This window comes from Wolffia australiana, chromosome 13, assembly GCF_029677425.1.
Source record: "Wolffia australiana isolate 7733 chromosome 13, ASM2967742v1".
In the NCBI taxonomy this organism is placed as follows: domain Eukaryota; kingdom Viridiplantae; phylum Streptophyta; class Magnoliopsida; order Alismatales; family Araceae; genus Wolffia; species Wolffia australiana.
In genome coordinates this window covers 4,354,573-4,426,661 of record NC_135847.1, presented here as the reverse complement: position 1 = coordinate 4,426,661, position 72,089 = coordinate 4,354,573, and the positions used below count along the sequence as shown (strand labels likewise).

General features: G+C 38.0%; 4 protein-coding genes across 4 annotated transcripts in view; 2 read left to right on the top strand and 2 right to left on the bottom strand.

The window, feature by feature from the left end:
• The window catches only part of LOC144711225 (sucrose synthase 1-like), a 9,967-nt gene extending 564 nt beyond the window's left edge, over positions 1-9,403 (bottom strand). The window contains exons 1-14 of the mRNA XM_078585156.1: positions 8,926-9,403; positions 8,319-8,443; positions 8,092-8,221; positions 6,907-7,058; positions 6,623-6,815; positions 5,531-5,649; positions 5,191-5,407; positions 4,372-4,467; positions 3,846-4,019; positions 3,361-3,477; positions 3,107-3,273; positions 2,399-2,623; positions 1,949-2,267; positions 1,052-1,296 (exon numbers count right to left, since the gene is read on the bottom strand). Coding sequence (XP_078441282.1) covers positions 1,052-1,296; positions 1,949-2,267; positions 2,399-2,623; positions 3,107-3,273; positions 3,361-3,477; positions 3,846-4,019; positions 4,372-4,467; positions 5,191-5,407; positions 5,531-5,649; positions 6,623-6,815; positions 6,907-7,058; positions 8,092-8,221; positions 8,319-8,425 — 2,261 coding nt within the window. The 5' untranslated portion in view covers positions 8,426-8,443; positions 8,926-9,403. The remainder of the gene's footprint in view (positions 1-1,051; positions 1,297-1,948; positions 2,268-2,398; positions 2,624-3,106; positions 3,274-3,360; positions 3,478-3,845; positions 4,020-4,371; positions 4,468-5,190; positions 5,408-5,530; positions 5,650-6,622; positions 6,816-6,906; positions 7,059-8,091; positions 8,222-8,318; positions 8,444-8,925) is intronic.
• Positions 9,404-16,754: 7,351 nt separating this feature from the next.
• EIF3K (eukaryotic translation initiation factor 3K) lies at positions 16,755-19,410 on the top strand. The gene is made up of 8 exons (XM_078585225.1): positions 16,755-16,992; positions 17,787-17,843; positions 17,942-17,992; positions 18,061-18,123; positions 18,536-18,586; positions 18,676-18,742; positions 18,890-18,972; positions 19,064-19,410. Exons 1-8 carry the CDS (start codon positions 16,876-16,878, stop codon positions 19,262-19,264), a joined length of 690 nt encoding a protein of 229 aa, XP_078441351.1. The 5' UTR covers positions 16,755-16,875; the 3' UTR covers positions 19,265-19,410.
• Positions 19,411-38,080: 18,670 nt separating this feature from the next.
• LOC144711016 (small ribosomal subunit protein uS2-like) lies at positions 38,081-41,262 on the top strand. The gene is made up of 5 exons (XM_078584910.1): positions 38,081-38,314; positions 39,254-39,516; positions 40,062-40,259; positions 40,345-40,567; positions 41,033-41,262. The coding sequence occupies exons 1-5, from the start codon at positions 38,182-38,184 to the stop codon at positions 41,131-41,133; spliced, it is 918 nt and encodes a 305-aa protein (XP_078441036.1). The 5' UTR covers positions 38,081-38,181; the 3' UTR covers positions 41,134-41,262.
• A 6,210-nt stretch (positions 41,263-47,472) lies between these two features.
• On the bottom strand, positions 47,473-50,685 carry LOC144711036 (small ribosomal subunit protein uS2-like). The gene is made up of 5 exons (XM_078584948.1): positions 50,451-50,685; positions 49,249-49,511; positions 48,509-48,706; positions 48,201-48,423; positions 47,473-47,709 (listed from the first exon to the last, which is right to left on the bottom strand). Exons 1-5 carry the CDS (start codon positions 50,581-50,583, stop codon positions 47,612-47,614), a joined length of 915 nt encoding a protein of 304 aa, XP_078441074.1. The 5' UTR covers positions 50,584-50,685; the 3' UTR covers positions 47,473-47,611.
• Between the last annotated feature and the right edge of the window lie 21,404 nt (positions 50,686-72,089).

The following is a 72,089-nucleotide window of genomic DNA, read 5'->3' as shown; positions in this document are numbered from 1 at the left end:
GAAGAAGATGATGATGATGATGATGATGATGATGACGATAATGATGATGAAAGGAAGAATTACAAAAAAAATAAGAGAGAGACAGAGAGGGAGAGGGAGAGTGAGAGTGATAGGGAGAGAGAAAGACAGGAAGAGAGAGAGAGAGAGAGAGAGAGAGAGAGGGAGAAAGAGTGAAAGAGAGAGAGGGGGGAAGAGAGAGGGAGGGAGAGGGAGAGGGAGAGAGAGAAAAACAAAAGTAGGGAGACACAGAGAGAAACAACAGGAGAGAGAAAGAGAGAAATAAAAATAGAGAGTGAGAGAAAGAAAGAAAGAAAAAAAATAGATAGAGAGAGAAAGAAAGAAAGAAAAAAAATAGATAGAGAGAGAAAGAAAGAAAGAAAAATAGAGAGAGAGAGAGAAAGAAGGGGCGAGAGTGAAGGAGACAGAAAAAAAGAAAGAGGAGGGAGAGAAAAAAAGAAAGAGAGAGAGAAAGAGAGGGGGACAGAGAGAAAAAAGAAAGGAGAGAGAGAAAAAGAGAAAGGGGGACAGAGAAAAAAGAAAGGCGAGAGAGAGAAAAAGAGAAAGGGGAGAGAGAGAGAGAGAGAAAAGAGAAAGGGAGAGAGAAAGAGAGAGAAAAGAAAGAGGGAGAGAAATATAAAGGAAGAGATAGAGAGAGAGAAAGAGAAAGGAAGAGACAGAAAAAGAGAGAAAAGAAAGAGGGAGAGAAATAGAAAGGAAGAGATAGAGAGAAAGAGAAAGGAAGAGACACAAAAAGAGAGAAAAGAAAGGAGAGAAATATAAAGGAAGAGATAGAGAGAGAGAAAGAGAACGGGAGAGACACAAAAAAGAGAGAAAAGAAAGAGGGAGAGAAATATACAGGAAGAGATAGAGAGAGAGAGAGAGAAAAGAAAGAGGGAGAGAAATATAGAGGGAGAGAGAGAGAGAGAGATTGAGGGGGAGAGAGAGAAAGAAAGAAACTGAGAGATAGAGCGAGAGAGAGACAGAAAGAGAGAGTGGGAGAGGAAGACGATGGGAATAGGCAAAAGGAATCGGTAGATATGAAGTGGTTTACTTGTCGTAGATGCGTTGGAGACCGGCGAGGGAAATATTCTCCCAGTGGTGCGGATCGCTTTTGCACTTATCGAAGAAATGGACGAGGATATCGGCCACTTTATCGCCGTTGTATGGATCGATATGGAAGCCAGAGACCCCGTCGACGATGATCTCGGCGGGGCCTCCGTGCATAGTGGCAAATGTGGGCAGGCCGCATGTCATCGCTTCAACTACGGTCAGTCCGAAAGCTTCGTAGTAGGCCGGCTGCGCCAATACATTAAAAAGAAAACTCACAAGGACATGAAGAACATAACGTGAACGATGATGACGAATTGACGACGATAATTGGTGGAAAAAAAGCAGAATATGATGATGATAGTGATGATGAAGATGATGGTCATGATGATAATGATGACTGCGGGAAAAAGAAGATGATGATGATGATGGTCATGATCTTGAGGATGATTACGGTGAAAATTAAATGAGAAGATGATGATACTGATGATGATGATGAGATGGCGGGAGGAGAAGAATAAAATGATGATGATGATTACGATGATCATGATCATGATGATGAAGAAAATTGGAAGAGGAGAAAAAGAAGATGATGAACACGATGATTATGATCATAATAGTGATGGTCATTATCATGATCGTGAATAAGAAGATGATGATAATGATGATGAAAGTCTGGAGGAAAATAATATAATGCTGATGATAATGATCATGAGCATGATCATTATCTCGTCGAAGACGATACTTGGAGGAGGAGAATAAGAATGATAATAATAATAATAATAATATTAAGAAGAAGAAGAAGAAGAAGAAGAAGAAGAAGAAAAGGATAATGATGCCGATTATAATTATAACTACGATGATTACGATCATAAAGTAGAAGTAAAGATAGAAGAAGAACCTGCACGAACGCGCCCTTAGTGTCGGCAATGTAGCGATAGAGCTCGCCATTGCGGACGCGGTTCATTTGGGCAGAGATCCATCGGATCTGGCCATTGAGCTTGTAGTCTTTGATGAGAGCGTGCATCTTCTTAAACTCTGCCTGCTCCTCGAGATCCTTTGATACTTTCCCATGATCTCCACAGACGATAACGAGGTTAACGAGCTCCCTCAGCCGGGGAGACTTAGCATACAGCTCGACCAGCCCAGTCATGTTCTTCACTCGGTCCAGCCTCGCCATGGAGAAGATGATGGGTTTGTTTCTTTGCTTGAGCACACATCTGGGCAGCACTCAGAATAAGTCAAACATCTTAAAGCAGATACAAAATTCCATTTTTTTTGGAAAAACAAAAAGAACAGGTAAGAAGAAATCTTAAAGCAGACACCATTGATTGAAGAACTTATCACTCACATGTGTTCTTCGTTCTCGATGGGGCTGAAGAGTAGCTCCTCAATCTCGGAATGTAGAGAAGTAAGCCTCCTGCTTCTGTCAGAGTAAGGGAAGTAGATGGACATGTCGGCGCCGGGAGAGACGATGTTGAACTTGGTGTCAAAGACGTCAATCCCATGGACAACTCTGAAGAGCCCCGGCATTGTAAAGGCTGTGTGGCTCTCGTACTGGCCGACTGTGTCCTTGCTTCAATAAGAAACATTAACAACGACATTAAGAAACGAGAAACTTAGAAAGAGAGATAAATGTTGATTTTGAATTTCCTGATAGATAATACTTTATGTTAGTGTAGATTTAAGCTATCGTATAATCTCACTGAAATGATTCAATTTGATCATAATGGGATCTAGATATTGTATGTGCGGAGGCTAAGTATATACTTAATATAGTGATGGGATAATTTATGATGGACTAAAGAGGATAAGGTTTCTCCTCTTTCCCATGAATAGGAGCCAGTCCTTTGAACCATTTGTAAGTTTTCTTTGAGGGTTCCCATAACTCTCAAGACTGAAATTACAACGGATTACTCAAAAGACTGCCCCTCAAGAGCAATCTACTTCGATGGGCTCAGGTATGTTATCTACCTTCTCTCAATCCATTGAATCGCCCTTAAGAATTCAACGCAAGATTATCCCACACGTATTATCCAAGAGAGAGAGAAAGAAAGACCTTCCAGCGATCTCCTGGTAGGTGCTGGTGATGATGAAATCGGCATGGTTCATGGCGATCAGGTCAGCAGTGAACTGGCAGGAGAAGTGGTACTGATCTTCAAACTTCTTCCAGTAGATGTCCGAGCTGGGGTACTTGGTCTTCTCCAGAGCGTGGGCTATGGTGCACTGAGAGGCCACGGAGAAAGATATAGAAAATTCTTCAAACGCAAAAGAGAATATTAACGATTTTCCTCGTAAAAAAATCCCACTTACCTGTGTCACACCCAGTTTGTGCGCCAGCAGGGAAGCGACGAGGTTTCCATCACTGTAATTGCCGATGATCAGATCAGGTTTTGCGCGTAACTCCCCGGCGATCTCGTTCGCCACATCCTGCAAAGCAGTGAAGTTTGCATTGAGTTTCAGAACGTCAATCCCATCTTTGTACCGTCCATCGCCAACCATCAAGACAACATCAACCATCATCATCCAAATTCATTTACCGTCGGTTCATCATGATGGTCAATGAGAGTCGATGCCGCAGAATTTAATGTCCGCCATTAGCACAGACGAGAACGACAGAAAGATGATGGGTTGTCATCATCCTCGACATTTTGCTTCTTCCAGATGAAAATGACGAGTTAGTCGTCGTCGTCATCCTTCAACCAATCATCTTTCATCATCCCAAGTAAATGGGTGTTGAAGTTGATGTGTGTTGAATAATCTAGGGAGAAATTAAGATTAGAATATGGTCGAATTACCTCGGTGAAGGTCTCGAGATAGGGCCATACTTCGAAGCGTGATATCCATTTCCGGAGGACACCCTTCTCGGTGCGGAAGGGGACGCGCAGTATGTGCGTGTGTTCAGTCTCCAAAACCTTCTCCAGTCTCTGACCGCAAGTCGTCCCTGTCGCATCTGGAAGAAGCCGGGTGACCTGGTCCAGCCACGGTCAATTATTAGGGTTTCAGGCATTAGGGTTTCAAGGAAAACGAAGGGCCTTGTCAGAAATCAAGATATGTTGTACAGTGATAGTTTGTTTACACTGCGGTTAAAGAGTTTCTTGATAGGCTTTATACTGTTAGTGGATTGCTTTGCTATTTAGAAAACTAGGTTATATTTATGGGACGTACTAGATCCAGGGCAGCATCACTTGCTATTAAACTGATAGTTTATTTATAGTGTGTAATAAAAAAATTTCTTAATTGGGTTTTCTTTTATCAGATGGTTACTTCATTCTAACTAGAACTTCCGTTATTTAGTAGTCAAATTATACTTATGGGTCTTACTATGAGAATCCGTGGAGTGATGCTGAGGCCTTGCTGCTTGATCCTGAACAGCATTTCCTTCTCCAGAGCGCGAACCTGGTCGAGGATGTACACAATCTGCCGAGAAATGGTGGAGAGTCTCAGATCAAAATTAGGACAGAAGAAGAAAATTAAGGTCTATAGAGAAATCAGGGCAGATGAGAAACTTTAGAGAATATGAGAAAAATTAGGGTAGATGGAGAAAAGAAAGGCCTATGGAAAAATCAGGGCAGATGTGTAAAAGTAGGGCAGATGGAGAAACTTAAGGCCTATAGATAAATGAGGGCAGATGAGAAACATTAGGGTAGAGGGGGAAAATTAAGGCCTATAGGAAAATCAGGGAGATGAGAAAGATTAGTGTAGATGGGGAAATTTTATGGCCTATGGAGAAATCAGGGCATATGAGAAAAAGTATGCTGGATGATGAAAATTAAGGCCAATGGAGAAATCAGGGTTTGAGAAAAATTATGGTAGATGGGGAAAATTAAGGCCTATGGAGAAATCAGGGCAGCCGACAAAAATTAGGGTAGATGAGGGGAAAATTAAGGCCTATAGAGAAATCAGGGCAGACGACAAAAATTAGGGTAGATGAGGGGAAAATTAAGGCCTATGGAGAAATCATGGCAGATGAGAAAATTAGGACTGATGACAAAAATTGGGGTAGATGGGGAAAATTAAGGCTTATGGAGAAATCAGGGCAGATGAGAAAATTAGGCTGATGACAAAATTAGGGTAGATGGGGAAACTAGGACAGACGGGGAAAAGATTGGGAGATGTGGAAAATTAGGGCAGATGATGGACCTGGCCGCCGGTGTCTGGGTAGCCAAGGACATTAGACTGGGCGAAGTAGCCATGGGGGGATAGAATCACGACGTTGAACACCATTGGAATCGTCCCCAGGAAGCTCTCTAGAGTGCATGGATCTGGCGCCTCAAGCAAGTCCAGTAGCATGAGGATCGTCTCCAGAGCGCGCCCTGCACAGTCTCCCCATCCCTTCTCTAACCCTAAATCCTGGAATCTGCCCACCAATCATGACAAGATTGATCGATAGACATACTTGGTTTTATATATTTTTTTAGATAGATATAGTGAGTATTCTCTACGGCTTGTTCGAGTTTTGTTTTCATGCCGAGAGAGCTACCTGTGGTCGAACTCGGCGTAGGGAGTAGCGGTGGGGAGGCTGAGTATGTGCTCCTCCGCTTTCCTCAGAGCTGCTCGCAGAGCGCTTATGCTTCGGATTCTGTCGTTCAGCATCATACTCTGCATGAAACAGGAAAAATAGATGAGATAATAATGATGATGATGGTGAAAAAGACGAACAGATGAAAGATGGGGATAACGATGAAGAAGATGAACATGACGATGATGATAAACATTACTATAGATCTCCGCATTTCGGGAAAACAAGATCGAGAAGATTAAGATTTTAATGTTACAGATGATAATGATTGAGATAATGATAGTTAATGATGTGTGTTATCATTAGGAAAAAGATTATGATCGTGAATATAATTAAGCCTGGGATTGAAATCATGATGCTGATGATAACTCGAAGAAATATGGTATAGGAAAAATGTAGTATGACTCTTATGTTGATTATGATTAAAACTACGATTGAAATCATGATGCTGATAATGACTAGGGAAAAGGTGGTATAGATTTATGGGAGAGAGTAGTCAGAGTCGAGTCATGCCCTTGTAGTGGAACCGGCGAAGAACGATAACGCGATGATGATGATGATAAATATGAATATGAAGATGGCAATGATGATTAAGATTATGAAATATCTCCAAGTCTCAAGAAACCCATATGAAGAAGATGAAGATAATGATGGTGATGAAGAAGAAGAAAAAGACCAGCCAGATGGTGATGATGATGAAAGAAAATGAAGATGGCGATGATGGAAGATTCGGATTCCTGGTATGACGATGAGCATGATTATGATTATGATTCTAAATATGAATATGAAGATGGCAATGATGATTAAGATTATGAAATATCTCCAAGTCTCAAGAAACCCATATGAAGAAGATGAAGATAATGATGGTGATGAACAAGAAGTAGACCAGCCAGATGGTGATGATGATGAAAGAAAGTGAAGACGGCGATGATGATTAAGATGATGAAAGGTTCGGATCCTGGTATGAGTATGACGATGAGCATGATTATTATTATAATTGGGATTAAAAATTATGAGCACGATGACGATGATGATGATAATTATGATTCGAACCATGCCGTTGTAGTGGTGCTGACGGAGGAAATTGAGCAGCGGCTCCATGCTTTCCTTTTCCTGGAAGAGTTTGGAGGAGAGATGACGGTTGAGGAACTGCACGCCATTGCCGATGGACTTGGAAAGCGAAGGTCTGGGAAAGGAGGCGTTGAAAGGCTCGAGATCCAGCTCTAGCGGGAAGTTTCCATGGCAGCTGCATTTCAGCAGAGTCAGAGAATCGCTCAAAGAAGGGAAGAAAAACCCATCAGAGGGAAGACGGAGAAGACGATGAAAGCAGTGTTTACCCCCCATCGATGAGTTCTTCCTTAAACTGTAGGTATTCCGGCACGCTCATCTCCTCCACGGCGAGTTCGTTCAGGTTGACGCGGATGTATTCCCACACGCCGGGACGAGGGCGAATTGCGAGGGCGACCCACGGAGGGGAAACTATGGCTTCCTGAGAAGAGTTTTTGGAGATTGAGCATTAATGATTTGTTTAGTTCTCGATGTTGGAAAGATGAAAAGAAAGAAGATTGAAGAGAACAAGTTGTTGATGATGGTGATGATGATGAAAATGAAAAGAAAAAGACAACAGAAAACGAAGAATATGAAGATCATGATCATTAAAGAAAGGAAGAATCGGATAATGATGATAATGATGATAATTATGACGAGGATAACGACGATGAAGGTGTTACGGTGGAGAAAAAAGAACGAGATGGTTAAGATGATGATTATAAGAAGAAAAGCTGTAAGGAGTTAAACTCGCTAAATAAAGGTATGAAAATTAAAACAAAAACTAATATAATCTCTTGATATAAAAATATTTAAAAGTACTTGACAGTGACTACAACGGCAGGATGGAAGTCGAGTTGTATTAAATAGACACGCAGCTTGAATCTAGTATCAAACAGAAAATTTAATAGGTCTCTATCTATCTATCTATCAATCTATCTATCTCTATGTATCTATCTACCTATCTCTCTCGCTCTCTTCCACTCTATCAATCACTCTCCCTCTCTCTCTCTCTATCTGTATATATCTCTTTCTATCTATCTGTCTTTGGGTCTACCTCGCTCCCTCTAGCTCTATCTCTATCTCTCTCACTGTCTGTCTGTCTCTCTCTCTCTTTCTCTCTCTCTCTCGCTCTCTCTCTGTCTTCTATCTATTTATCTATCTCTCTATCAATCTATCTATCTATCTCGCTCTTTCGGTCTATCTATCTATCTCTACCCCTATATATCTATCTCTCTGTCTGCCTGTCTCACTCTATCTATCTATCTCTCCATCCTATTAATCTGTCTCTCGCTCTCTCTCTATCTATATATCTGTCTGTCTCTCACTCTATCTATCTCTCTTTCTCTCTCTCTCTCTCTCTCTCTCTCTCTCTCTCTCTCTCTCTCTCTCTCTCTCTCTCTTCTTGATTTCTCTGTAAAAAGAAGGATACGAAGAAGAAAAAAAGAAAGAAAAAGAAGTGAAAGGAAGATCACCTGTGCAGCCTTGATGACTTCCCAAAACACGCCGTCCTTCAACCTTTCCTTGTCCTCTTCGTGGAAAACGGCATCAAACTCAGCAAGAAGCTGGTGCGGCTGCAGCATCCCCTTTCCTTGGTGGACGTACCTGCCGGCGAAGAGAAACGCAGTTATCTCAAATTACAGTGGAGAGAGAAACAGATAGGAAGAGAGAGAAAGAGAGAGAGAGAGAAGATAAGAAAGACCTCGAGAACAAGAGAAGAAGCTCATTGGGGTGAGAAGCGAGGGTGTCGCCGAGGCGATCCTTGAAGCTGTGCAGACGACTCAGCTTGCGCTGCGCCACGGCTGCCATTGTTGATGTTTTCTCTCTCTGAACGAAGACGAGAGCTGTTAACCTCAAGAGAAAAGTCTAAACGCCATGGTCAACGTAGAGAGAGAAAGTGAAATCTAGAAACTCTTCAATTAAAGAGAAAACGGGGAAGGCAGAAGACTAATCATACTTGAGAAGAGTAATAATATGAGAAAGAAAAGAAAATAGTAAAAATAAGAATAATAATAAGAACATGAGAATATAAGAAGAAGGACCAAAAAAAAGAATAACAATAATACTAAAGTAAGAAAATTAATAATAATAAGAAGAAGAAGAACAAGAACAATGAGAATAACAGAAGAAGAACGAGAATAATAAAAATCAGAAAAGAAGAGAAGAAGAATAAAATAACAAGAACAGGAAGAAGAAGAACAGCAAGAACAAGAAGAAGAACAACAACAAGAAGATAAAAAACAAGAATACGGTAAAGAAGGAAAACTGCAAAGGTTACGGAGTGCAACTGCGGTAAGGACGATGATCACCTTCCTAAGGGTGCGAGACGGATGTCGACAGACTTAGAGAGGGAAAGAAGAGGAGACCACAAAGAAAGGGAACCGATGGAGAGAAGTGTACTCTCCGCTGTCCATTTATACCCGCCGAGGCCCGGCTTTATCCCTTCATGGATGACGCATTTCCCTACAGAAGCCGCGTGCCCACATCCCCAAAAACCGCTTTCCCCATCTCACCATAGCCACCAATCTTCAGCAACCAGAAGATAGAGAATATAGTGAAGAGAGAGAGAGAGAGAGAGAGATAGATCAATAGAGAGAGAGAGAGAGATAGATAAATAGAGAGAGAGAGAGAGAGCGATCGATAGAACGGAGTCTAGCAGAACCAGTCTGGATTGCTGGGAAAGATACAATGAACCAGACATCGTATATACCGGTTCATATTTCGGTAGGTTAGGGGATCAAACCCAGGATAGAAATAAAATATTTATCGCGACCCTTTATGTAGACCTCTCTCCTCTCTCTCTCTCTCTCTCTCTCTCTCTCTCTCTCTCTCTCTCTCTCTCTCTCTCTCTCTCTCTCTCTCTCTCTCTCTCCCCCTCTCTCTCTCTATCTATCTCTCTGTCTCTCTCTCTCTCTCCCCCTCTCTCTATCTATCTATCTCTCTGTCTCTCTCTCTCTCTCTCTGTCTCTCTCCCTCTGTCTCTCTCGCTCTCTCTGTCTCTCTCGCTCGCTCTCTCTCTCTCTCTCTCTCTCCCTCTCTATATATATATCTATCTATCTCTCTGTCTCGCTCTCTCTGTCTCTATCTATCTATCTTTATGTCTCGCTCTCTCTCTCTCTATCTATCTATCTCTCTGTCTCGCTCTCTCTCTCTATCTATCTATCAATCTATCTATCTATTTATCTATCTATCTCTCTGTCTCGCTCTCTCTCTCTCTCTCTCTCTCTCTCTCTCTATCTCACTCTCTCTCCTCTCTCTATCTATCTCTCTCTGTCTCTCTCTCTCCCCCTCTCTCTATCTATCTATCTCTCTGTCTCTCTCTCTCTCTCTCTCTCTCTCTCTCTCTCTATCTCTCTCTCTCTCTCTCTCTCTCTCTCTCTCTCTCTCTCTCTCTCTCTCTCTCTCTCTCTCTCTCTCTCTCTCTCTCTCTCTCTCTCTCTCTCTCTCTCTCCCTCTCTCTCTCTCTCTCTCTCTCTCTCTCTCTCTCTCTCTCTCTCTCTCTCTCTCTCTCTCTCTCTCTCTCTCTCTCTCTCTCTCTCTCTATCCCTCTCATCGTGGAGTGGGGGAGAATGGATATAGCTTTATAACCTTTAATTTTTGTTTTGCTTCTTCCTTGCTCTTTCTGATTTTCTTTCTTTCCGTCTGTTTTTTATATATATTTTATCTCTCTACAACTTCTATCGTTTCTCTCGTTCTTCTTACAAAATTGTAATATATCTGTATCGTTTCTCACAATTTCTCTCTTTCCAATGGTTTTCTTTTCCAACTTCATTTGTTGTGCTTTCTCTATCGTCTACTGTTCTTCAGCGATGAAAAAAATGGTAGGAGTGAAGTCTATTTCAGGGTGACGACAAATCATGAAAAGATAAATAATATAAATTTATTCACCAGGGAGAGAATACGACAAATATTGCATAGTGGTCTAAATGATAGAAAAGCGTGGCCATGTTGTTGCCATGTTAGATTTCCTCGTTAAATGAAGTGCCTCCGGATTAGTCAGATGTGGACTGACCCGTTTAAAGGGAAAATCTCTACCGTTAAAATTGATGGTGATGGAATCAATCAGACTCTCAGGATTGTCCTTGTTTTGCCGCCCACAGAAAACTGGGGAACAGTGTTAAACCCATAGCCTCCTATTTCTTTGAAGATTCAAAAATATAGACCCAAGTGGGGCAAGTCAAAGATGGCCCATATGAGCAAAGGTAACCCATATGAGAAGGATATACAAGACGTCACCTTTGAGGAGATATTTGTCATAAGCTTCTTTCAATTAGGCTCAGAAATAGTGTTCGCATGCCCTAAGCCCAATGTCGGATGGCAATATCTGGACTGATGCTGAACTTGATGACGGGAATGGGCTAATCCAATATCCAGATACCAGATGATGACATCGGATATCGGTTGCTAAAGTGCCGATATGTGATACCATTCTCAGCCCTGATATCAGCAGCCATCTTTGTCTCAATGGTTGGAAGAAAATACTGGATATTGTTCTCAGTGATTGGTTTTTCCTATATTCAACATATAAATAGAAATATATTTTAAATAATTTATAATAGTGGAACTAAGCTATAGGGAGCTATATATACAGTGTGCTTGAGCATTTAGTATAATTTCATACATAGTATGGTCTGGTCCAAAATGGACCCTAAAGCATGTACAATGGGACCCAATATATACCGGCCAAACTTTTATACATCTGGCTGGGTAGAGAGTAGACTTTTTTTATATTTCCTTGTTCAAAGGTATTTATATTGTTTTAATTTTTTTGTTTTTTCCAGATGGGACAATGTGTGCTCCTTTTTTAAACCGGTATCCAGATATTGGATATTATAGTTGGGATACCAATTCTTTGTCAATTTTTTTATACCTGATATCCATATATCAGACTTCAATTAGGTCTTGGTTCAATATCCAGCACAGGCATCCGCCAAGTTCAGGGGCCTACGATAGACATCCCGATATCAGGTATTGAATGGATATTCGATTTATGTCTGACATCATCTGAAACCTCCCCAATTTCATCCAGATATTGGATATCAGACAAATGCCGGACGACCAAATACTACTCAACACTCAAGGCCTCACATCATCTTTGGCATCTGGTCTATCTTTTGCATGAAGAAATTATTTTAAACACACATTTATCTCTATTTTTTAGCTGGAGATGAGCGACCATAAGGATTTTTTCCCATAAGGGTTCGCAAGCTGCCAAAATTCTTTGAGATAACTCAAAGAATTTTTTATGCAATCCTTTGAGATAACTCAAATCTTGCAAATAAACTAGATTGTCAATTATAATTATGCCCAATTACAAAGTATAACAATGATAATATAAATGTTGGTCATAGTAGCTTTAATCTTCCTTCCAATGAGGACTTTTCCTCAAAAGACAGATAATGCTCATGACTTGATTGTCCCATTGTATTTCTGTTAACTCAATCATTCTTTTACATATTCAAATGGCTTCAATTAATCATCCCCCAAAATCAAATTATATGGTCATCGCTGAAGATGGAGAAAGATATTCTTAGTGCATTAAATCAATAATATCAACTGCATAAAAAATGAAATTAATAATCAAGTAATACAACTATAACACCTCACCCAAGTTTAGTTTACATATACAAACTCTTGACAAGGGAAAGTGCCAAGGAAGCACTTCAATATGAAAGCATCCGAATGAGTTTCTTAACTATTATTATTATTCTCACCTTAGAGTAATCATTAAATTTTATGGTGTGCCAATAGTTCTTATTTGTTCAAGAGATATGTTTCTTTCTAAATCAGCTCACAGAAACTTCTCTAATTTAAATTATTTATCTTTCTCTAATTTCTGAATATGGTGATTGGATGATGATGAGGCGAGTTGGATAGAAAGATAGATAAGCATGTATGGATATAAATGTTTATGTAAGTGTGATAACAGTATGATGATGAAGCAAGGTGATATGGAGGGGTTTAAGAGTGTACGGATATGATCAAAATGATGTGATGGAAGTGAGATAAATACAAATCTACGTAGTTACTGGAGATAAATATAAATCATGACTCCTAAAGGTGGGTTTTAATTCATAAATGGAATTTATGACATAATGATCCAAATAAAGGTTTGTAATTCTAAGCACATGAAATGTTCTCCCCCCCCCCACTAAAATATCCAATGTCCTCAATGCATCGGAATGAACATAAATATAATACAGAAGTTCAGAATTGCGAACCTGCGTAGGCGTGATCCTTGATTTTTGAAGAACTTACTAATGTTGAGCCGACATCTTGTTACCATGTGTAAGAATTGTGCTTCTTCTTATTCTTGTTTTATTCCTGGAAAACCAAAAACTAAAAGCAAAACAAAAATGAAATATGGGGAATTCGGTTAGTTCCCATTGTTTGTGAAAGTAAAAATGCAAACAAAGAAAAATACAATTACAGAAAGAAACAAAAATGACAATCTATATGAATGTTAATATTTAGGGTCATAGAAATGGCTCTATAATGAACTTTGGAATCCATAATTCCTTATGCGATATTGTTTTAAATTGTTCTAAGATGGATTTGGGAATCCATACTCTTCGCTCCTGATTGTGGGTTGAAATACTTTTTGCCCTCATGGACATATATCGCATTGGAATCCATCTTTTATGCTCATACATCTCATGATCCCCTAAATACTCACTCCTATGATCCTCGTACGTCCTCATCATGTCGAAATATTTCATTCTCCTTCCATTTGTAGACCTATTTTCCTTCTTTAGTAAGGCAGCAAACTTTTTAGTCAATGATTCATTCTTCATTTTCAACTTTTCTAACCTTTCATGCATCTTACTCTTTTGATCATTTAATTTCTTCATATCATTTCTCAAGTGGAGATTAACTATTTTTTAAGCAAAAAGTCCCACTTGAGATGATATGCATGACGGTTTACAGAAATATTGAGAAGGTGGACTAATGGATGGTAATGACGAATCAACTGTTTTAGGGATAGAACTAGGTGGAGAAGATAAATTGTCTACCACATTTTCTTCCTTAGGAATTTTTTTAAAGTAATCCTCAAAGTGCACACTTTTACTATCAGAAATATCTAAACTAAGGGACACAATATTATCTTATTTTCTAAGGATTACCTCTCCTTCCTCAATATCAATCATAACTCTAGCTGTTTTCAAGAAAGATCTACCAAGAACTAAGGGTGTTTTTTTTATTTCCTTCAAGGATCACAAAATCAGATTTATTTCTTCTCTTCAATCACCAAAGTCACCAATGATAAATGGTCGATAGATCTCTGAACTCATTGTCTGTCGATAGCCTAAAATGTAGGAAAATATTTAAAAGACAATTTTTATAGTGTTCAGCCCATCATCTTATAGATTAAAGGGTATGGATAAAATAAGGGGAGAAAGACAAAGCTGCCCCAAATTTTCAAATATCAAGGTTTGAATTGTGCCACACTGGCAATCGCTTCACAAATTGAAGGAGAGAGAAAACCAGATGGCTCAGATTGCTTTGAATTCAAACAATGGTATATAATGATTCAAAAGGATTTTTATGCTAAATTTTAGGGTAGTTCCATATTTTCTCTATCCATCTACCATCTTGGATCTATACATAGAACCACATCCTTGTAAAAAAGGCACCCTTAGATTTTGTGGTTAATTATGATTAGCATAGTGATTTTCTCATTCAAAATCTAGTGTGGGTCCGTTACTGCAGTCAAGAGCACAGGATTGAAGCCGTGGGGTTCATACCAAGACCAAGTGAGGAAAGAGCGCTAGTCAGTCCTTTGGGCACGTGACAACTAGGTTAGTGTGATCTTTGTCTTTTTTTTACTCCCAGCTTTGTCCTTTTTCCTAGGTTATTTTTGTTGATAAACTAGGTTTCCACTATCATGCATGCCACCTATAGCTCCACTTCCCATTGGCATGTATCTGCCATGATAGTGGACACATCAGTGATGGTAAAATTTTTATCACTTGCCCCACTCTACTGCTTGTCAGTGTGCATCTGCCATCATCTCTAATGTAATCAGAGGTGGTATGTCTTTCATATGCTCTACTCCACTCATGTCCATCACCATCAGCTATCACCTAGACCTCCCAAAGCACCGGTTAAGGTATTTTAACAAAAATTAATTAGTATTTGTAATTATAAATTTCCATAAAAGTACTAAAAATTAGGTTAAATAGGATTAATATTTTTTTACCTTCCTTGAATTATTTTGAATTACCTTTGACTAGTTTTATTTCATCAAATTAGATTTTATTCCATAAATAAATGTAAAATCCAAATAATAAATTTAAATTCACTTATTTGATACGTACTCCATGTGGATTCGACCTTAACTCACATGTTGCTTTTAACAAAAAATATAAATGGTTTCACATAAACTAGAAGCCTTAAAAAACATTTATAACCCTAATTTATGGTTCTTCAATGTGTCCTACCCAAAAAAGACAAAATAAAGGTACATGAAATAAATATTTAATATGTGATTTAGTGATGCATTTCCATGCTCCACGCCTACACATTTTGTGCAGTTATTGAATAGGGCATGTCCACATGCCATTGTATAAGTATAAGAGAAAGATGTTTAGGAATTGAAATCATTAGATGTGTGATGCAAAACATGGTTTGGGACATCACATTTACATTTTTCTCTCACAGCCAATCAAATGACGGCTTATAAGCACATTGATATTCTTTATGTTTTTGGCATTTATCATTTTTAAGTCAATGGTTTTTATAATGCTAACACATGCAATTTCTTACTTGTTATCCACAACTGCAATCAAAAAATTCAAAAGACATATAGGGACTCAGAAAAATTAATCTTTAATAATATGATGATAGAAAATCATTAACAATACTGGTAAATCCATAAATTTCATAATATCCCTGTGAAAATATATTTAACTCGTTTAGGCTGGAGAAGATGCATATGTAATTATTCATTATTAACTGAAGAATTAGCATCTTATCACTGTTCTGATTTCATTTTTGGGATTACTTCATGATGATCATTAGTCATCTATAATCATGAAAACTAAATAAGGAAATCTCTAAATCGCATTCCCTGATCCTCATCACTCTATAATGCATAAACACTCTATAATGTATTTCGTTATATCAGATATTCAAAACGGATAAATGCATATGTCTCTATCCAAAGGGTAGCGATATCCGTCCCAATATCCAATATCCAACATTCAAAGCAAATACAAGCATCCACCTTCATTCGTAGGGTGATGATATCCATTCCGACATCTGATATCTGTCCTGATAGCCGATATCTGCCCCGATATCCGATATCCAATATCTGTTTGTGGGGAACGGCAGCTGTCATCCGTCACATCACATGTCATGGTGACGGCAACATGGCGGATGACATGATGATGATGGTGATGAAATTAGGGGCCCATGACCGTGACGGTGACGGTGACGGTGACGGTGACGGTGACGGTGACGGATGACGAACTGGGCGTGACGGTGATGCGATGGTGACGGGGGGCCACCGATGAGTGATGGTACGGGACGGCCGTCACGGATGACTGCCGTGACGGATTTTTAAAAATGACCAAAAAAGTTCAAAAATCGTTAGATGTAAGCTTTTTGATGGCCGAGAATTTCGCCAAGTGGTGTCGCTAACTCGATTTCTTGGTATTTTGCAGAAAAGTCCCAGCAGAAATTCAGGCGTGGGAAAGGATGCCGTCCAAAGATAATTGGAGATATACCCCTCTAATTCTCTCTCCTCCGCATGGTTGTTTTTCCCGTCACACGTGACGATGACGCCGTCCGGTGACGGGAATGCCGCAAACCATGATGGTGACATGAACATGATGAATTTTTTCAAAGTCCTCAGACGCGTGACGGGACGGTGACGTGACAAAACTTTCGTCACGTCACCATCCGTCACAGATCGTCATCCGTCCCGTCACGTCCAGGGCATCACATCCCTGACGTGCCATTCTCTATATGCTAGCATCTAAAACCATCCCAGTTTAAATATATATATATTTGGCTGATGCAACACTAACTTATATTGTTATACATCTGGAGAGTGAGTGATATTGGGCCCAAGATTTGGATCAAGACTGGGCCTCAAAAACTAATAGTTATAATTTCTCAATTTAATTCTCTCTATCTTCTCCATTTTCAATCATCAAGCTTGCTTCTCTCCGTCTTCTAGGGTTTTCCTAGCATAGATCTTCTCCTTGCGGCCGCGTACGAATTTTGTCGGACAATTGTGAAATTTTTGCCGCGCAATGGGGCGAGAAACTCCGAGTCCGCAGCAGGTTTCGCTCACGGTGGAGGAGCTGCTGGCTGTGAACCCGTACAACCCGGACATTCTTCCCGATCTGGAGAACTACGCTAATGAGCAGGTTTTGCTTCTTTTTTTCAATTCACTTGCGCTACACGTTCCTTTGTATGCTGGTCTGTGTTGATTGGTTTTCTTCTCATTTTTCCTTATTTTTTGTTGTAATTTATGACCCAGTTAATCTTTCCCAATCTGTATTGTTTGGTTTTTCTGTTCATTGTTCCTTATTTTTTGTTGTAATTTATGACCCAGTTAATCTTTCCCAATCTGTATTGTTTGGTTTTTCTGTTCATTTTTCCTTATTTTTTGTTGTAATTTATGACCCAGTTAATCTTTCCCAATCTGTATTGTTTGGTTTTTCTGTTCATTTTTCCTTATTTTTATCATAATTTATGACCCAGTTAATCTTTCCCCAATCTGTATTGATTTGTTTTTCTGTTCATTTTTCCTTATTTTTATCCTAATTTATGACCCAGTTAATCTTTCCCCAATCTGTATTGATTTGTTTTTCTGATCATTTTTCTTTATTTTTATCATAATTTATGACCCAGTTAATCTTTCCCCAGTTTTTATTGATTGGTTTTTCTGTTCATTTTTCCTTATTTTTATCATAATTTATGACCCGACTAACTTTCCCCAATCTCTGAATACGTCCCAGAAGCACGCCGCATGTGCTGGATTGAGATTCTACCGATTTGATAAAATTGATTTGATTCCAGGCTCTCGGGGATGAAATTTACATCTGTTTTTTTAACGATTTTTTTTTCCTGAAACAAGATCTTAAATGATTACATGAACTCTTGGCCATTCTTTGTCCAGTATTTATAAATTATATTATTTGGACCTTTGCGTATGCAGGTTGCTTCCCAAACGTACAGTCTTGATGCAAATTTGTGTCTTCTTAGACACTACCAGGTAAATATGAGCTAATATAGACAATTGTTAAATATTTGAATGTAGTTTGTAAGGATGCATACGAAATATTGTTTTTTTTATCTTTTTACTGTTTCCAGTTTGAGCCAGAGAGGATGAACATCCAGATTGTGATTAGAATACTGGTTAAGGTATGACACTTATTGTCCTCAGTTTTGATTCTATTCAGTATTTTATTCAATTTTGGAAACTTTGTCAGGCTCTCATGGCGCTTCCAGCTCCAGATTTCAACCTCTGCCTCTTCCTAGTTCCTGAGAGAGTGGTATTATTTTTCTCTTGCACTTGGTACTTAAAAAATTATTTATTGGAAATTCATTCATCGTCATCAGGCATTTTAGGCCTGTCGAAACAAACATTTTATGTAAAATCAAAAAAATATATTTATGAATTGGTTACGTGTATTTTTACTCTCCTATCTTTCTAACACAGCGTAAATTTGGTTCGAACTTCGAAGTCATGTTAAATTAAAAATAAGCAAAAAAGGAATTTTAAAATAAAATTTGATCTGTTAACTCCGCAGCTTTATATGTTTAATTGTATTTTATAAATCTACTTAAAACTGATTAGTCTCTGGCTTTAAATTCTTACACATTGAAACAACTCAATGTATTTTGATAAATGCTACTTCCAGAGCTCTATGTTAAAGTTAATCACGGTGTCTGTCTTGCTTGCAGCAAATGGAGGAGCAGATCAAAACCCTAATCGTTCTCTCGCACTTCCTCGAGGTAAATTTACTTCCTTATATATATCTCAAGTTCGAGTTTTTTTTAGGTTTCCTCATTCCTGACTCCAATTCTCTTTTATTAAATCACAGACCGCCAGATTTCAGCAGTTTTGGGATGAAGCTGCCAAGAACCGCCATATTCTAGATGCAGTTCCAGGTCAGAAATTCCCTCTTATTTATATTTTTTTTTCTAATAAGAAGCTTTTCTGGTTGACCTAGAAGCCAGAGTTGGCCGAGTTGGCTGCCACGCGGCTCACAGTTGACTTTGACCTGCCCCAGTGGGTTGACCATTAGTTTTGTGCAGGGTTTGAGCAGGCCATTCAGGCTTACGCTGTCCACGTCCTCTCTCTGACGTATCAGAAGGTCCCACGCTCAATTCTTGCTGAGGTGGAAATTCTTTAAATGCCCTTTTTCTCATTCACCGAAAGGAGGTTGACTTTCATGGGCTGACTTTTGTGTCGTGGGTTTGACCTCGCAGGCGGTCAACATCGAGGGCTTGGTGCTGGACAGGTTTGTGGAGTTCCACGTGGCGAACAGCGGTTGGTCCGTGGAGGCAAAGGGCCGAGGCCAATTTGTTGTCTTCCCCGCCTCCGAGTTTAACCATCCGGAGCTGAAGAAGAACACCTCGGAAGGCGTGCCGCTGGAACACGTGGCCAAGATCTTCCCTCTGCTGGGTTGACCTGGCACAAGGCATTGACTTTTGGGTCACAAGGTCAGTAAAACCCCTAGGCTCTTTTATTTTTTGGGTTTTTACGTCCCCCCGTATTGGGCCAGCCAATATACTTGCTTTGACATTTTGTTAAGTAGAAATTTATGCTTACCCAAGGTTCATCGGGCAAGTAGAAGTTTATAATGAACCATATTTATGAAAAAAAATGTGGTTTGAAAAGTAATGTCAAGGTTCATCTGGCAAATGCCCAGCAAGGAAATAGGGCAACTGTATTGACCCTGAACTGAGGAATTATGTTAATTATGGTTTGATCTATGAAGATAGAAAAGAAGACTGGTAATGTATTTTAGGATTACAGCAAATATTCATTCGGTCTTATATGTTGTTGAATCTCATGTTACATGCCTATCTAGAGCTGAAATGTGGAGAAATAACTAAAATGACTGTTTAAATGAATTTTCTGAAATTTTTAGGTTTCATCGAAGAAACTTGGTACAGAATATCACTGGTTGTGATTTCTTTTGGGAATCGAATAAAAGAACAATTGATTCTCCCACTGGGGAAAACATTGTCTGCTATTTGGATTAACCCACGATGGGTGGCTAACAGGGAAAGTCCCAAAACAACCCCACAATTAAGTGCTGAAAATGCGCATGGTCTTCCCTAATTCAGTTATATGATTTTAGTCATGGTTTTGAGGGTTTTTAATGAGCGTTTTGCAGAAAATTTTCTTAACCATTTGATTCTTCACCGATCGTAGGAATTATTTAATTAAATAGAATCGTATATGTTTTTGGAATAATGATTAACAAAGTCATTAAACCCATAATTAGGGGCATTCGTCTTTCTTAAAAAAAAGGGTATTCTTAGTAATAATAAGATTATTCTGTGCGCCACATGACAATGTCCCAATCAGGGGTGTAGAAAGGACAACTGATTGTCATCCACTTCGTCCCAATCTGCTACCCCCTAATTACTGAATAGGAATGAGAGGGAGAGAGCTTGAGACAGGAAGTCATTTGTGCCTTCCATTCTTCTCTTCACCAAATGAATGACTGAAGATGGAATGGAAACAATGACAAAATATTGACGAATGACGATCCGAGACGAAATATGAACGGAGGATTAGTTCAATGAATGGATGGCAGTTCACTCCAGTCCTGTCACTCTCTGACCTATGTGTTGAGAGATCTTGTCATATTCACTGATTGTGCAGTGTCCATGCACAAAGCACATCATGATGTGCAGTCAATGTGCTGTGTTGACCAGACCAAAATTGTACACTTCAAAAAAGTGTAAGTTTTTAATATATAAAATAATGAATAGTAAATATGGCACAATTAGAAAGGTACTTTTGAGAAAAATATAATATAGTAACATTAGTTCACCCACAACTTGTGGAAAACCTTGATAAGAGCTGTTTTCCCAGAACCTCTGGAATTGCCTCATTGCCACAATAAAAGATGAAAGGTCTAGGTCTTGTGGAAATCAGTTATGCTTGCACTCCATAACCAGCAGGTCCATGTCAGGAAACTCTACCACATTATCAATCAATGTCTCTTGAATATGGGTTTGAAAAGTTTAAGAATTTCAAATTATTAATTTTTAATAGAACCTGGACCTTCAAGCAATGAAAACATTGGGTATGTTTTATTAAAATGATCACCTATAACAATTCTTAAGCTGCTATGTAAAACAGTGACAATTTTTATTAGAAAACAGTGTCAGACTGGGGGTTAGAAATCCATTCTCAAGGGCTTTGATTTAACAAATTAAAACATAATTATCTCATAGACAACATGTAAACTTTGTAATTAGACATGAGGAGCAAGTAGAGATTAAATGAAATATGCACGTAATGGAAAAATGATGCTGTGGAATAATAATAATAATAATAATAATGAATCAACAAAACGAGTCAGAGATAAAAATGATAGATAAATGATAATTTCCACCATACTTGTCCAAAATTTCCATCATCAAACAAAACAACGTGAAAAAATATATTTTAGAAGTTTGAAATGATATAAATATTCATCCAACTTATGTTCTAGAATGTTAAGTTTCATAAAACATTACCAACACTAAATTCAATGATTAATTACTTGTTGGTGAGGTAAATGTATGTAGAAAATGGCCCTTTTTGATGCTATAGGAGGTATTTCACCGAATGTATCCATATAAATCCTTAGACGGTATTATACTTAACTTTGAAACAAACAAAATAAATTCTACATTTTATGTGAGTGATAATCTCAAAAACTAGGGCTTTAATTTGTCGTTGATATTTTTGAATTTAATTAATAAATTTATAAACCTGTACTCTCTTAAGTTAACTGGCTAATGATGATTATGGATCATCTCCAAAGGGAACGTAGCGGGAGCGGAGTCAAGATTCATATTAACGTTACGAAGTCAATGAAGATTTAGAAGAAGATTAAAGTTTACAGAACGCCGTCCCGCAGGTTATTAAGGATTTAATATTCTTAAAATAATGATTACTATGGGTCAAGTGACCAAAAAATTCTGGACAAGAAAGAGATAGTAATGTAATTAAGACGATTATAGTAGATAGTATGTATTGATAATTAAGATTTTAGACGATCGAGCGAGAGAGAGAGGATGAAGGGATGTAAAGAGTGAGTTGTATAAGGTGAGTGATGAGTAAGATAATGATCGGACTGTGACGTGAAACTGGTAAGACATTATTGGAGAGTACTCTGACGGGATGTGATAGTGGGACATGACAATGAAATCAATCTAAGCTAACGATAACATTGAGCAGAAACAACATAAGGCAAATATACTTACGTTTTGCCAGGATAATGGCAATTTGAGAGTGCAGGTAAGCTCCCCCCATTCTCTGTTGCCTCTTCCTACACACCTAGGACCCATTAACAAGTTTGATGGATCTTAGAAAGTCACTAGCTTTCAATTTCCCACATGAGTTGGAAGCAATTTTAGGATGATTTTTCAAGGTTCCACACCTCTATTTATAGATCAGAGGGCATAGATTCATGGATTCTGTATTCGTCGCTTAGTTCCAAGTATGTCCTAATAATTTTATGGATTCATGTATTCATTGCTTATCGCTCAATCTCATAGTATAAAGGTATTTTATCTTTTCTTGGGACCTAAATGTCCCGTACGTCTAGTTCCAAGTATGTCTGCCTTGGTCCCTCTTAAAATCACTAGGGAAACCTGATTTGTAAACCCATAACCAAGGTTTTAAGACTACGTGGATACAAGATGTATGATGAACTCAAAATTCGGGGTGAAATTAAGTCGTTGTTAAATTAAGTTTGATCACTAATACTTATAAGCCTATGCTCAGTAAATAATATAGTTATCTAGTGACGAGTAAGGTTCCTCTCCACAGGGAATGAATGTTGGGTAAGGAACTCTCTCAATAGGATGAAGTTGAGAAGACGAGAAGAGTTATGTATATCGTATGAGTTAGTGAGTGGATAAAGATAATAGTTAGGATAGAGGTAGGAGGAGTTTAAGAAGGTAGATGAGGATCGTGTTTTTACTAATAGTGGATTGTGGAGTAGGATGAGATGAGTAAGGTAGACAGGAGTGGTAGCGTAAATTCTTGATGCGAGACAAGATGGGAGTGAAGGATACGAGGTATCTCACATAGGGTTTATGAATTAGGGTTTATAATATAGGAGTGAGGGAAGACAAGACGGGATTGTGATGGCGGCAGTGGTAGTGACATGGATTGTGATGAGAGGTAATGAAAATAAGATAGAATAGCGATTAAAACGCGAGAGTTAGTGATATGTGTTTGCTTAAACAGAAAGAGAGATAGGTGACCAGATCGTCATGGTGCAGGGAACACATGAAATGACGAGTGGATAGGGAAGATGGCGATGGATAGGAAAGATGGCGGGTGAGGATGGAGGTGGATGAGTGATACTAATGGATGAAAATGATGGTTAATGAAGATAAATGAACTACCTAAGTATGTTGAAGAAGACTCAATGTAAGGCAAGAGGCTAACCTTAGATCCCTATATTCTTCTGGGATCACAGCATCTTCCTGATGCACGTCAACCTCCCCACTTCTATGTTGAACCTCTCCAAGCCCTAGAGACACCAAGAAACACTTGATGGACCTTCAAGAGTTAACTTTCTTTCAATCTGCCTCTCTAGGAGGAAGTGAGCTTAAAGATATTTTTTACAAAGATAGAGGGAATCAATGTATAAATCAACCATATAAATGGATTGAGGAAATAAAGACAAAGCTACCCTTCAAATTTCAGCTCAATTCAAGTTATGAATCGTTGGATATCATGCCTAGAGGTTGGACGCTTCCTAGTTGTTGATTTAATAAAAAAAATGATCTCTCCTCTTCCTCATCCCCATCACGTCATTCGGTTAGGGTTTTGTCTCGTGCAATGATTGGGTGAGATTCTTCCTCGTCATCTGTGATCGATGGCTCCCATCGCGCCACATGTCACCCTACGAAAAAGACAAAAAGAAAAGAATAATAGTGTATTATTTAAGTATACAATGAAATATCTAGCTAGAAGCTGATGTGGCATTGTGTTAGCACGCCACATCAGCTCCTTCCCCTTTTAATCCAATCAGGGACTGACACATGCATGCCATGTGTTGGGTGACAGCTCAATGGCGCTAAAATATTTGACCAGTCAAAGGAGAGAGAGAGAGGAAAAGATGAATTTTTTTAATCACCTTTGCCTCGGTCCGCGCATCTCATTTATTCAAACAAAATCACCCTTTTTATTGGGCCATGTCACCCTACACTAGAAAAGCAAAAAGAATATTTGTTTGTCTGAAATGCAATTATGGCATCCCTAATCGCAATGCCATAACGATGTTCTTAAATGATTTTCTAACGTCAATCAGTATTCCTAACTTTGGTTGGTCGACGTTTGACGAATCGAACGGCAACACGTGGCGTCATGAAAATAATGGCACTAAATATGTTCTAGAATTCATAGTCAGTAAAATAAAGGCCCAAAAATATAAAAATATATATATTTGAACTTAGAAAAATAAGATCTTTATAAATTTGATGTCAAAAAATTCCAGAAAAATTATATTCTTGCTCAAAAATTTATTTTCTTTCAGAATCTGATGTCAAATCCTCAAAAGTACGTAAACATGCACGAATATAATTCCAAAAATAAATTTGATTATTTAAGCTTGATAACATGCATATATAATTAATTTAATGTGAATAAACATGTAATTATGGTCAAATTAAGCTTCTAGAAGTGCATGTTATCAATGTAGAGAATGCCCCATAATGATTCCTACCACTCATTGTTGCCATGTATCACTATCTTATCCGGTCTTGACCTCCTCTACTATGAAACTCCATTGGGTTATGGGAGATTTGGAGATCTTGCATCACCATAGACTTGTTGTACCTTCACAAGTTGTGCTTCTTCACAGGTAGATTCTCTCGTACTCCCTTAACTTGTGGACCTATCCTCTATCTCACAGGAGTTAAAATGCACAAAATATAATTCCTATAATTAATATGCATAAAATTTAAACTAAATAGAAATACATATTTACACAATATTGTTAACTTGTTGAATAGACTTCATTCAAACAAACCTTGGCTGATCAATAAGAGTCAGATCACAAAATTTTCTCATTTTCACATAACCTATCTAGATAGATTGATAAGAGGCGTGACAACATAAAAAATTGTGATCTGACTCTTTTCGATCTATGGAAATACGAGGTGTGAAAATCAGAAGAATATCCAATCTGAATCTTATTGATAAATAGAGATAGTGAAAATAATAAAATTTTATGATATTGCTCTTACCAGTCAATAGAGATACAAGAAGTGAAAATTGGAAAAAAAATTTACAATCTATCTATTATCACTCCATCACAATCCGAAGTAAGAAAAGGGAAGAATGGTTATACCAACGTGAAGAAGTCACCTCGCGATCAGATACTCTTGTATGGCTACTGAGAAGACCTTCAAATGAGAGGTTTTCTTAGATACCTGAGAACTGAAAAACACAACAGAGAGACAGAGAGTGGCGCAGGTAGATAACTTGGGTATCTTTTTGTATTCATACTTCCTTCTATTTAGAAGATATTCATAAAGAACGTAACAATGTATTTTTTATGGATAGAAAGTATGAAATTCATTGAGAAGAATGGGTTATGAAATATTCTTAACTTTTTGCTTTCTCATAAGATAAAAAAACATATTATAACTATCATTTCATACTTATAAAATCCAATGCATAAATATTTATCAAGTAATGAATCAAACTACTAAGACCAACACCAATTCAAAAGAAGACGTGTTCACATGTTACACTCATGATGTATTATATGTTAAATGTATTTTATGATATAAATATTATATAAAAGGTTTTTTGAACCCCGTATACCTTCTATAACACATGGTGTAGCTTGACACACCATAAGTTGGCACCTTGATAACTCACAAATTATTGGGTTAATTCAATGAAATTTACAAGTTTTATGCATTAAAATAATTTACATGGTGTTTGCATTAAAATAATCATATATATATATCTAATATCAAAAATGATCAAATTCAATTTTAGAGTGACGTTCTGATTTTTTAGAGTTGTTGGTATTTTTATGGAATTTTCTGACAATCATATTCGTAAAGATTTTTTTTCCTAAATCGCTATATATTTTGATGATTTACAAATTTTTGAAGTCAGAATATTACATATATATATATATATTTTTATGACTTATGAATGATTTAAATGAAATTTATTAGATATTTTCCAGTCTTAAAATCGGGCTCCACCTGGTGTCACTATTTGATTTAATCAAATGGCGATTAATCAAGGGTTTCAACAATGATTAGTGAATTTGATCATTGTGAAAATGTGTCATTATTTATCTCAAATCACGATGCCATAATGGCCAATCATTAACTGAAATCCTTAATCTGTAGTGGTGACGTGGACCAAAAGAAAAAAGTATGGATTTAAAATGCAATAAATGTGATGCAAAGATTGAGAGAATAGATAATAAAAATCCAATTCTTTAGACCTTGAAAAGTCAAAATTTGGGGTAGTACATGTGGCATACACATAACGCCATTGGTTAAAAGCTAAAGTAATGCTGATATGGCACGCATAAACATGTTACTATGTCATGCAATCATTCAGATTCTTTGCATTTTCCAACACCAATGACACACGTCAGTGCGCCATTTAATAAAATAAAAAAAGTTGACTAGCACATGGTGACACGCTGACGCATCACACAATGAGTCATTAATAAAAAAAATGTACCTTTGGGCTTTGTGTTATGTGCAGGACACTTTGTGCTCTCAGAGTGGCTGTTCATGGAAGCCAAGGAGATCACATCAATCATTACAAAGGAATATCAAGTTTTTTAAATTGCCATCAGAAAAAATGAATTGGCAACACCACTCATGAGAAGAGAGAAAGAATGGACTGACATGATTGATCAAACTTTAGAGATATATTTGAGGATCCAAAAGACAGATTGAACTAAATTTTTAGAGCAGCTTTTTCTATACCCCCTCTTTCCATACATGTCATCTAATCAATAAATTGAGCATGCATCATAAAAATATGTCCTTAAATGTTTTTGCTATATTTGTCTGCTAATTGAAAAAGAGTGTGTTTCTGAGATCCATCAAGCTTGTACTTTGCGGTCTGAGTGTTTGAGAAAAAGGTTATAGATAAGAGGGGGAGCTATCAGTACTTGCAAATTTCCATGATACTAACAAAATGTAAGGATATACAGTAAGCATCATTGCCTTTCCTTGGTTATTTTCAGAATCAATGTTAAATCCATCTCATCATCAAAATTTACCATCACATTATGTTTTTATACCCTTCAATCATGTATTACCCCTTTCACGTCATCATCTTACCATCATCCCACTTACATGATTCATTATTTCATCACATATATATCTATATACTAAATTTATTATCTCATCCTCATCACTCCCTTCTTTCTCTAACTCGTTCTTTTAATATCCTCATTATCACTATCTAATATAGCCATCTTTATTTTATTAATAATTATCACCGTCTCACCTTACCTTTTTCCATCTCTCAGCAATTAAGTTTTATGTGTATCTCATATCATCTCATTAATCACTATTTATAGAATATTAAATCCTTAATATTGTCCACTATGGAGATCATCTATGCTCATCACTGGACATATTTACTTAAGTTAGTAGATGTTCATTTAAAAATCATTAAACATGATGACTTCAAAGCAGCCAAACTCCATTTAGTATGTTCTTTTTATCACTAATCAGATTGTCATTTATCAAAATTTTAATTAAAATGAAAGGACTTTATTGGGCTAAATATCCCTCGACCATGCCCCCTAAAATAAAGAAGGCAATTGTACTACACAAATAGAGTTTTGGAAATGTGAACTCTCACTCAAGCCAAGTCCAACAAGGAAAGGTGTCATAGAGTTTTGCCACTGCGTTCTAGGATTTATTGATGAATGTGAAACCATCATCTATCCGATAACAATTTGTTATCCATAGATGCTCTCCAATCCAAACATTATTCATTAAGTAGGTATCTGGGATGAAGCCAGTTTGAGACAGAATTGGTTCATGGATTTCTCTAGTAAGTACCAAATCCCTGACTGCTCATAGAAACACTTAATGGTTTGTCTGGTAATTTTTTCCTTTAAGGAATGGCTTTAACTCTCCATGCACCGTCTCAATTGCTCCATTTTTTGTAAAATCCTTATCCACCTTCAGACGAAATTTATTAATGTAAATCTCTATTGAAATTGACTTTCAGTGAATGAAATGAAAGTTATCCAGAAATCATCTTAAGCTTTTTCTGAAAATCATGTTCAAAAAAATCCCCAAATCACTAACTAATTATAAAATCTATATACTTATGAGACAATATTTAAGCTATTTCAACAACTTGATAATATCAATCTATAATGGTTCAATGTTTAACATTGTCATCCATTTTCCGATGAAATGTTGTCATCATAATCATTATCCTACCTCCAAGCCTTCGTCCTCCTCATCATCATCCAGTTTCTGATGAAATGTTATCATCATAATCATTATCATAGCTTCAGGGCATCGTTCTCCTCCTCCTCATCATCCATTTTCCACAAAATGTTATCATCATAATCATTTTCATACCTCCAAGTCATTCTCCTCCTCCTCATTGATATCCATCGCCCAGAAAATGATATCAATGTCATCATCCAAACACCAAATTTTCAATGCATGATAATTGATAACACCCTAAATTCGGTCTTTATTTCATGCTACTAGCACAATTTTATGCATTTAAAGAGCTTAAATGGGGTTTTTATCATGTGTTTACATAAAAATACTGTTTTCAAGTGATTTCTGATTTTTCCCTAATTTTCTGTTAATTTTATGAATTTTAAGGGATTTATTTGAGCTTGAAATAATTATTTTTGAACTAAAATGGCAAGTTTAATATTTAATTTTGAGATTTATTAGTACGGGGATGAATCAGTGAATTTTCTAGAATTTTCTAGGATTTTTTAAGATGTTATTGGATTTTTATGAGATTTATTTGAGGAAGAAATGCATTTTTTCTAAGAAAAAATGATATATTTATAAGAAAAAAATGAGTATTAAGATTATTTTCAATCTTTGAAGGGATTTTCGTAAATTTTCATTGCAATGAGGCCCTCAAAAACAGCTCTCGGTCGTGGTTGCAGGCGTAAAGATATTATTTAAATTATTCTAGGGTTTTATTACAATTATATAATAGTTGTTTTAATGTTTTTAGGAAAAAAACCAAAGGAGAGAGAATGCGCAAGGGGTATATATACAATTATTTTTGGGTGGCGTCGGGCGGCAATTTTACATTTTAAAAAGGATTGATATGTAAAATTACAGGGCGAAACTCGTTGGTGACAACGTGGCCTCATCACAGCCGTCGGATGAGAATCCAACGGTGGGTAGTATTAGCGGCCACTAGGCGGTAAGTTTGCCGCCCGTGCGGTGCATACAAAGCGCACGCATGGGCGGTGACGTGGTGAGCTGTGAGTGGATATCGCAGTGAACAAACGCACCTTAGGTGCTTGGCAAAATTTACGGCGCTGATTTTTCTCACCTTTTCTCTTTCTTTTTTATTTTCGCCAGGTGGTACGTGGCGCAACGAGAATGCATCCACTTGAAGAAGTTGAAAGGTCGCTGCCAATGAGAGGACGACACCTCAGCGAGCGGTTAAAAGAAAAAAATTATAAATAAATGATTTAAATCCGATGGCTAATATTGGTTTAAATTCATTTATTCATAACTTTTGATCCAGAAGTCCGATTGAGATGAATTTTCTCGTCTTGATCCCCTATTTCTATCGTTATCACTGGGTCATTGAGATCAAGCCTACATTGATAGATAAAAACTAATTACTAATTAGGGGTCAAATGGTAATTTTTACCATTTTACCTAGGTATAACAGCCAAATTTCGAGAGGAGGGGGTCATTCTTGATGGTGCTCTATCACAGCTGCAAGACAGAGAGGAGCTCCAGCTTGGATTAACCTATTTGGTACTTTTTCCTTCTTTGTATTTGAACTTTTGGTGTATTTTGGATGTTGTTAGTTGAATTTCTTAATCTTTCTTCTTGATCCCTGTCTGAACTTCTAAATCACTTGGCTTGAACGGAATGTACAAGCTCTGACTAGGATTTAGAGGAGAAATTGAGAGATTTCCTAGCTATTCCAAGTGCATATAAAAGAAAACTATCAAAAAACTTATAAAAAGGGTTAACATTCTAGGATATTAAATTTTTCATTTCATTATCCAATAGAGTAGTTATTACTGAATTGTCAAACCTAAAGAACCAGCCAAAACACGTCTAAATTTTCTTCTTAATCTCTCTAATTGAATTCTTTGATCCTTTTAATTAGATCAACTAATTCAACTTAGAGCCCCTTATTTCATCTACTCCTCTCATCTCTTCTACCCCCTTTTCCAAATTTCTCATCTAATTAGGGTGATTTAATCTCTGTTGAAGATTAAATTAACCCCAATCAGGTTCAAATTATTCAAGAAGAACATCAATTGGATTCCTTACTAGCTTCCCTTTGACGAGACTCGTATTTATCACTACACATCTTAAGTAGAGTTTTTATAAATTTTATTGTCTAAGCTAAAATTGACATCGACCGGGGTTTAAAATTGCATAAAGTTTACCCCTATTTTTCGCTTATTAATAATGTTGTCATCATAATCATTATCCTACCTCCAAGCCATCATCCTCCTCATTGTCATCCATTTTCTAATGAAATGTTTTCATCATAATCATTATCATAACTTCAATGGATCTTTCTCCTCATTATCATCCAATTTCCAGAAAATGTTATCATCATTATCATTATCATAACTTCAAACCATCGTTCTCCACCTCATCATCATACATTTTCCAGAAAATGTTATCATTATAATCATTATCATACCTCCAAGCCATTGTCCTCCTCAATTGTCATCCATTTTCCAGAAAATGATATCAGTATCATCATCCAACCACCAAATTTTCAACCTCCTCGTCATCTACATCCATTTTCAAAAAATCATCATCTTCATTACACTGCTATGCCACTGTATTCTCCATCATCAAATATTGATTTTGGAATGATGAGGATGGTGATAACCTTGGGATGATGATGCCCAGCTATTCCGCTGATGTCAGACAGAATAATAAAGACAAGGAATGGGAAGTTCATTTTTCGGAGTTGAACGAACATTGTACGTCAATGAACAAACAAGCTAAAATTGATGGTCTTGTTCATTTTCTGTACATCCATGAACAAACTACTCTTTCTGAGTATATTATGACTTGTCATAGAGGCTGAATGGACAGTCAAAGCTGATGGTCTGTTACTTAAATATATCGCTTCATTTTATAAAATCTTATTTCTCCATTTTAACAGGTATCAGTTAAGAACATGATTATCAATAAAAAAATCTAGCATAATAAACTTAAAAACATGATAATCTTTAGAAATTAAAAATATTGATGACCATCTATAAACTTTAATGGATATTTGGTGCCATTATTAAATATATTGCGATTCATCAAGGATGACCTAACAATTTCTGTCTTCCTCAACAATCCAGGATAGATGTATCCAGGTTGGTCCTTTTATCTTCAATACGATGTGTATCATTAGCTAATCGAGATCAGTTTCCAGTATCAACACATCAAATCTTGAGGAATATTACCGTGGGTATCATTCTTTCCAAACAGGACAAGGGCTTGGTTTGCTAACATGACGCATGCCCAAGACACAACGATAACAATCTCACTTGATAGTTGAGGAATAAATTTAAAGAATCATATTCAAGGTTGATATTACTGTGACTACAGACATTGATTTGCATCAATATTCTACAGATACATAGTTTGTCTCAACATCATTCGTAGGTGAAATCAACTACATAACTGCAAAGAGTTATTATTAATCTGATTTTTTGGCAGTGAAGTAACTGGAAAAGTCAACCTCTAAATAAAAGCAAGAAAATATTAATCTTTTAACTTCCCCATTGTTCCAAGTTTGGTACAATGTTTCTGAAAATTTCTAGAAGATGGGAGTTATATACAATATCCCATCCCCAACTTTAGAAGATGGTACTATGCTTTTGGTATTTCTTTACGTGTCACCATTATCCCTCTTCAAAAACTTGAAAAATCTTCCCAATATTCTTTTAAGTCAGCAGTGTGAATTTTAGAGATTAAATAAAACATAGATAAATATCTTACATCATTTAAATATTACAAAGTTTTATTTCCTTCAAATGATCTAAATGGATTTCAGAAAATTTGACATAAAATAGTAAAAATCCATATAGAAAAATAACAATTAAATATGATGATTATGATGCTGATTTTTTTTTTCATCACCATTTTAACCATTTCGGACAGACTTCTCTTTTGCATTCAACCATATACTTACTGGTATTTGTAGTATTTATAGTAGTAGAATTCTTCTATGACATGCAGCAAACTTGTTTCATTGGTGTCACTGTTGGTAGATACTTGTCCATCTTGGTACCAGATTCTCATTGGTCCAAATGAAATCTATCTATTGGACCATTTTTAAACTTGTTATCATGATCTTTTCTTCATGTTTGGATCTTACTTACCTTGGGTCTGCACCATGAAAGCTCAAAATAGGGATTGGAAGTGGGCTGTCTTGAATTTATACTGAAGATAGGATAAGGGCATAATCATCATACATCCATATAAAAGGTTATTGAATTTAAAACAACCTTACAACAATGCGCAGAAATATGTTCAATAAACACCCCAAATAGAAAGTCTGGTGACTCATATCCCCCTTTGAAAGGGAGCATTTTGGTCTGAAAGAAGGGGACCATGTAATTAGACTCGACCCTCTAGAAATGGGATCTGTTTATTACAAGAAGTCGGTTAGGTGTAAGAGGTTGGGCATGAGATTCTCTATCTAGAGGAGATGGGAGATGTTCCAGCTAAATCCCAAATTATATAATTTCCTATTAAATTTTCCTTCTCATTTTACTCTTAAACATCCCACTCCTCATTTTTTTATACAATTGTATTGCTCACCGTCATTGTACAAAACATTACCGATCTACTATGATTTCATGAAGATTTTGGCCATTGTAATAACAAATTTCCCTATATGCATAATCATGGAATTTATCCCAAAGGGAATACGTTAAGTTGAGTGATGTTTCATTCAATTGCCACAAAATATTGACACTATAATATGCTCTGATAATCATAATCTGAGATAAGATGAATGTAAATCAAAATATCACAGAGTAAAAAGTAATATTTTCTGATAAATCCAACAATTTGTGATCATAAAAAAAATAGATAAGAATGAAGCATATCTTTTAATAAAAAATGAATTTAATTAACAAGAGAGAGAACAACAAACAACTTACAACTAATGAAACTGGGTTTCTTGGTGCCCCTTTTGCTCTTTGACAAACACAAGGTGTGCATCCAGAAACCAAATAATTGGTTAGAGAACGTTCCCATGAGAGGGGGATATAGAGAAAGATTCTTTATAGCTCGTGGTCTACCATCCTTCTTGTGGGGATTCATCATCAGATTCTCCTTGTGCCAATTGGACCTCTACAATCTCAGCCAAGGGCTGCATGTTGATGTCATTAAAATGGATATGATCTGTATCGAAGGCCTTGACATGTACATACAAATCCAATGATCAGTGGAGATGAATAATTTGATCATATACTGGATGCACAAACAGGAAGGAAGTCTCGGGCAAAAACACAAATATCTGGGAATAACTTACATCCTCTCCTTGCCAGCATAACAAATCATCATTAGACTCTTGAGGTTTTATTAGTACGTCTGAAGATCATCCTCAAGTTACGTGTTGCAATATTTATGATGTGGCAACACCCATGAAAACCTTGTCATGATCTAAGGTGTGAAGCTTTCGTTGAGCCTGACATCCTCGATAAGGGTTTTCTGGCCATATTTGCCTCTACATTTTCATCATCCCTCAAATCCCAAACTTTCTCATCATCAACGTCATTTAGAATTTTTCAAAATATGCCACCAAAGATTCACAATCATGAAGTGAGATTGATTTAATTTAGTGTGGATGTGCAAGTGAAGCAACTTAAAATGCATTATTTCCCAAATATGATATGCATACTTGGAAAGCGTCACTCTCATGGTTCTACAAGTAATTTGACTGGGCACTCATTGATCTTGTCAACTGCATCAATATGTTTGATAAGGCATTCGTCAAGAACCTTCATCAACAACAAAATTGTTGTCATGACACATTTTGAGTTACACGCAATATCTGAAGCTTCATAGAATGTCTTTGGATTTTGAGGAAAATGCGCCACCAGCTGCCATACATTTTCATTGATCATAAAATTTCTCTATGTTGTGTTGTCCAATTCATAAATGGTCATCTTGCAACCTATATCATTTTGTACGTGGGATTACATCTATTTATTCACATTAAACACCAACTTTTTACTATTAGGCATCTTCAATAGTTCACCATTGGACATAGCTCCTCCTCTTAACATACAATTCACAGATAGCCACAACAATTTGGCGCACCCTTGTAACCAAATTTCCCAAAGCATAAATGGTCATGTTGTAAAACACTTTTCCTATTTTGATGTGCAACCTATATCATTTTACACGTGGGATTACATCTATTTATTCACATTAAACACCAACTTTTTACTATTAGGCATCTTCAATAGTTCACCATTGGACATAGCTCCTCCTCTTAACATACAATTCACACATAGCCACAACAATTTGGCGCACCCTTGTAACCAAATTGCCCAACAACCTAGAGTACCGGAGCGATCGTGTATGTACATCTTTAGACTCATTCTCTAGCTCGGGTTCCTCTATGGGGTTAAGCGGTGATGGAATTCCTGATGCCTTTATATTCTTGAAAGACAAGGATGTTGATGTGTGCAATACAAGGCATGTGGCGAGGTTTATCAAATGGCTTTTTTACTTTTCTTATTGGAATGTCAATGTTGTAATCATCGACATAATGTTTCTTGATTTGTCCATTATAATAGCAATAACTTTTTTGCCCAGTCAGAAGTCCAACAAGACTTTTTTGAGTGGCCTATTTTTGCTTAAAGTTTCTGTCCCACTATGCACAATATTGATTTTCTTTATCATCAAGACACGTTCTTGAAGTCGCCAAGTATCTGTAACCCAATGCGTATTGATTCCCAACAAGGGAATTATGTTATCACTTGTCCATGTGTCAACTATTAGGCAAACACTTCAAACATAGGAGATCAACTCTATCAACTTATGCTTCTCTCTAAGTAAGAAGACCTTAGTGTAGTCATGAATGGTCTTCAAACATGGTATTATGATATTATGGTGTGCACAATATATTAATACTTAATTGAAACTTATGTCATCAATAAGTTTTGTCAGCATCTCCTTGGTTCTCTCAAACACAATACAAGTGCTCATTCCTGTTAGTGAAACTACCAGTTCAACAATATATCATTGACCACCAGAACTCGGTTTGTCCTCAGCCACTTGGACTTGTTTCCCTTTGAGATAGTAATGAAGTTCTATTATGGCTCTCCTGAAAGCAGCTCCAAAATATATTGTTTTTTTATTGTCTTAGTATTAGTGAATGGAACATTGTTCTCCTTGCATACCCTGCATTCATCATGGTGGGTTTTGAACTCTTCAAAATATTGCATTGCCTTCGAGTCCTGCCCTTGGTACTTTCTTTGTGAGGTTTCTTGAGTGTTCATGTCTATGCAGGTCTCTCTTCTAAATACACTTCTCCATCCCAAGTCTATAATCATTTTCTCAATTTCAGTAGTTTCCTCCATTAGGCTTGAATTGCTGCCGGTTTAACCTTCTTTGGGGGTCATCGTACTTTCTGGATCTTCTCTTTGGATAAGGAAATCATGTGTAAAGATGGACCAATATTACTAAGGATCCAAGAAAATCATGATCAATCATGATCATAATCTTGAAGATAGTAGGTTTCAAGTCTTGAAGTAATTAAATAGTAGCAAACGACAAGGATATTATTATACTTCGTATTGAAGCAGTATAAAGGAGGTTTCTAGTGATTATGGTTTAATAGACAAATAATCAGACTATTGTTCGATCGATGTTACAATCTCGTCTAGAACAATGATAAACATCTCTGAATCTGAGACATTAATTGAGCATAATGCTGCTGCTGAATAAACTTCTTTCCAGAAATATGATGAATCCAGTTCTTCAATTTTTTTTGGAAAGGCTATCTAAGACGTCTCGAGTATCAAATAGAAGATGATTTTCAATTGTTCCCCTCAAGTGGCCACCTGATCATTCAACCAATGAGATTAATCTCTGACCATGTCATCTTAAATCGATTTGTGTTTAGGCAATTGTAACAACCAAATAGGTAATTTGACTCAATCTGATCAAATTTTATGAATCAATCCCAACAGACATCAACAATAAGATACATTAAGCTTAATCGATGGATAAATATTATATTCATGGTCCTTAATTTTTTTCTCTTAAAAAATCAAATTTTTTTATTTGAATCCCTGACCCACCCACAACTAGAAAATACAGAGAAGATACGAAAATGATGTATCAAAGAAGATGATGTTGGCTGAATATGACCATATGAGAAGGACAACAAAATATAATATTGATGGCCCATTGTTTATGATGATAATGGAGCAATACTAAGAACAAAAAGAGGAACAACAACATCTAATCAAACCTATGGCTCACGATAAGCAAAATATCATAACAATAAATCCAATCCAAATCAGCTTATAAAAGACTCACATCTAAGAGAAGTGAATGATTACTTCCCAAAATTAAGAGAAGTTCCCAAAAGATGCATCAAAAAAGATGTTGGCTCATTGCAATCGTACTAGGACAAAAAAATAGGATGTAAATGCTGATCACAAGGACAGTATAAAGATGCAACCAAGAAACATACAGATTTAATCAAACTGATGATTCGCTAAAGTCAAATCCTCATAACAATTAATCTAATCCAAAACAACTTATAAAAGATCCACATCAAAGGGAGGGCAGAGATTGATTAGTTCCCAAAAGACGCATCAAAGAAGATGTTGGCTCATTATGGTCAAATGAGGACACCACCAAAATATATAGGAATGATGATCACAGGGGCAGTATGAAAACACAACAAACAAACACAAAAATCTAACCAAAGTTATGGCTCATCATCATTACCAGATGATCAAGCCAGTACCTGCTTGAAAGTAGCAGTCTGGTTGAACAACCTGCTCAAAAAACATAGGACAGACCAAAGCTGTTGCCAAAACCAATGAGTACCCACAAATGAACTCCAAGAAACAACACAACCTATTTGTGAATTCTTGGGTTTGAACAAGCAAGCTGTGTCAATAGATTACAGGACATAGAGAACGTAATATTAGCACGAGACACAGAACAGCCAACCCTACTACCCGCCAATCCTCTCCTTCCAAAGGTGTTTCAATCATGCTGGTCCTCTGCAGCTCTGCCTTTGTTCTCATTTTTTAAACCCATAACAAGCCTTTCTCTTCTCCCGCGGCGCGTACTCAAACAGCTCGCCAATTCACAAAATGTTCACGAACACGGTTAGTATAGTTATGGATCGTCCGGGACATGGACAATGGACGAGACAAGACGAAGTTCGTCCCGTCCTACGTCCCAATTTTTAGAGTTTCGACTAAATCATCCCGTCCAGGCTTCGTCCCGTCCCACTTTTTTCGTCCACATCCCATCCCGTCCAAGAAATTCTCATCCCGTCCGACGTCCTTGGATGAAACAGGGTGTGCGTCAGCATTAGACCATTCAGAAACTGACACATGGTGCAGCACGAGTGTCGGACCTATCAGGCGCATACTATACAACCGTCCCGTCCCCCGTCCAAGGCCCTAGACGGGACAGTTATTTTGTCCATGGACGTAGCAATAGTCCCATCCAGGGACAGCCGGACGATTCTTCGTTTGGTCAATCGTCTGAAGTCCTGGACGGGACATTTTTTTCATCCACGCACAAAATTACCGTCCCCTCCGCATCCCTACACTATAACTGTCAGCGTCACCTTTTTTCCCTTTCGTGTTTGTGTTTGTTCGCAAACAAACAAAACAAAACTTTTTTTTCCCATGCTCAGAAAATACTACCCACAGAGAGCTAGGGTTAACGTCATCGTCAACGTCATCCATCAAATAGTCATCATCCGCCGTCATCCGTCTCGTCACAGCAGTAAGCTTACCGCTGGTGGTATTATCGCCAACCCTGGTATATATTGAAAGAGGTATTTAGGGTTTTCAATCTGAGGAGCGGCGGCCGAACAAGTTCATCGCTGGTGAGTCGTGCTCTTCTCCGTTGTTGGAATTTCCCCTTCAATCTCCGCGACGGCGACAATGGCGACTCCGACGAGAGCGCTCTCTCAGAAGGAGGCCGACATCCAGATGATGCTCGCCGCCGACGTCCATCTCGGCACCAAGAACTGCGATTATCAGATGGAGCGATACGTCTTCAAGAGGAGGAGCGACGGTGACCACTCCTTTCGAATCCTATTCGCTATGGATCGTCATGGGTCCTTTTTTTCCTTCAAAATCCTATGTACCCATTATTTGCTTTTTCGAATTTATACGAAAGTGTAGATCTTGCATCGATTTCAATTGTTTAGACTCCGGTTTGCGAGGCTTCCTCGGCCTTTGGTTAAACCTTTTTTGATTTTATGCAAGGCTTTTCCCGTGTTTAGGAAGACGGGTTTAAAAAACACTCTATTTAATGTAATCACGAGTATTTTCCCTCCTTAATTATTAAATTTCCATCCTAGTCATGATCAACATTTTATAATAGTTATAGTTTTGTGAGTCTTCCTTAGACTTCCTCTCCTTGATGTGCATTGGAGTGTTCGATCTCAAGCTGGATCAAGGCTTTTCCCGTATCTGATAAATGTGAATTTGTGAAGCATTTTTTATTTGATTATTAAATTTGTGAAGCACGAATATTTGATTATTTAATTTGCGAAGCACGAGTATTTTCCCTCCTTAATTATTAAATTTCCATCTTAGTCATGATCAACTTTTTATAATTGTTATAGTTTTGTGAGTCTTCCTTAGATTTCCTCTCCTTGATGTGCATTGAAGTGTTCGATCTCAAGCTGGTTCAAGGCTTTTCCCGCATCTGATAAATGTGAATTTGTGAAGCATTTTTTATTTGATGCGATTTACTGAGGAAGACGGATTTAATGAGAAACCCTCTATTTATTTTATTCTAGAGTAATTTCCCTTCTTATGGTTAGTTGCCTTTGTGATGATTCAAATTTGATCCTAGGCTTGAACGACGCGCTAGAGTATAGTATTTCATTTTTCTGATGGATGTGCATTAGTCCGACTTTCGTTTTCTTGAATCAAACACGAAAGTTCATTGCCAATTAGGGAATAACAAGGATTATTGAATGAACAATTCATGATCACCATCCAGGAATCTACATCATCGATCTGGGCAAGACTTGGGAGAAACTTCAATTGGCGGCGAGAGTGATCGTCGGGATTGAAAATCCGCAAGATATCATCGTGCAATCGGCAAGGCCATACGGTCAGAGGGCTGTTCTAAAGTTTGCTCAGTACACTGGCGCTCACCCGATCGCCGGCCGCCACACGCCCGGCACGTTCACCAACCAGCTCCAAACCTCCTTCAGCGAGCCCCGTCTCCTCATCCTCACTGACCCAAGAACCGATCACCAGGTATACCAAATTCTTACAAGTTTACAAATTCTGTGTAGTTTACAAATTCTGTTTAGTTTACAAATTCTGCATCTTCATCCTTGTTGATGGTTTGGTCGTAGTTCTTGTCATCTTAGAGATGGTGACCTTTCTGTCATCCAGAACCTATCATCTTCCGTGTCACTTAATTAGCGATGACAACGTTGGCATTCAGAAGCCTCGTCGTCATCACCCACTGCTTGGATAATGATGATGATGATGATGATGATGATGAAGAATTGGTTATTGTCTTCGTTGCCGAAGGCATATGTCGCTTGGGATTTCATTATTGCTCAAGTGGAGAGACTTGAGGCACGGACGAGAGACACGGACGATATCGTCATCCAATACCCACATTATCAATATTCGTCCTAGTCTTTTGTGGCGATGATGAATGAGTAATCATCATCTTTCCACAGGCAAAGGATGAGGTTAATCTTGGTTTCGTCATTGTCTCTTACTGTATTTCCATCCTCTAAAATTTCTGGAAATCCTGAATTCCTCTTAAATTTGAACTTGATCTGCAGCCGATCAAGGAAGCGGCTCTGGGAAACATTCCCACCATAGCCTTCTGCGACACAGACTCGCCGATGAGGTATGTTGACATCGGCATTCCGGCCAACAACAAGGGCAAGCACTCCATCGGATGCCTGTTCTGGCTTCTGGCCAGGATGGTTCTCCAAATGAGAGGCAGCATTCTTCCCGGGCAGAAATGGGATGTGATGGTGAGATTTTCTCTGCTAAAATTCCATCTGTGGTCAGATTTTTGTCTTTGCTTGGATTTTTTCTGAAGCGTTGGGTGTGTCGCAGGTCGATCTGTTCTTCTACCGTGAGCCAGAGGAAGCTAAGGAGAAGGAAGATGAAGAGGTGGCTGCTCTTCCCCCGGCCGAGTACAGTGCCATTCCAGAGTACGCCGGCGGGCAGCTCGGCCTGGGCGGCGATTGGGGACAGGAGTGGGCTGAAGAAGCGGCGCCACCGGCGGCTGCAATTCCGCCCGTTGCTGGCGGCTCTGAATGGGCCGCGCCGGTGCCAGGTAGCTTTTTCTATCTCTGTAGATTAGTTATTTAAAAGCTGAAGTTTCCCTTTTTATGCCTTTTTTCTTATAATGAATGTTTGCACTATGTTATTGTGATTTATTTAAGTTTTTTATGATTCTTTTCTATTATTTGCATATTAATTTAATAATGGCTAGGGTTGGACATTTAGCTCCGGGACCAGTTGGACTAGATCCTGGATCTTAGGCCCTCCATTTAGGGTCAAACTGGACCGGGACAGAAGAAAATTATTAAATCTTTAAGTTATATTTTTTTGAGAAATTCCTAAAAGTCATACCTTCCTGGTCACCCCCCTGTATTTTTTTTTCTTAGCTGATTTAATTTTGTGTATTATTTAATGTGTAAAATTATAATTTGTGCATTTCAATTCATTGTACCAGTCTTATTTCTGTTTTCACTATGCACATTTGAATTTGCTTTTGATTTTTTGTTTATGTCTACAGCTGTGGCAGGTGGAGAGTGGGAGCAGGTGGCGGCTCCTGTTGCAGCTCCGGCGGTCGAGGGCGGCGCCCCCGCCGTGGTGCAGGCCACCGGCTGGGAATGAGGAAATTCCTAAAACACAAGTTTTGGATTATTTTTTTTGCTTACTCGAGGATTCCTGCATGTTCATCTTTATTTAGATTACTGTAGAGAGTCTTTGACGATGACTGTTTGAGTATTTAATTTTCCTCAATTTCCCAATTATATAAGATATATTTTTTTAATATTGAAATTTAAGGGATTCGATAGGAAGTCTAGAAATAATATTATCATGTGGGAAGGAAATGCTATCTAGGGAACAGTAATAGTAATAGAAATAGTAGGGAACAGTAATAGTAATAGTAACAGTAATAGTAGGGAACAGTAAAAGTGGGAAGGAAATGCTATCTAGTAAGAGCAATCATTAGTAGGGAACAGTAATAGTAATAGAAATAATTGGGGGATTGAGTTGATCTAATGTTCCCATTGGAAAGAAATGAGCTCAATTGGAATCTGATCTGTCCTCCTGGTGCTCACACTCTCTCTCTTGTTCTCTCTCTTGTTGATAGAAATATTTTGCAGACTGAAGCATACCAGAGTCCATCTTTTTTGTGTTTAGGAATGGTTTTTTTGGATCATGTCACGTTATTAGAGTAGCGTGTGCGGTGCGCTTGCCGGTGTGTGGTGCGGTATCGTGAGGAAATCCGCACCACACATCGCACAAATTTGAACATTTCGAAGTTTTGTTTATTTTTAAAAGTTAGTTTGAAAAATCATTTTTAATCTGAAAAATGATATAAAATTGACTGTTAAATTCAAAAAATAATGAATAAATTCTGTTAAACTTCTTAAAAATTCTTATTTAATTAAAAAAAATTAAATTGAAAACGATATTATATTAACCGTTAAATTAAAAAGATAATCGATAGAAGTCGCTAAAATTCTAGAAAATTCTTAATTAATTTTAAAAATCAATTCTGTTGTGAAAAATAATATAAAATTAAACGTTAAATTAAAAAAATAACGAATAAAGTTTGTTAAAATTCTAGAAATTTCTTAATTAGTTTAAAAAAACATTTGTAAATCGAAAGCAATATAGAATTAACCGTTAAACTAAAAAGATAATCAATAGAAGTCGTTAAAATTCTAGGAAATTCTTAATTAATTTTAAAATCATTTCTAGCGTGAAAAATAATTTAATATTAACCGATAAATTCACATGATAATCAATAGAAGTCGTTAAATTTTTAGAAAATTCTTAATTAATTTTAAAAATAATTTCAAACGTGAAAAATAATATAATATTAACCAATAAATTTCACAAGATAATCGATAGAAGTCGTTAAATTTCTAGAAAATTCTTAATTAATTTTAAAAATAATTTCAAATGTGAAAAATAATATAATATTAACCGATAAATTTCACAAGATAATCGATAGAAGTTGTTAAATTTCTAGAAAATTCTTAATTAACTCAGGAGGGCCCTCTAACTATATGGTCTCGACGATTGGATGATGATACATTGTAGATTCCATATCCAGATGAGCACTCTCACCCTGCTTGAATTTTCTCCCGTGTTTTACCAAAATCGAAGATGTAGTTTTCTGCAACACAATCAAAGTTTCTGGAATCAATCAGCCCTAGTAATCCCAAAATCATTGGACAACTTGAGATTTGATTAAGTATAGCATTAAAATTTAAGATAAATGATCAAAATTAGGTTCTTAGAGGGTCCTGATATTAGGCTTTTAAGCATTTTATCATCACTTCTCCCCTTGAAAAATGAAATGCAATAATACTCCATCTAATAATCACAGTCTTTGGTGCCAAGATGGATGTCTGATGCTACCATCAGTTAAATGCTTTGTTCCTTTAGTTTCAAAGGCCAATCTGCCTGCCTCACCATGGTTATGCCATGATAATCAATGAACAGATGGCTGACATCCTATCAAAATTATAGGGTAACTGCTATCTATGCAAACCCAAACTTTTTATCATAAAATATTAAATAGTTTTCTTATTCTGCCGTCCATTCCCCCCTTTTTGATTCTTCATTGTTTTGTACCCTATCAGGTATCCACCTGATTGCTCTTTCTTTCACTCACTCTCTTTCCATCTCACCATGTTACACTCTCCCTTTCTTGATATCTCTCTTGCTTTCTCACTCTATCCCTCCATGGCCGATGCCAACTGGGTGTTATTAGATGCCAATGGTATTGTAAATATCAGAAAAGGTGTTCTTCGATGATTTATCCATGTATCAATGCTAACTAGAATCACTGAGTATGCTTTTATGATAATATACCCTAAGTCATTCGGGTGTCTCGCGCATATGTTGAGACTTCACAGAGTCCTTTGTATCTTTTAGTGTAAGAGGTATATGTTGGCACCCCACGGGCTGGCAACTTGGCCAATCAATTTGGTTAAATTGATCTTTCATTAATTAATATATATGCAATATACTTCATTAATAAGGTTGGCCAAATAAAGGTTACTAGGGTTTTGAGGTAGTTAACTAGACTGATACAAGGGCCTAGAGTATCAGACGCACTATTTTTAGACTTTGGTGGATATATTTTAAGTTTGGCGACTTTGATTAAATGATAGTAGATAGATTGTTTTTGAAAATTTCCCTAGATAGTATAAATTGAGGGGAACCCTTATTTGAATGAAACAATGCTAGTTATCTTTGAGTTCCATCCCTCTTTATTATCTTCCTCTTCCAAGGTGTTGATTCAGATAAGATTAGATAGAGACAAAATTACATTTCTAGAAATATAATTTGCGGGATAAAAAGAGGAGATCTAGCGTTCTAGAGATTTCATGGATGTTTATAGCATCGGAATGCCTTGAAGATGCCCATTCAAGAAACAAAGAAAGCATTACTTTAAGCATGTGAATTTTTGGTTTGTGTACGTTTTTGGTTTTCAGATCCATCTTCAATTCCGAATTTGGCTGGAAGATCACGTTCAGATTATGTCGATTGAGGCCCCAAAATATCAGCAATTTTTATCATGTGTCAGGTCACGTACTCTATCCCACTAATCATTTACTAGTGCCTGCTATAAAAGAAATGGTGTCAAATGTTCTTGTTTTTTTCTTCTCATATAGGGTTTTTCTTGTTAGGGAAACTTGAAATTCTTCACATGGTATTATAGCACAAGGTATCTTTATCCATAAGGACAGAAAGAATAAATTCTTCATAGGTTCGACAACCTGTGGCCATAGCAACGTCTAGTGTGGCACAGAGAGCATAGGATGATGCTGGGAGGGATAACTTCCTTGATTGTAAAGGAAGAAGCATCTAATCTGTCACGATGACTGTGGGACGGTTCTAGGAGGGAGAACTTCAGCTTGCATGGTTTGTAGCAGGATCCAACATGTCAGACAACAATTAACCAACAAGTGTTGGTGAAGTGTGTCCCCAATATATGACTAAAAAATGAATGTCACTGGTGGATATGATTTTCTATATTTCAGACAAAAAACAATAAATGGCAACTCAACATAAATATTATTTTTTTCATGAATGTTTATCATTTTATATTTTCATAAAGGATATCATACAACTATTATAAGAAATTGTTATATTTTTATAACTTTAAGTAAGAATAAAATGAATAAAATATTCAAAGCACTGACTTTCTATAGATTGATACTGAAAATGGTAACTAAGTTTTAAGAAAAGATAAATCTCTTATAAAGATGGAGATTTATGTACAGGGTATAAAATTATTATCACTTTTCAAAATCAATGCTTTGAAAATGACCTGATTTATGACATCTGGCGATCATGGAATTGATCAAGCAAAAAAGCATGCAATTTGGAGGTTCGATGAGAGAGTTTAAACACTAATTTGAATTTTTTAGAGCACAAGGTGTAGCTTGTTACACCATGGGCCACAAACTAAACCTTTGATTAAGTTAAATCAATACTCTGGAATTAATCTATTTGTCAATATAGTTAATTAATAAATTTGAAAAATAGTTTTTATTGGGCCATTAAAGTTTTTAACTATAATTTTACATGGGCCTACAGGGTCATATGCATAACATTAAAATTTCACTGGTGGATATACCTTATTCTTAATAACCTTCGTGAAAGGCTTTAAATTAGTATAAATAAGGGGGCACCCCTTTTAGGATCTCATGTCAGCCAAATATGTACCCTCTTCTTCTTATCACACTCCACTCACTCCACTACAATCCTTTGATTGTGAGAAGATCAACCAGATCTTCATGAAGAGTCGTAGAAGGAGAGGATATCGAAGAGTCTTTTGTTCACCCAGATAGGTCTATATGTGGGGCATGTGAATGGCTTGAAAGTATTCTCCCAAGGAGCAAGTGAAGGGTGGAACAAGTTCCCCATAAGGACATTTGATTATCCTTTTTTCTTAGATCAATTATGAATTAATCAATTGTGCTGCATTGAAATTTTGGTCTTTCAAGCCTGATAACGCAACACCTCCTTTGTGTCACATTTGTCCTTACATCCTTTCAGACGAAGGGGTAACAGGTCTGTGTTCCTGAGGGAAGGAAATCCAACGAGTGAGAGAGAGAGAGAGGAGGCATGAAGGTGAACGTGAAGGAGGATGTGATTGTTGATAGAGTTCTAAATGCAACAGTGACACCCACATTGCAGTAGAATCTGGTACGTCATCACACAATAAATTCATAGAATTAACACTAATATGAACATATATCGATAAAATATTAAAAATCACCTCAAAACCATATAAAAAGTTATCATTTGTCTTTCAGTCATTTCGTCAAACAGCTGGCGACTACTTCATTCTCCATCTATTTCCCCTCATTTATCTTTGCATTTTAATTAAATTAAAACATCATAAATTTCGTATTCTATTTGATCATGTGACAATCTTATTTTACCATTGTTAAGCTTTTCATTAAATAAAAATAATCGGATTAATTTATAGATGTAGGTATTTTTACAAACAACTACTGTGATATGTTCATTTCCTTGATTTTTCACTTTCTTCTCTCTTCTGAAAAATCTTCCTCTCTATAAGTATTTCCCTTTCTCCCTGCCCTATCTACATGGAAAGTATAGTTTCTATGATAATAATAAAATATCTTATTAACTTATTATCTTAATATCTGTTCTCACTTTTTGACTCTTTAATTAACTATATCTACAACTTCTAGTCCCTGAGGGGACGGGCTCACTCTCTGCAATACGTCCCTGAGGGAGATTAAACGTTCATAAATATTATTTGATCAGAGAAAAAATAATTCAAATGACAAATTAATACCCCTAATTTTTCTTCATTATTTAGCAATTATTTCTAATTGTCTGAGATGAAAAATATAATTCTCGGTGATCTTGAGCTTAATTTTTTTTTAAAAGCTAAAAAATCTTCATTTCAGAACTATAAATTCATGATCCCTTTGACGATTCTTTCATGTCACATATTTTCATTTCAGATGAGAAACTGTTCAGTAAGTCGTTGAGAAAATACTCTAGGGTTTCTGCTTTTATTGTTCACCATCAAAAGCCAAAAAAATGACCGTTCCAACTTCAAGTACTGGAGGGGTGTAATTTTGCCCCATGTTCAGGAAGAGGAAAATTATTTAAAAAGGGTATAGCTCCAACGTGATCAGGCAGGGAGATTCTCAATTTCATTTTGTAAGTAATTTACCTCCTATAATGTTGATAACATTGGGTTTTTTATTTCGTTTTTGCCAAGTGCTTCAAATGAACGAGGAGACATGGTTTCATGTAGTCTTCAGAAAATGATTGGTGAGTGGATCTTTCATGGCCCATTGCTATTTTTTTTAAGTCGGGATCGAAGATTAAACTCATAGGGTCAGATCATATTTTAGAATCCAGCCCACTGTTCAGATCGAATTCATCCAAATAATGTGCAACGAATTAAATGAGAGAGAGAGAGGGAGCAAGAGATAGAAAGAGCATGTGAAAAAGAATGATAGAGAGAGAGAGCCAAAGGGGAGAGAGAAAGACAGAGCAAGGAAGGACACAGAGACAGACAGCCGTAAGGTAGAGAGAAAGAGAAAGAGAAAGCCAGGAGGTAGAAAGGGCTTGCGAGAGAGAAAGAGAGAGAAAGAGAGAGAGAGAGAGAGAGCTTGAGAGGATGTGTGAGAGAGAAAGCGAGCAAGCATGAAAGAGAGGACAGGTGAGAAAGTGTGAGAGTAAGTGAGAGAGCAATCAAGAGAGAATTCAAATGTTTTAAAACTGTTCAATTTCATTCCAACAGATAGATTACCGTCTTGATTGATTTCAATTATTGAAATCTAACCGATAGAGGCAGTAGATCGAACTCTTGTTGAATTCCCTTGTGTCAACTTTAGATTTATCTGATTAGTACTCATACAAAGATAATATCAAATCTGAACATTGGATCGATCGTCATTTATTTCTATTTTAAAAAATAAAATTCTTACGTCATCTGGAAATTTAAGGAACTTTAATACTCAAACAGTAATAGTCATCAACTTTCTACATTAATCTACATAAAGATGAACAGGCAGGAATCCTCGAGTAAGCAAAAAAATAATCCAAAACTTTGGTTACCGCAATTTCATCATTCCCAGCCTGTGGCCTGCACAACGGGGGCGCCGCCAACCACAGCCGGAGCTGAAACTGGGGCCTCCACCTGCTCCCACTCTCCGCCTGCCACCGCTGTAGACATAAAGAAAAATTTTAATTTTACAAAAATGTGGAAAATGAAAATAGAAATTTGACATATAGTGCACGAATCAGAAGTATGACATATAATGCAGAAGTATTATATTTAATAGAACATAAAAAATGAAACAATCTGCACAACAATAATGGTTTGACGGTGAGGGGGAGCAAGAAAAAGAAAGCTTATGTTTTCCTAAAAATGTATAACTGAAGATTTACAAATTTTCTTCCCGTCCCTGTCAGGTTTGACCCTCAGACCTAATCCTCCCTGCCAAGCCAGTCCCAATTTGGTCTAGTCTAACCAGTCTCCAGTCCTAAATGTAAAACCCTAGCCATGATTAAATTAATATGCAAATAACAGAAAATAATCATAAGACATGCAAGAAATAAAACTAAAAAATACATTAAGTGTAAGTTTAAAAAAAGACATAAAAAGGGAAACTTCAGCTTTTAAATAACTAATCTACAGAGATAGAAAAAGCTACCTGGCACCGGCGCGGCCCATTCAGAGCTGCCAGCAACGGGCGGAATTGCAGCCGCCGGTGGCGCCGCTTCTTCAGCCCACTCCTGTCCCCAATCGCCGCCCAGGCCGAGCTGCCCGCCGGCGTACTCTGGAATGGCACTGTACTCGGCCGGGGGAAGAGCAGCCACCTCTTCATCTTCCTTCTCCTTAGCTTCCTCTGGCTCACGGTAGAAGAACAGATCGACCTGCGACACACCCAACGCTTCAGAAAAAATCCAAGCAAAGACAAAAATCTGACCACAGATGGAATTTTAGCAGAGAAAATCTCACCATCACATCCCATTTCTGCCCGGGAAGAATGCTGCCTCTCATTTGGAGAACCATCCTGGCCAGAAGCCAGAACAGGCATCCGATGGAGTGCTTGCCCTTGTTGTTGGCCGGAATGCCGATGTCAACATACCTCATCGGCGAGTCTGTGTCGCAGAAGGCTATGGTGGGAATGTTTCCCAGAGCCGCTTCCTTGATCGGCTGCAGATCAAGTTCAAATTTAAGAGGAATTCAGGATTTCCAGAAATTTTAGAGGATGGAAATACAGTAAGAGACAATGACGAAACCAAGATTAACCTCATCCTTTGCCTGTGGAAAGATGATGATTACTCATTCATCATCGCCACAAAAGACTAGGACGAATATTGATAATGTGGGTATTGGATGACGATATCGTCCGTGTCTCTCGTCCGTGCCTCAAGTCTCTCCACTTGAGCAATAATGAAATCCCAAGCGACATATGCCTTCGGCAACGAAGACAATAACCAATTCTTCATCATCATCATCATCATCATCATTATCCAAGCAGTGGGTGATGACGACGAGGCTTCTGAATGCCAACGTTGTCATCGCTAATTAAGTGACACGGAAGATGATAGGTTCTGGATGACAGAAAGGTCACCATCTCTAAGATGACAAGAACTACGACCAAACCATCAACAAGGATGAAGATGCAGAATTTGTAAACTAAACAGAATTTGTAAACTACACAGAATTTGTAAACTTGTAAGAATTTGGTATACCTGGTGATCGGTTCTTGGGTCAGTGAGGATGAGGAGACGGGGCTCGCTGAAGGAGGTTTGGAGCTGGTTGGTGAACGTGCCGGGCGTGTGGCGGCCGGCGATCGGGTGAGCGCCAGTGTACTGAGCAAACTTTAGAACAGCCCTCTGACCGTATGGCCTTGCCGATTGCACGATGATATCTTGCGGATTTTCAATCCCGACGATCACTCTCGCCGCCAATTGAAGTTTCTCCCAAGTCTTGCCCAGATCGATGATGTAGATTCCTGGATGGTGATCATGAATTGTTCATTCAATAATCCTTGTTATTCCCTAATTGGCAATGAACTTTCGTGTTTGATTCAAGAAAACGAAAGTCGGACTAATGCACATCCATCAGAAAAATGAAATACTATACTCTAGCGCGTCGTTCAAGCCTAGGATCAAATTTGAATCATCACAAAGGCAACTAACCATAAGAAGGGAAATTACTCTAGAATAAAATAAATAGAGGGTTTCTCATTAAATCCGTCTTCCTCAGTAAATCGCATCAAATAAAAAATGCTTCACAAATTCACATTTATCAGATGCGGGAAAAGCCTTGAACCAGCTTGAGATCGAACACTTCAATGCACATCAAGGAGAGGAAATCTAAGGAAGACTCACAAAACTATAACAATTATAAAAAGTTGATCATGACTAAGATGGAAATTTAATAATTAAGGAGGGAAAATACTCGTGCTTCGCAGATTAAATAATCAAATATTCGTGCTTCACAAATTTAATAATCAAATAAAAAATGCTTCACAAATTCACATTTATCAGATACGGGAAAAGCCTTGATCCAGCTTGAGATCGAACACTTCAATGCACATCAAGGAGAGGAAGTCTAAGGAAGACTCACAAAACTATAACTATTATAAAATGTTGATCATGACTAGGATGGAAATTTAATAATTAAGGAGGGAAAATACTCGTGATTACATTAAATAAAGTGTTTTTTAAACCCGTCTTCCTAAACACGGGAAAAGCCTTGCATAAAATCAAAAAAGGTTTAACCAAAGGCCGAGGAAGCCTCGCAAACCGGAGTCTAAACAATTGAAATCGATGCAAGATCTACACTTTCGTATAAATTCGAAAAAGCAAATAATGGGTACAGAGGATTTTGAAGGAAAAAAAGGACCCATGACGATCCAAAGCGAATAGGATTCGAAAGGAGTGGTCACCGTCGCTCCTCCTCTTGAAGACGTATCGCTCCATCTGATAATCGCAGTTCTTGGTGCCGAGATGGACGTCGGCGGCGAGCATCATCTGGATGTCGGCCTCCTTCTGAGAGAGCGCTCTCGTCGGAGTCGCCATTGTCGCCGTCGCGGAGATTGAAGGGGAAATTCCAACAACGGAGAAGAGCACGACTCACCAGCGATGAACTTGTTCGGCCGCCGCTCCTCAGATTGAAAACCCTAAATACCTACTGCCTCGTTCAACATACTAAGGTTGACGATAATACCCCTCGTTGTAACGTTTCTGGACGGGACGGAACGGTTGACGGTTGATGATCAAATTTGACACCTAGGCTTTGACATTTTGGACTGGGGACCGGCCTGACCTGACCTAACCGTGAGTATAGTGCAGGGACGCGGACGGGATGATTTTTTCATCTTAGTCCCATCCGAGGATACGGACGAATTTCGGGACAAAAATTTTTCCTGGGGACCACCGGACGGGACGGTTTTCGTCCTGTGGGACGAAAAAATCGACCTTCCAGAGGTCTCCAGACAATGGTTGGACGAATCTGGATGCGGGCAGGACGATTTTTTCGTCCGGCAACGAAAAAATCATCCCGTCCGAGGATACAGACAAATTTTGGGATGAATCTGGACGGAAAAACCGCTGGATTCACATCCGACGGTTGAGATGTTGCCATGTGGCCTCCCTAGGACACTTTATAATATATTATAATCTATTAAAACTATAAAATGTATTTTTTTTGTCCAGGACAAATTTCGCGATGAAAATTCGCCTCGGGAATACTGGACGGAAAAAAAAACCGTCCCGTCCTTTGTCCCTGAGCTAACATCGGACGTAGGACGGGATGAAATTTTTCCCGTCCCGTCCTTCGTCCACGTTCGGGACGATCCAGAACTATACCCGGGACCGGCGGTGCGCCATTTCATGGGGGACCTGCCGGTCTGAAGGTCAGACCAGACCGGTGTTGGTTCATATAAAGTATTTTTTAATAATTTTTATCTTAATCAACCCTACTCCCCGAGCATCGAGTGTTGCCTCTTGCTCGCGCCCCCCCCCCCCCCCCCCCCCCCAAAACCATACACGCTCGTGGCTCTCTCCTCATTGTCATACTCCCCAACCCTGTCCCGCGCACTCACCTCTGCCTCGCCCTTCCCATCGCCCGGCAACCCCACCTCTCGCCGCTGCCCAGCACACAGCCCCCCCCCCCCACACGTGCTCGCTGCCGCCTGCGGGCTCGCCGCCCGCCTGCTCGTCGCTGGCCTGCTGCATGGTCGCCCCACCCCCCGCTCCTTCTCCACGCGCAGACAGCCCGGAGCTAACATGCCCCGTCCCTACTTGGCAGCTCAGTGTAAGATCTATTTGTTCAGCATGTCCCCCTTCTATCATGTAATTTTATTCCTCTATTCTTCCTTCATGTCATCTTCTTGTTGTATTAATCTTTTAATCTTCCTTTCTTATCCTTTTGGTTTTCTTTACATCCATTCTTATTCTCTTCTTCTTTTCATCTTTCTTTGCTCTTATCTTCTTCTTCTTCTTTTTACTATTCTTTTCTGTGTTCTCCTCTTCTTTTTTTTATTCCTCTTTTACTTTTTCTTATCTTCTGATCTTCATTACTTCTTTTCTTCCTTAATACTTCTTTTCTTCTAATTTTCATCTTTTTTCTTATTATCTTCACTTCAGGTCTTCTTTATTCTTCTATTATCATTTATCTTATCTTATTCTTCTTTTATTCTTCTTTTCCTCTTTTTTTATGTCTTAGTTTTTTTTCATTTTGTAATCTTCTTATTTTTTCTTCTCTTTTCCTTCTTTTATTCTCCTTTTATTCTTCTTATTTTCATCTTCTTGTCTTTTCTTATTGTTCTCTTCTTTTTTTTGTTTTATTTACATATTTCTTCCTTTGTATTGTTCTATTCTTCTTTTATTCATCTTGTTTTCATTTTCCTTGACTTTTAGTGACCTCTTCTTCTTTTATTCTTCTTTTGTTCATCTTCCACTTTTCCTGTTATTTCCTTTTTCTCTTTGTTTATACTAGAAAAATATTTATTTTCATGTTCTAGTTGGTTTTGTTTTGGACTCTTATTTCTTATTATGTTGGTTAATAGTCCTGCACTATCTTGTCTTGATTAGTTCTTCTATTATTTTCTCTTTAAGTTCCAAGATCAATCAGCTTTGGATTCATGGATTTGGGTAAAGACCACGTAGTGGACACTGAAAGAACTGATTTAGAGATAAAGGATGACTCCCCGACTTCCCATCGTCAAAAGTCATAGCCTGTCTTGTGGTATTATATTAAAAAAATGATGGTAACTACAAATGCAAACTTTGTAAAAGGAAAAATAGAATAGTGACCAGGGATAAGACAAGGAGCACGTCAAAGTTATGGAAGCACCTAAAAGCATCGGATATCAAGGAATACAATGACTTAAAGCCTTCTACTGCTATGAAACCTATCTCAGGTTATTTGACAAAGGCAGCAAAGTATTCAGGAAGATCCCCCGAAGAAGAAAAAGCACTTTTGTTGGACCTTGTTGTGAGTGTGGATCTACCATTATCACTTATTGGCCATCCAAAATTTAAGAATGTTTTAAACCTTCTATGCACAAAGTGATGATGCATATATTCCAAGTTCCAAGACCATATGACACACAGCAGCTGAAAAATTTACGCAGGAAAAGTCAAAGCTGAAAGAGGTACTCAAGCCAATAGAAAAAGTCACTCACAATGGGCACTTGGACAACCTCAAACTATGTAGCTATACGTGGGATTGATGTTCATTGGATTGATACAACATGAACACTTCGTGAACGAGTTTTAAGTGTTTGCCAATTAATTGGTTCTCATCAAGGTGCTTACTTGGCAGAGGTAGTGCACAATGTGTTGAAGGATTATAATCTCACAAACAAGGTATGTCATCATTAATTTGTATAATGGAGTAATTACATATTTGAAATGTTTTTCCTTTTTTTGCTAGGTGCTCGCTATCACAACTGACATTGTTGGTAATAATAAAACCATGGTTGAAACTATAGAAATGTTCATGAAGGGTTATGGCTCAGACTTCACCAACCAATATCACGCACCATGCATGGGACATGTTCTGAATTTGGTGGTTCAAAGAGGCCTAAAGGAACTAGGTATTTAAGGTTCTTAACTTTTTCTAATGAAAATCATTCTTTTGAAAAACATTAAGCACATAAATTAACTCCCATTACAGGGGCGAAAAGCTCACTTTTTGAAGATATTGATGATAAAAGTTCCTCCTTAATAATAGTCAGCTTTCATTTAATGAAATTATATATAGACATCGAAGACTTGTCATTGCAGCTTGAGTTTATTCCCAATGATGATTTTTTTTTATCATCCACACTATTGTACAGTTTCTCAATAAAGTTTCTAGCTCTTTAACTTCAACCAACCAACAAACTATTGAAGAACAACCATGTATACTTACAAAGAGCTCAAAATTAATGGTTGCATTGATGGGGCATGACAAAACAACTACAAGTCCAAGTCATAGATCCACTAGACATGAATTAGATAAATACTTGAAAGATCCTTGCATTGGTCCTCGTGATGACCCACTCAAATGGGTGTCTGAAGTGGGGCTGCAAAATATCCACGGCTTGTAGTTGTCGCAAAGGAGTTCCTCCCTATTTGTGCTTGGAGTGCACCATTAGAGTGTCTATTTTCAACAGGAAGAGGGATTGTCACTTTCAAAAGAGGACGGCTATCTGCAGAATCTATATCCATATTGATGAGTTTAAAATTTTAGGCTTATAAAGCCGATGAGGAGAACAAAGAGGAAGATGGTGAAGTGGAGAAAATATCAGAGGATGACGATGAAGACTAAAAGTTTTTGAGATCATTTTATGGTATTACTATTATTAAAATTTTAAATTGTCTTCTTCAATTGTGTGTTGTTTAATCATGATGTATGTCTATGCTTCTTTTAGGTTGTAGCAGCAAGGTGGTGCCAAAGTAATGTTATGTTGGAGGTTGTGTAGTGATTGAACTGAAGAGAGCTAGGAAGTAGCATCTAAGTGGTGTCTTTCACTTTCCAAGATGGGAATTCTAAATTGCCTTGTAATGCCATATTCTTTTAGGAAAGTTCTTGCCAATTTTTCATCTTTAACTTTGATTTTGACTTAAACTATTCAACATGATTGGACAGGTACCGGACCACGGCCAAACTTCAGATAAGGTTTAGGTCCGTGTGATAATCTCAATTTTAGGGTTAAAATTCGTCGTTGGTGATTGAGATTATTCAATAAAATATATTTGACCGTACTTGAAAATACGTAGTTAGTGATGAGTACGGATCGTCGCCACAGGGAACGATGATTAAGGAATTACTTTCTTAAACTAGTGATGATCAATGAGCGATCGACAAAAACACAATTCAAGGATATGAGCGAGTGATATCGATTAAGAAGTACTTAATTTATATGTTAATTTAACTTAAATAAAAGAGTAAGTGATTGTGACGGACACGATAATGAACTATGGTATGAACGAGGATAGTGGTTGGATATGGAATGGTATGATGGCAAGGATGGAGAGATGAGAGAGTGGGGACGTAAGTGAGTGAAGTGATAAATGAAACGTTGATTAAAAAAAAAAAACTATAACTATGATAACGATGATGTTGGGAGAGAAACAACGTAAGGCGAAGACACTTACCTTAGATCCTTACGTTCCGCCAAGATCACGACGATTTGCGAGTGCCGGTAAGCTCCCCCTCTTCTCTTTTGTCTCTTCCACACACCCAAGACACCAAGAACACTCTTGATGGATCTCAAAACTCACTCTCTTTCAATCAGCCCACAAAAGTGGGAAGCAAGTTCAAGATGGTTTTTACAATGATCCAGGCCTCTATTTATAGATTAGAGGGTATGGAGAGAAAGAGGAGGGGAAGATGAAAAGTTATGGCCGTTGGAAGTTGAAGCAATCCTAGCCTTTAATTTCTTCTCTCTCTTCATCAATGTCATCAGTTTGTGCCTGTTAAGAAGTCAAAGCATTTCGTATTCCGTGGCTTTTCATATTCCATGGCTTTTCGTATTCCGTGGCTTTTCGTATTCCGTGACTTTTCATATTCCGTGCCACATGTACATGTCAAAAGGACAAAAAACAAAGAAAAAATCTCTTTCTCAATGCTGATGTGGCGGCGCATCCGCACGCCACGTCACACTGTGCCATAAAAAAAACCAAAATACTTAAAATTTCATATTAAATCAAATAAAAGCCCAAAAAATACGTATAAATATATTTTTTGAATCATAAAAATCATATCTTTCCAAATTTAATATCCAAAAATTCCATAAAAATCATATTCTTTCTCAAAAATTATATTCTTTTAGAATATACTATTAGAAAAATCCTAAAATATAGAAAATTTTCAGAAATTTGTTCTAAAAATAGATTTAATCATTTTAAGCTTGATAACATGCAAATATGAGTAATTTAATGCATAAATACACATAAATATAATAATATAAGGCACTAAAGATGCATGTTATCACCGTGCCAAAAAACCGGATCAGACTGGGACCGTCAAACCCTAATGCCAGCAAAAGCAACAAGAATTGCAATTGTTGATGTGAGTAATCATCATTTATTTCTTCCCATAATGGTTTCCTTTTCTCTCTAAGGATCTATAATATCCGAAACCTGCACTTGTTGTTGTTGCTGCCACCACCACTAAGGGGGAATACCATTGTTGCGTGTGAAGTAGACACCTCGTGCTCTCTCTCTCTATCCATCTATCTCTATCTCTCGTCTATATATATATATATATATATATATATATATATATATATATATATATATATATAGACACACATATCTCTATCTCTCCCTCTTAACATCCATTCCCCGTCCCGATCTCATCTCTCTCCAACGTCAACAATCACCTTTCCTCCCAATCAGCCTCATGTCATTCTCAACCTGCTGCGTGTTTCTCGAGAGCTGTGGCCATCTAAATCCGGGTTGTGCACAATGCTTGCATTGCCACCCAACATCATCTAAGGTCGCTATGTCCCTCAACAAGTGCTCCCATTAATACACCTCTAACATTACATCAATGCTTGCACTGCAACGCTATATCACCTCATGTAGCTATGTCCCTCAACAAGTGCTGCCAACAACACCCCTCAAACCCTTTGTTCTACGCATGCTCCACTGTAGTTGGCCCTTCATTGCATGCCTCCCACGCGCATTGTCATGGCCAACCCAGCCAATCAACCGAATTGAATGTTGTTGAAGACCCAGCCGAGTGGTTGAGACTGCCATTTGGCATGGATCCTCTCTGGTCAGTCAACCGCTAACTCCAACCCTAGTCAATGGTCTGCCTCAACCCCTAGTCAACTATTAGTCCTAACCCACGGTTAAAGATCAACTCCAACCCCTGATCAATGGTCACTCTGACTCTATGATTCACAATCAATGACAACATTATGGTTCACAATCAACTCTGACCTCGCGGTCAACGATCAACACTGAACTCATCGTCATGGTCAATTTCAACCACGATCATGGTCAACCTAACACCAGACCCAATCAACGATCAACTCTAATCTACAATCAATATTTAACTCTAAGCCCCCCATTAATAGTCAACTACAACTGATGGAATCTTAGTGCATGAGCAATGTAGGAACAGAACTTGAATCCACAAGCCTTGCTCTATTTCAAGCAAAGAAGTCCTGAACACACATAAGTAGCTTCTCCATCCCTTGAGTCAACAAGGGGGTTGTGCTTGAGTATGCAAGCACTAACATGCTCTCTAGATGAGAGAGCACTCAAAAGGGGAGAAACATGAGTTTCAACAAAACTATATCTTTCCATCAAAACAATATACAATTGATCTTTTATATACCACATAAGGTTTAGGGTTCTCCATACTAATAGTACCCATGAAAAGAAAACTCAAAACATTGAGGAAAAAAATATATAGCAAGCTAAAAGAAAAGTTCAGGAGCTTGACAAGCAAAGATATTTTGCAGATTATGGGGACGACGTGTAATCGGTCGTCTAGGTCAACACATCCGGGGCATCCTCGTGACTAGTTAAGCCACCGAAGCCGTGCAACCCTGCTGATGTGGCATCCTCGCCAGAGGCGGGATGCCTGAAACTGTGGCCGTGAGTGAATTACTTCTGGCAAGGTTGCTGGAATCGCTGAGAAGTGGCCAGCTGTTATATCAGTTTTGGGAAGGTGATAGAAACCTGGCAGGCCACCATCGTCGATGTCGGGGAAAGTAGCAACGCTCTTCGGTCAACTGGGCAGCAGTCCGTGAGTGGGACAATAATCTTCACGCGGCCGTAAGGTTGGTGGAAGAGAACACAAATAAGAAAACGAAGTGACGGGAAGGTGGTTCGGGGGAAGAGAGAACGATGGACTCTCCCCTCTTCCTTGACCTCTCTCTGATCCTTCTCTTCTCTTCTTTATCTCTTCTCCTTCTTGCTCTCCTTCTTCCTCTTCTCCTTCTCTTCCTCTCCCTCTCCTTCTTCTTCTTGGGGTGAGACCTGGACGAGAATAACTGCTACAAACAAATTCCAGATCTGAAAGGAACGTGGGGCCATCATGGCCTTATATAGGACCATGATGGCCCCTTGCAAAGGGTTCAACAAGGGGAGCCCACTAAGGGAACCCCCCCTTTTACAACACGAATAAACTGATGGAAATATATGTGGCCGGCAAGCCAATCACACATTCCACATCTCGTTCCATATTCATTAATAGAACATATTCATTATAGTGCACATGTGATGCATATAATGAAGTCCATGAATACATGATCGGACTTAGTGAATTACGATGAGATCGTAATACGGAGATCACTAGTCTTTAAGCATGTATTCTAAATATTCCTATTCAAAGGATACACGAGAAGGACATTGAAGTATCCGGATAGAATAGCACTATCTAGCCTCACTCATATGATGAGTATGGCCGGTCCCGTAGCCATTAGTGTGGCGACACTAAGGATAGATAGTGGGTGCTCTTTAGTGGAAAGAGTTCACTGAATTGATCCGTACGAATCCCTGAATGGTATTATACCTAACTGTCAATCAGGTTGATTCACGTCACGGTTGTGTAAGGGGTCATTAGACCTGAGACACCAAAGACGTCTTGTGGACGGACGGTTGTACTTTGGCTATGGCTAACGAGTCTCTAATCATGGGATTTTAAACGGTCTTAGTTCGGGTGCATCAAGAAGTACACGAAGGCGATTGAGTGGTCAAGATGGGATCGTCCACCCTCGGTATAAGAGGTGACAGCTCAAGGAAGATGATGCAACGAAATCCTTGGCCAAGGTAGTGAAATATCAGAGAAGAGTTCTCCGATGATTTCCGAATGAATCAGTACTAACTCGGATGACCGATTAGGGTTTGACAGTTGACCATACCCTAAGTCGTCCAAGGAGCATCAAGTGGATGAGGGATTATACATACACGGTAACCGATGATGAACAGGTTTCCATGAGTGAGTCGATACACACTCCTTTGTATCTTCTAGGACACGAGGTGTAGCTTGGCACCCCACGTGTCGGAGTCTCGACCTATCGATTGGATTAAATCGATCCGATGTTAATTAATCTATATGATGATATAGTTAATTAAGTTGGAAGGCCAATAAAGGTTATTGGGCCGTTGGAGTCGTTAACTAGACTGATACATGGGCCTAGAGGGTCACACGCAAATGGTCTTTTGGACGTTGGAAGATATACTTAAGTTTTGGGGGTTTTTATGAAAAATACCCACTTAGTATAAATAGGGGAAGGCCCTGAACGAAATTCACCCAGGCCAGAATTGTTCAGGGGCCTTTCCCCTTCTTCTCCACTCTCCCCACACCCCCTCTCCATCCCTGATGTGATCGGGACGACGTAACGACGCCGACGGAGAAAGAACGGGGCTCGTCAACGAGAAGGAGGAGATTCGACGCGCCGAGGACCGCGTGGATACGTCTAGAGGCTGCACACTTGAGCAGCTCGACTCGTCTCACTCCGGGATCAAAGAAATCGCGAATGAGATTCGTGCAAAGGTACACCGTTTCAATGTTTGGGTTGATGCCGTTCGATTCGCAAAAGACTTCCGCTGCGCATCGTTTTAGATTTATTCATCCAAGTCAAGGCCCCTAGAACCCAACACTTAGTACATTATAGTAGATACTTACTTTCCCACTCTTTTTCTATCTTCCTAATATATATAAATACTTCTCTAGCTTACCTATCTAGAGTAAATCGTCTTTCCCTATCCATCTAACTTCTTCTTATTCTTCTAATTTACTCTCATTAAAGTACTTATTCCTATTAAGTTCTTATATATCTTTTCACTAACTATATTATCATCCTTCTTAAATATAGTATCTAATATCTTCACTCTTTATTATTCTTAGTACCTCTAAAATATAAATACATATCCAATATTCTTCCTTCTATACCTATCGTATTAAACATATTCCCTACACTTACTAATTATTTATTTCTTCTTATTATCTTTAGTATTATTACTATATTTTAATACATACCAACTCGATTATTGAATATAATCCTAAAGGCCAGTCCCTGTGGAGACGACCTTAATCCAACTAGACATTTGAGTAAGTTCTATATTTTATCAAATTTATTTGATTGTAGTCAAAGTAAATTTACAAAGACGATTAAAATAAACACGTAATTTACTTCGTCAAAGAACAGAAAAAAGGAGAAGAAGTTACCGAAGTAGAAGAAGATGAAAAAACAAAGAAGGAGAAGAAGACGATAAAAGAATGAGAAGAAGATGAATAAAGAGGAGAATTAGAAGGCAAGTCGCAGAAGAGAATACAGGAATAAAAAGAAGGAGAAGAAAAATAAGAAGAGGAAGAAGAAAATAAGTAGAAGAGAAAGGGACATCACTATTGATCTAAATTTATGATCATGATCAAACGAGAAAATGAAAATGTTCCTGATAAAATTGGACATTGTACGATATCAAAGTTATGAATTTAGAATTTATCACAAATTAGAAGCAGAATCAAAATATTTCCGATTCTATTGATCCAGAACTATCAAAATATTCTCCCAAAATTTTTGCACAATCGCACAAAACTGCAATACACAGACCCATGTGCGGTGTGCGGTGAGTTGTGCAAAAATAGTGTGTGTTGCGATTTGTGAATTTTGCACCGCACCGCACAATTGCACATTCGTCCGTTTAGGTCGCAGGAACGTACCTTCCCAACACATTACAATACTATCCATCAGGTTATTTTGTAACTAAAGAGCTTATTGCAAAGATTTGTAACTATACTATTATTAAGCATGTCTTAATCCCAAATTTTATAAAATCACATTAGATGGGATAAACAAATTTAATAATGACCATATATATACAATATGATATAATGTAAGGCCCCAAACCGGTTAGATTAAGCGAGCACATTTGCCCATGGAGAAACCCTGCATACTTGGACTTGGGATAGGAATCCGAGTTCGTTGCGTGGACACCTCACACATCATGGGCGGTGACACTAGTCCTTGATCTTTAAATCCAATGCCCACTTGGTGCTCGTGCTCGTCAGCGTGCATACACACCAGATTAGAGTGGGCCACGCACACTGGTTGCCAAACCAAGTTTGCAAGTACTACAATGCATACACGCCAGGGCTTGGGGTGTTGAGCACAGTAGCGTCAAAGTGGACTGAAGCAGTAGAGGTTTGAGCACAGGTGTTGGATGCACATGGAGCATTACGGATGTGCCCCGAGTGCACTGGTGCAATAGGCGGAGCATGTGGCGAGACTGAATGGCAGACGCAGCGAGGGCTATGGTCCATGGGCGCATGAGGCCTAACCGAGGAGCGCGCTTAAGGTGATGGTGCTCTCAAGTGCACACAAAGTTGTGGGCCCATGGCACTAGATTGCCACTAGCCAACAATGCAGGCTGCGCCTCATCTCTATATTCCTGTATTGGCCTTGTCCCTAGCGTAATGGCTATGGTCACCGGCATATCTTTACTCATGTGGTAATTGAACATTTCAATGCTATGCCAAGTGCCTATTCCTACCTCCTTCTAAGCCCTAATCAATCTCAAGCATTCCAACGAGACTTCCCTTGCACAAGTGAAGGCTGCTCGATGTTCCTACTCAAGCGATGACGCATGCGCGCATTCAATCGAAACATTATTCTTAGCTCTGGAGTTGACCGCGTGACATCTAATTGTACATTAGGTTGTAAGCCTTCGTCCCAATATTCTCTGTAGACAACTGTCCACTTTGAATTCTCTCCGTGACAAATAAGTACTTAATGTCTATATGCTTATACTTGGTCAAACCCATATTGCTATCAAAGAATAACACAACTGACTTATTGTCACAATATATCTTGATCCCACTCAGAATCTTAAGTCCAGTCCCAAAATTCTTAAGCCACAATCCTTGACTGGACGCCTCATACATTCTGCTACCATGGTAGAAGATGAAATTAGTGATTGTTCAGCACTCCTCCATGATATGCCTCTTCTAGTAAGCAGAATTATGTAGCTTGAGGTGGGTCTTCTTGTATGTTAGGACATAGAAAATTCAGATTAGTATGGGGAAGGACACGGTCCGGTCGTGATCTGGTTTTACCAAAAACTTAAACCAAAACCTAAGGTTTGATCGGTCTTGGTCTAGTCATGTTGACTAGTCAATGTGAAAGTCAATGTCAGGTTGACTTGGTCCTCTCACCCCATCTAACTAGACATTATATGAGTGTCACCTCTGGTACCAAAGTATGGTTTGATAATGAGAGAGCGAGACATATAGATAGAAAGAGTGAAAGGAATATAATCAGAGAGTGAAAGAGAGTGAGAATGAAAGAGGGAGAGTGTGAGAGAGTAAGAGGAGGAGAAAATGAGAAAGGGAGAGTGTCAGAGAGATAATGAGAAAGTGAGAGAGAGAGAGAATGAGAGTGAGAAAGGGAGATTTATAGATGGAGAGGAGGAAATAAGGAGAGAGGGAGAGAGAATGAGAGTGAGAAAGTGAAAGTCAGAGAAGGAGAGGAAGAAAGAGGGAAAGAGGGAGAGAGTGAAAGGAGGAGAGAGTGGAAGAGTGTGAAAATGAGAGAGAGATTAAGTGAGAGAGTTAGAGGGGCCGACAAAGAGTGAGAGTGAGATAATGAGAAAGAGAGAGAAGGAGAGAAAGAAAGTGAGATAAGGAGATTGAGAAATTTAGAGGGTGAGAGGGAGAGAGTGAGTGATGGAGCGCATCCAGACGACGCCGATGAATCATCAGCGGAGCCGTCATCGACGTCATCGCCATCACCAGCACCGCCACCGGTTTGAGTCCAGCCCGACCGACACACCAAACCGTCCATGAAGACGCCCGGGTTTAAATACCCCGGGTAGAGCACGTCCGCAGTTGCATCGTTATGTTTTTGTCTTTGTTTGTATCGGTTTTATTTTTGTCATCGTTTTCGTCCATCTCATCATTTTAATTCCAATGTTGTTTATGTTGGGTTCTAGGGGCCTTGACTTGGATGAATAAATCTAAAACGATGCGCAGCGGAAGTCTTTTGCGAATCGAACGGCATCAACCCAAACATTGAAACGGTGTACCTTTGCACGAATCTCATTCGCGATTTCTTTGATCCCGGAGTGAGACGAGTCGAGCTGCTCAAGTGTGCAGCCTCTAGACGTATCCACGCGGTCCTCGGCGCGTCGAATCTCCTCCTTCTCGTTGACGAGCCCCGTTCTTTCTCCGTCGGCGTCGTTACGTCGTCCCGATCACATCAGGGATGGAGAGGGGGTGTGGGGAGAGTGGAGAAGAAGGGGAAAGGCCCCTGAACAATTCTGGCCTGGGTGAATTTCGTTCAGGGCCTTCCCCTATTTATACTAAGTGGGTATTTTCATAAAACCCCAAAACTTAAGTATATCTTCCAACGTCCAAAAGACCATTTGCGTGTGACCCTCTAGGCCCATGTATCAGTCTAGTTAACGACTCCAACGGCCCAATAACCTTTATTGGCCTTCCAACTTAATTAACTATATCATCATATAGATTAATTAACATCGGATCGATTTAATCCAATCGATAGGTCGAGACTCCGACACGTGGGGTGCCAAGCTACACCTCGTGTCCTAGAAGATACAAAGGAGTGTGTATCGACTCACTCATGGAAACCTGTTCATCATCGGTTACCGTGTATGTATAATCCCTCATCCACTTGATGCTCCTTGGACGACTTAGGGTATGGTCAACTGTCAAACCCTAATCGGTCATCCGAGTTAGTACTGATTCATTCAGAAATCATCGGAGAACTCTTCTCTGATATTTCACTACCTTGGCCAAGGATTTCGTTGCATCATCTTCCTTGAGCTGTCACCTCTTATACCGAGGGTGGACGATCCCATCTTGACCACTCAATCGCCTTCGTGTACTTCTTGATGCACCCGAACTAAGACCGTTTAAAATCCCATGATTAGAGACTCGTTAGCCATAGCCAAAGTACAACCGTCCGTCCACAAGACGTCTTTGGTGTCTCAGGTCTAATGACCCCTTACACAACCGTGACGTGAATCAACCTGATTGACAGTTAGGTATAATACCATTCAGGGATTCGTACGGATCAATTCAGTGAACTCTTTCCACTAAAGAGCACCCACTATCTATCCTTAGTGTCGCCACACTAATGGCTACGGGACCGGCCATACTCATCATATGAGTGAGGCTAGATAGTGCTATTCTATCCGGATACTTCAATGTCCTTCTCGTGTATCCTTTGAATAGGAATATTTAGAATACATGCTTAAAGACTAGTGATCTCCGTATTACGATCTCATCGTAATTCACTAAGTCCGATCATGTATTCATAGACTTCATTATATGCATCACATGTGCACTATAATGAATATGTTCTATTAATGAATATGGAACGAGATGTGGAATGTGTGATTGGCTTGCCGGCCACATATATTTCCATCACTAAGTGGTTAGACATGTATTTAGAGATAGTAAGAGTAAAGAGGTAGTAATAGAGATTAATAAGCATTTATAGTAATGTAATAGACCAATAAGTATAGAATACTCCTTGGAATTAGTATAGGTGTTTTCATATGTCTATTTTATATGAATTGTATATTTTTATAGTCTTTTATAATCGATTCAATCAAATATAGGGTGATTTAGTCAAACGCCCGAGAGGTGTTTGACCAAATTCCCAAGAGATGGTCGAAATAAGAGACCACCTTATCAACAGATAAGGAAATTACTAAATCAGGATATAGACCAATCGTTATTACGGGTAGAAATACACAGATTGAAACAAAGAGTTCTCGTGGGCCAGAGTCTACAAAAATAGAGTTTGAAAGATTGAATAATTTGTATCCATAGAACATCTGCCGTAACATAGATAATTAGTATTTCTGTCATTAATAGATATTTTTGACTACTAATTATTCCCAAAAATACTATTAATTCCACAACAAAACCACTCATTCTGGGCAATGCAAGAGAAGCCATTGAGAAACTACTAAACATAGTAAAAAAATTTGGCATTGGGATAGAAATTCCTCCCATTTTGTCAAGATAGACAAGTCGTAATCTGTCACAACTTGTTCCCCCCAAGAAAAAAAGGGCAGCACCAATAAATCCATGGAGAGTAATTGTCTTGATCTATATATTTATTTAGCTATTATATAATTTTTATATATTGTATCTATATATTCATAATCAATTTAATGAAATGATGGGTTGATTTAGTTGAACACCCGAGAGGCGTTTGACCAAATGCCCGATCAGAGGTCGAGAACTAGAGATATATGTGTATTATTTAATTAATATAAAGTTTTTTTGTATATTTTATCTTGATTTTATAAGAGAAAATCGAGTATAAGAGTGGTCTTCTGTCGAACGCCCCTCGGGTCTTCGACAGAATAGCCGAAAGAAGACAGAACAGAGAGGAGAATATATCTTTTATATTTCTATAAAGTTGAGTGGGGTAGAACTTAAGTAAGTCAAGACATATTCATCGAACATGTGAGGTGCTCGATGAAATGTCCAAAAGAAATTGTGGTGATTAATTTTGGTTGAAGTGGATTAGATCAGGGATAGAACAAACTTGAGACAAAATTAGACTATAACACTGTTGAAATTCAACAAAGATGAGCTCAGATTACTGGATTCAGCCCTGAATCAAAGTGAACGGGTGGCGACGTCGATCGCCACCGCCTAGCTTCGGTATGCGGTCTGCCCCTTCCTTCTCTCCCTTGCTGGTACAATATCGAGCCCTCCTCGATCTTCCTTGAAGCCTCCTAGAGCTTCTCAAACGGGAAGGAGGTTGTCACAACCCTCTTGCCGCTCTCGCAGCGACTGGATGGGTCCTCTGCCTTCTCTAGATCTCGGTTGAAAGATAGTGAACTTGGGGCCGTCGGGCCCCTTTTAATGGTGGGAGGGATCTCCCAGGCCATCCAATGGAGGGGGACGGCCTTGGGGGTCCTCCCGGTCCATTGGATTGCTAGTGGTTCCCTCTTAAGCGGCCAAAACGGCCTCTGGCTGACAATGTCGACGGCCCGGGACGAGAGTGGATGTAAATGCCATTGGCCATTGGATCCCTTTTATCTAGGTCCAACAGCTACGACTAAATTGCAGCCGTGGACATGGATTAGTGTGGTGTACCCCCCAGCCACATCATCCTGCCCCATCAGCCTGTCAGCACGCCCCATCAGCCACGTCTTCTCCCCTAATTTGTCTGCACTAGGGCCCCACATCTGCGTTAACTTCACCATCCAGTAGGAATCCTCTCTAGTGCGTGACCTTGACCTCTCTATGGGCCTCTCTGTGGTCTTGTTCTCCTTGTGGCTGGCTGGGGTGCCTGTTGGGTGCTGCCCCTTGCCGGCTGTGGGCTGGCTTGAGCCCTGCATTTGCTGGCCTGCAGCTGGCTTGGGCTCTAGGCGCCTGGTCGGTTCCTTAGCCAGCCAGCCCCGCCTATAAAGAACTTTTTATTTTTATTTATATATAATTTTTTTCTTCATTTCCTTTCCTCTATTTCTTTCATTAATTGCTTTCTCCAACTTCGTTTTCTTCCCTCTAATAGCATATATGCATGCTGAATAGAGCATTACAAAATTAAAAAATGTCTTAAACATATTTTTACTAAGAAATTCTTGAGTATACTAAACATGTATAAAAAATGACATTAAAATGCATTATTTCATTACTTGCTCTCTTTAATGCATGAAATGTAAAATTCTTATAAAATTGAAGAAAATACATATGAAATTATCCCAAAATGACTTTAAAATATGCATAATTACATGACACATTTTAGGTCTATCATTCTTCTGCCGTTGTCTTCTCTTCTCTTCTGCATCTTTCTTTCTAATTCTCCTCTTTATTCTTCTTCTTCTCATCTTTTTCTCTTCTTCTTCTTTTCACTCTTGGTTTTTTTTGTCTTTTTCTTTTTTATTATGTTTTTCATTGTTTTGATTTTCTTCCCTTCTTTTTTTCTTCTTCTTCGTCAACTTCTTGTTTTTTTAATTTTCTTCTTCCTTTGTCTTTTCTTCTTCCTTTTTATTTTTTTCTCCATTGTTTTTTCATCTTCTTCTTCTTCGGCAACTTCTTTTTTTCTTCTTCGTCATCTTCCTTGTATTTTCTTCTTCCTTTTTATTTTCTTCTCCTTTGTTTCTTCATCTTCTTTTTCTTTGGCAAGTTTTTCTTTTTCCTTTCCTTCTCCTTCTTTTTCTTTTTCTTCTTCCTTTGTATTTTCTTCTCCTTTGTTTCTTCATGTTCTTCTTCTTCGGCAACTTCTTTTTTTCTTTTCTTCTCCTTCTTTTTCCTTCTCTTCATATTTTTTCTTTTCTTCTTTCTTTTCCTTTTTTACTCCTTTGTCTTCTCTTCTGCGACTTGCCTTCTAATTCTCCTCTTTATTCTTCTTGTTCTCATTTTTTTTCTCTTCTCCTTCTCCTTCTGGTTTTCATGTTATTTATTTTCTTCTCCTTGTTATCTTCTTCTTCTCCCTCCTCTGTTCTTCTCCCTTTGTCTTCTCTTCTTTCTCTTTCCTTCTTACTCTTGTCCTTAATCTTGTTCTTCTCATCTTCTTGCTTTCTTCTCATCTCATATTCTTCCTTTCTTCTTAACTTGTTGCTGTCTGTCATCATACATATTGTCTATTAGAATTCTGTGATTATTTTTTTGATCAAGTCATGAGATCAAATTTGCATGATTTGTTATGCTTGTTTCTCTTCCACATTATGAAACTGCAAATGTAGGATGGAAGTTGGTATGCCCTCACATGAACTGAACGCTGAAGAAATTTCTGCAGAAGAAGAAACTCACAACAGCCCAACCATGAGAAAGAAAAAGCCTCACCTTAATGCATCTGATGCACTAAGGTACTTCACAGACATAGGTGGAAAAAAAAATTATATTCAACTTGTATGGCATCATTGTAGACCGCAACAAGTACCAAAGCAGTACGCCTCTGTGGAGGCACGTGGAAAGGTTCCATCACAAATTATTCATGTATTTGAAAGTAAAGACAAGTCAAGCTGTATAGGAGAGATTAGTAATAGACATGTTTGTCGGTTGAGATATGAAGAAATAGTAGTACACCGGACGTACCACATAGAAGACCAAAGAACACGTGGTGCGATTCATATGTCTGTCTGACTCACCGCGGGCCATTGTTAGGGAGAAATATTTCATACAACTTCTTTGTTATATTACGCAAGAAGAAATACCAGTCCTGTCAGTGAAGGCTATCAAGACGAAAGCCTTCTCACTCTACCAAGATATGAAGAAAATTTTTCAAAAAAAATTGGCATCTGTTGCTCGAGTGTCATACACTTGATACGTGGATGTCTGAAAACAACATTGCTTTCTTCGATGTGACAATGCATTGGGTGGACTCTAAGTGGACTTTGTGAGAGTGTATTCTATTAATACGCCAATTGATTGACTCCCACACTAGCAAAAACATGAGTGCACACATCCTTGAAATGTTGGAGTTTGACTTGAAGAATAAGGTATGGGTTACGACATAAAAAATTGAATTACTGTTATTTTTCACCATTCCATTATATTGATGAATCCAAAATACGCAGGTGTGCGCAATTACCATAGAAAACGCATCGAACAATAGAAATATGATGACTATTCTAGAGGAGCGTCTGAAGTTAGAGAACCCTCACTTTAGTGCAAGCCAACACGTGCTTTGCATAGCACACGTGCTAAACCTTGTGGTCCACGCCACGATGAGCTCACTACGTGTGATAGAGGCGCCATCAGAGTCATTGATTATAGACGGGGACGATATGGCCGGTATGAACGATGTAGAGAAAGGCATCATACTTGCTGCATTCGCTACATCTAATCTGGATGATGTCATACTCCGGCTCTGTGAGACGATCACAGGAATATGGGTTTCAACCGAGCATGAAGAACGTTATGTAGCATTATGCAAGCAATTCGGGCTACCTGGCCATAAAAAATTCCATTCGACTGCCCAACAAGATAGAATTTTACGTCACCATGTTAGCGGCTGCTGTCGAGAAAAGGGATGTTGTAGATATCATTGCATTGAACTTCTTATGGAAACAAGTCTTATGTGAAGCGGAATGGGCAATGATCAAGGAGTTCACAGGTATATTGCAACCCCTTAAGTTGGTTGTTATAGTAGCATGCTATTCAAAAGCACCCACGACAAATGACACAATTGTTATCATCAGAGCAATGATGAGACACTTAAATGGTGTAATGGCTGGTATCAGAGAGAGAAGGATGTCACAAGTCAATAGTGTTATTTCCACCAAGCAACGGACATCAGTGTAGAAGGCTTGTGAGGGGATGAAGACTAAGATGAGCAGATATGCATCAGTCCACACTCGCGACCTGGCCTTCACCGTTGATGCTCTCGTTGATCCCTCCATGAAGTTAGAGTTATTGGACCGCGACCAGCGGGAAAAAAAGTCGCCTATGTGCAACGCTTATTGCAGTCCCCCGATATCACCAATGAGAGAAGCATCGTTTATTCAGATTCCTCTGCATGCTTTCAACTGGAGTGGACGTCTACATCATTCTTTAGTGAAGCACTTGACGAGTTGTTACCGGACAGTGAGCAGGCACCAACCCTTACTCTAGGACACGAGCTAGATGTGAACATGAGCTCACCTCCTCTCACGGGGACTGAACCATTGCACTAATGAACAATAATAGGATAACATTCATATCCAAAGTTGGCAATGGTTGTGAAGGAATTCCTATCGGTTTGTGCGACGAGTGCTCCATCAGAAAGATTCTTCTCTGCCGATCGTGCAGTCATCAACTACAAGCATTCAATATTGACGGCAAAGAGCATTGAATTACTTATGACACTAAAGTGTTGGTGGAAAGGGGAAGAGGGTGACGACACTGATATGAAGCAATCAAACGAAGAAAGCGATGAAGATTCCATTTTTCATTAAGCTTGTTTCCTCTCCTTCAATTTTTTTGAGCACTCAAAAGGTATGCTTTACTAGTTATTTTATTATTTGATATCTACAAGAAAAAATTGATTTGTGTAAATTTCTTTGTTATGAATTTTATGAATTTTCATTCTATTCGATATTGTTTGGCAACAGACAAAAGATTAATTGGAACCCATCATATGTTCTTTTGAAAACTTCCCATTTTCTACATCAATGGTGGTTTTTGGATGACGTTGAACAACTTGGTGATTGACAGCAGATCAATTAGAACATAACATAGACTTTTACGATAAATGATGATTTTTAATGCAAAAGAGAAAAGTTTTTTGTTAATTGATAGCAGATTAATCAAAAGCCAACAAGTATTTTCGTCAAAACTTCTCCATTTTCTTCAAGCATACATGTCAATTTTTGTGGGAGTGGTGAAAAAAATTTGAACCAATCAATTGGAACCCAACAAGTTTTTTCCCTCAAAAGATTTCATCTTTGGACGTAAACCATGAAGAAATCATGATTCCAGTGTTCCGGGGTTTAAATTTATCCGATGTTTAAACTTGGGTCAACCCTGGAATTTCAGGTGGTGAGCTTGATTGCGGAGCTTTCTGCCACATCCGATGAGGAGAAAGACTTAGCTTTTGACAACGGCATAGATGAACAGCTCTGCACCTATTCGAGAGCAGTTGCTCATTTTGAAGGTTTCTCTAGCGATGATCGAGTAAACTGTGAGGGGGAGAAGAAGGCGAATTCCAGCGTCGCCACCCTCGCATGATTAATGATTTATAAAAAATTTAAGAGTTTTTTAGAATTTTAACAAATTCTATCAATTATCTTTTGAATTTAACAGTTAATTTTATATTATTTTTTCAATTACCAATGATTTTTTACAATTAATTAAGAATTCTCTGGAATTTTGACCAATGTTATCGATTATCTTGAGAATTTATCAGTTAATTTTATTTTATTTTCTGCATTAGAAACGATTTTTAGAATTAGTTAAGAATTTTCTAGAATTTGACGATTCTATCGATTATCTTTTGAATTGAACGATTGATTTTATATTATTTTTCCCATTACCAATGATTTTTTTACAATTAATTAAGAATTCTCTGGGATTTTAACAAATTTGATCAATTATATTGTGAATTTATTGGTCCATTTTATATTTTTTTTCTGCATTAGAAATGATTTTTTACAATTAATTAATTTTTTTCTAGAATTTGACGAATCCTATCGATTATCTTTTGAATTTAACCATTAATTTTATATTATTTTTCCCATTACAAATTATTTTTTACAATCAATTAAGAATCCTCTAAAATTTTACCAAATTTTGTCGATTATCTTGCGAATTTAACGGTTAATTTTATATTATTTTTGCATTAGAAATGATTTTTACACTTAATTAAAAACTTTCTAGAATTTGATGAATCCTATCGATTAACTTTTGAATTTAACAGTTGATTTTATATTATGTTTCCCATTACAAATTATTTTTTACAATTAATTAAGAATTCTCTAGAATTTTAGCAAATTTATCGATTATCTTGTGAATTTATTGGTTAATTTTATATTATTTTTTGCATTAGAAATGGTTTTTACAATTAATTAAGAATTTTCTAGAATTTGACAAATCCTATAGATTATCTTTTGAATTCAACTGTTAATTTTATATTATGTTTCCCATTACAAATTATTTTTTACAATTAATTAAGAATCCTCTAGAATTTTAACAAATTTTATTGATTATCTTGTGAATTTAACGGTTAATTTTATATTATTTTTTGCATTAGAATGGTTTTTACAATTAATTAAGAATTTTCTAGAATTTGACGAATCCTATCGATTATCTTTTGAATTTATCGGTTAATATTAAATTATTTTTTGAGTTAGAAATGATTTTTAAAATCATTCAATCTTGGTAAAACTTTGATTGTGTTTCAGAAAAATACATCTTCAAGTGTGTGCAGTATGATCGACTAGAAGGATGGGCAAACAACAAGAACGTAGAAAATGCAAACAAACAGTGCCCGTGAATGGTGCACGAACAGGCGAACTGTTTGCACACAGTTGGTGGGATATGTAATAAAAAGGCATTGCGTGGGCCCCAATGATGGCCCCCCCACCTTCGGAAAGCTACGAGCGCCCACGTTCTCATCCCCCCAAGCACAAACAATGCAAGTCTTCAAAGATGATGTTCATTT

Bases quoted from the DNA above. Each gene is read 5' to 3' on its own strand.
- LOC144711016 (XM_078584910.1), top strand. From the start codon at position 38,182: ATGGCGACTCCGACGAGAGCGCTCTCTCAGAAGGAGGCCGACATCCAG. The intron at 38,315-39,253 runs GTGACCACTCCT...ATCACCATCCAG, and splicing joins CTTCAAGAGGAGGAGCGACG to GAATCTACATCATCGATCTG. The intron at 39,517-40,061 runs GTATACCAAATT...CTTGATCTGCAG, and splicing joins ACCCAAGAACCGATCACCAG to CCGATCAAGGAAGCGGCTCT.
- EIF3K (XM_078585225.1), top strand. From the start codon at position 16,876: ATGGGGCGAGAAACTCCGAGTCCGCAGCAGGTTTCGCTCACGGTGGAG. The intron at 17,844-17,941 runs GTAAATATGAGC...TACTGTTTCCAG, and splicing joins GTCTTCTTAGACACTACCAG to TTTGAGCCAGAGAGGATGAA. The intron at 17,993-18,060 runs GTATGACACTTA...AAACTTTGTCAG, and splicing joins TGATTAGAATACTGGTTAAG to GCTCTCATGGCGCTTCCAGC.
- LOC144711036 (XM_078584948.1), bottom strand. From the start codon at position 50,583: ATGGCGACTCCGACGAGAGCGCTCTCTCAGAAGGAGGCCGACATCCAG. The intron at 48,707-49,248 runs GTATACCAAATT...CTTGATCTGCAG, and splicing joins ACCCAAGAACCGATCACCAG to CCGATCAAGGAAGCGGCTCT. The intron at 47,710-48,200 runs GTAGCTTTTTCT...TTATGTCTACAG, and splicing joins ATGGGCCGCGCCGGTGCCAG to CGGTGGCAGGCGGAGAGTGG.